Source organism: Oncorhynchus nerka, linkage group LG6 (genome assembly GCF_034236695.1).
Source record: "Oncorhynchus nerka isolate Pitt River linkage group LG6, Oner_Uvic_2.0, whole genome shotgun sequence".
Classification (NCBI taxonomy): domain Eukaryota; kingdom Metazoa; phylum Chordata; class Actinopteri; order Salmoniformes; family Salmonidae; genus Oncorhynchus; species Oncorhynchus nerka.
In genome coordinates, this window is record NC_088401.1 from 17,501,914 (window position 1) to 17,573,091 (window position 71,178).

Below are 71,178 nucleotides of genomic sequence, written 5' to 3' on the forward strand. Positions count from 1 at the left end.
AAAATAATGTACTTTTTACCCCATACATTTTCCCTGACAAAAGTACTCGTTACTATTAGACAGGAAAATGGTCAAATTCACACCCTTATCAAGAGAACATCCATAGTAATCTCTACTGTCTCTGATCTGGTAGACCCACTTAAACGCAAGTGCTTGGCTATCCTGGCTATCCGTATATAAAATAAACACATTGTGCCGTCTGGTTTGCTTAATATAAGACATTTTAAATGATTAGTACTTTTACTTTTGATACTTGAGTATATTTAAATCCAAATACTTTAAGACTTTTACTCAAGTAGTATTTTACTGGGTGACTTTCACCTCAACTTGAGTCATTTTCTGTCACGATCGTGTGGAGAGACGGACCAAGGCGCAGCGTGATTGGAGTTCCACATTTTTATTTTAGTGAAACTTAAAACAAACCAATACACAAAGAACAACCGTGCAGTACTGAGGTGCTACATGCACTCTCTCAAAAACAATCTCCCACAAAGCAGGTTGGAAAAGGGAAGCCTTAAGTATGATCTCCAATTAGAGACAACGAACATCAGCTGCATCTAATTGGGAACCATACCAAGAGCAACAACATATAATTATATCACCTAGAACACCCCCTAGTCACACCCTGACCTACTACACCATAGAGAACCAAGGGCTCTCTATGGACAGGGCGTGACATTTTCTATTAAGGTATCTTTACTTTTACTCAAGTATGATCATTGGGTACTTTTTCCACAATTGCTAACATGAAAAATGACCAGCCACACACAGCAGACTGACTTGCTAGTGGATACATGCAGTGACTAGCTAGCATGCTAGCAGCTTCATTTGAAAATGTACATAGGCAAGCCAGTTAGTGACAGCCTAGGAACAGTGGGTTAACTGCCTTGTTTAGAGGCAGAATGACATATTAATACCTTGTCAGCTCGGGGATTCGTTCTAGCAACCTTTCGGTTACTGGCCCAATGCTCTTACCACGAGGCTACATGCCGCCCCATCATACAGAACACACCAACATGCAAGACAAAAGCCCTTTGTGTTTGGCTGTTGTCCAGGGTGTCCAGGCCTCTAGAGACCACTAATAGAAACAGCTCATTAAGGTCATAGTCTGGAATCCACAGAATGAGGAATGTGAAGATAAGGAATACTGCATTAACATTACTGTGTCAATAATGGTGTTCATGTGGTTTCATATCGACGTTAAGGTAAGGAGTTAGAGGTTAGATATATGGCAGAGTGTTAAAATCAACTTTACCAAAGTGACTACAAGGGCACAGAATTCCCTCTCACCCCCCCCGTTCCAACAATATCTCTTTCTCTTTTTCTCCCTCTCTTTTTCTGTTTGACATTGTTCTCAGGCCTTAGTCGGTCTTCATTGAAACCTCCCACAAAGGAGTCTGAGTCTGAGTCTGAGTTCTCCAGCCCTTGCAGTGTTGCATAGTGGTAGAATACAGTATAAAACCGTTACAGAACAGAGGACAGAGCATGTTACAGAATTACAGTACCAGTCAAAAGTTTGGGCACGCCTACTCATTCAAGGGTTTTTCTTTATTTTTACTATTTTCTACATTGTAGAATAATAGTTTAGACATCAATAGGAAATAACACATGGAATCATGTAGTAACCAAAAAAGTGTTAAACAAATCTTCTTGGCTGCTTTTCCTTCACTCTGCGATCCAACTCATCCCAAACCATCTCAATTGGGTTGAGGTCGAGTAATTGTGGAGGCCAGGTCATCTGATGCAGCACTCCATCACTCTCCTTCTTGGTCAAATAGCCCTTACACAGCCTGGAGGTGTGTTGGGTCATTGTGCTGTTGAAAAACAAAATGATAGTCCCACTAAGCGCGAACCAGATTGGATGGTGTATCGCTGCAGAATGCTGTGGTAGTCATGCTGGTTAAGTGTGTCTTGAATTCTAAATAAATCACTGACAGTGTGTCACCAGCAAAGCACCCTCGCACCATCACACCTCCTCCTCCATGCTTCACAGTGGGAACCACACATGCAGAAATCATCCGTTCACCTACAGTACTCTGGTTCTCACAAAGACACGGCGGTTGGAACCAAAAATCTCAAATTAGGACTCATCAGACCAAAGGACAGATTTCCACTGGTCTAATGTCCATTGCTCGTGTTTCTTGGCCCAAGCAAGTCTCTTCTTCTTATTGGTGTCCTTTAGTAGTGGTTTCTTTGCAGCAATTCGACCATGAAGGCCTGATTCACAAAGTCTCCTCTGCACAGTTGATGTTGAGATGTGTCTGTTACTTGAACTCTGTGAAACAATTATTTGGGCTGCAATCTGAGGTGCAGTAAACTCTAATGGACTTATCCTCTGCAGCAGAGGTAACTCTGGGTCTTCCTTTCCTGTGGTGGTCCTCATGGGAGCCAGTTTCATCATAGCGCTTGATGGTTTTTGCGACTGCACATGAAGAAACCTTCAAAGTTCTTGGAATTTTCCAGATTGACTGACCTTCATGTCTTAAAGTAATGATGGAGTGTTGTTTCTCTTTGCTTATATGAGGTTTTCTTGCCATAATACAGACTTGGTCTTTTACCAAATAGGGCTGTCTTCTGTATACCACCCCTACCTTGTCACAACACAACTGGTTGGCTCAAACGCATTAATAAGGAAATCAATTCCACAAATGAACTTTTAACAAGGCACACCTGTTAACTGAAATGCCAAGCTGTCATCAAGGCAAAGGGTGGCTACTTTGAAGAATCTCAAATATACAAGATATTTTGATTTGTTTAACACTTATTTTTTTATTACTACATAATTCCATATGTGCTATATATAGAGAGAAAGATGGGATTAGAGAGAGAGAGCGAGCATGTGCGTTTCCTGGCTTACTCCCAGTTTTGGGAAAGGGGTTTCACCGTGGTAACAGGTGTGCGCATGTGCTCTGCAATGTCATCAGCAGAGCTGGTCTCTCTTTTTCTGATTTTTTTTTCTCCAACAAACAGACCACTCTCCTCACCCCCTCGCTAACACAGCACACTTTCTGACTTCCTCTCATTCTCTCCTCTCTCTTTCTTACCTCTCTATCCCTCTCCTCTCTCTTTCTTACCTCTCACCCCCTCTCTGTCCCTCTCCTCTCTCTTTCTTACCTCTCACCCCCTCTCTGTCCCTATCCTCTCTCTTTCTTACCTCTCACCCCCTCTCCGTCCCTCTCCTCTCTCTTTCTTACCTCTCACCCTCTCTCTGTCCCTCTCCTCTCTCTTTCTTACCTTTCACCCCCTCTCTGTCCCTCTCTTTCTTACCTCTCACCCCCTCTCTGTCCCTCTCCTCTCTCTTTCTTACCTCTCAACCCCTCTCTGTCCCTCTCCTCTCTCTTTCTTACCTCTCACCCCCTCTCTGTCCCTCTCCTCTCTCTTTCTTACCTCTCACCCCCTCTCTGTCCCTCTCCTCTCACTTACCTCTCACCCTCTCTCTGTCCCTATCCTCTCACCCCAAATGCTCTCTTGTTTTCAATAAGATCATGTTCTGAGAGTGTACTGAGAAAATGTACTGACTCACTGAATAGCAAGCAGAGAATAGAATAATTATAAGCAGCTCGACTACCGCAACACTACCACAACAACGCTACCACAACAACACTACCACAACAACACTACCACATCAACAACACTACCACATCAACACTACCATAACATCACATCAACACTACCACAACATCACATCAACACTACCACAACAACACTACCACAACAACACTATCACATCAACACTATCACAACAACACTATCACAACAACACTACCACATCAACAGTACCACAACAACACTATCACAACAACACTACCCCATCAACACTACCACAACAACACTACCACATCAACACTATCACAACAACACTATCACAACAACATTATCACAACAACACTACCACAACAACACTACCACAACAGATCCGTTCCAGCCATTATTATGAGCCCTCCTCCCCTCAGCAGCCTCCACTGCAACACACCATTGGTAGAGATTTCTTTGCTGGGGGAAAAGAGGGAGGAACATGTAGGAGAGGAAACAGGGGGAAGTTAAAGTGGAAAGAATAGGAGACTCTGACCTTTAACCCTTCAATCTGGTGGTGTTTAGTAACACCAAAGATGGTGGACAAAAGATGACGTCATAGGCTGTTTAGTATTGAAAACAATGTGTCTTGGGGGGTGGGTTTGCTTGGGGGGAGGGTCTCCCATAGACACCAATTTGATAGCAGCTGGGTCTGGTCTGCTTAGTTCATCAACTGTATATGAACCAGAAAAAATGAGGGAGTGGGATGTCTCTCTTCCTCTTCCATCTCTGGTAATACTGTGGTCAGGAGTCACTGAGCTAGCGAGGGGGAGTGTAAAGATTTACACAAAATACCTAAGGGTTAAGGGCTTGAGGCCAGGCCGGGGCTAGGGAGGGGGTTAAGGGCTTGAGGCCAGGCCGGGGCTAGGGAGGGGGTACGGGCTCAGGGTCTACTGTATGTGGTCTGAGGGAATTTGGAATTAAGAAGCAGCACCCCCTCTTATGGGGAACCAAGGCACCACCACAGACACTATTCAATTATTAAATATGTAATTCTGTGGACACCACAATTTCCACACTGCTGTGAGATCACTTCCTGCTCCAGTGTTTCTGCAGGTTTATACAGGAAGCAAAACCTCAGCTTGACCCTGGAGTTTGATCTCAATTCCTCTCTCCAAGAACACTCACCTTCCACCAGTGTGTGTGTGTATGTGTGTGTGTTCTGTTCTGTTTTTGCAGCTATGTGTAACGGCTTTCTACTGGTGAAGGAGAGTCGGACCAAACTGCAGCGTGTAGATTTCGATCCATGTTTAATAAAACAACTTAACACGAATCAACACACAAACTCAACAAAACAATAAATGAAACGAAAACCGAAAACAGCCTATACATGTGTCTACAAACCTCTAACAAGGACATCAAGACACACAGGACAATCACCCACAATACAACCAAAGAATATGGCTGCCTAAATATGGTTCCCAATCAGAGACAACGGTAAACACCTGCCTCTGATTGAGAACCACTTCAGACAGCCATAGACTCTCCCAGAACACCCCACTAAGCTACAATCCCACTAAGCTACACACCACATACAAAAACCCATGTCACACCCTGGCCTGACCAAAACATAAAGAAAAACACAAAATACATCGACCAGGGCGTGACACTATGTTTGCATGTAGATATGGCATATGTGGTATGCATGTCTATCAGTGGAGGCTCCTCAGGGGAGGAAGGGGAGCACCATCCTCGTCAGTGAAATGCCCCCAAAAATAAGTGAAACGTTAAAAAAAGTTATCCTTTTTAGATAAAACTATACTAAATATATTTATATGTCACCAAATAATTTATTAAAATATGCTGTTTTGCAATGAAGGTCTACAGTAACTTCAACAGCACTGTCTGGGCTAGCACCATGGTGTAGCCGGAGGACAGCTAGCTTCCGTCCTCCTCTGGCTACATTGACTTCAACACAAAACCTACGAAGCTCGTAGGCCTCAACCCCTTCCACAGACATGCATGGTAATTATGAATACTTACGGAGGACGTCCTCCAACCAATCAAAGCTTCTGCAGAATGAATTGACATGTTATCCATCCAATCATAGAATTAGGATCAGAGAATGAACCTAGTGAGTTGTATTGGGATTGTGCCACAGAGCATTATGGGGGTTCTATGTGTTGAGAACCTTGGTGAAATTGTTGGATGGAGATTAAGAGTGAAGAGTGATAGTTGAGCATTTTTTATATATTATTCAATTCAAGTTAGTTTTTTTTTAATTACAGGAGACGGAGGAGGTATATTATAAATTGTTTTCTTGGTTTTAGAACTTTATTTTTGTGTCCAGTTAAGTGTAATTTATTTAAATTTGCCTTGCTAACTTCAGTAGCTAGTTAGCTAGCTACCAGCGCAATTGTGCAGTTTTCTCTGCCAAAATGGCCAACGCTGCCAAAAATGTGAAGAACCCCTTTCATTCTCTGGGGTACACGGAAAATGTGTGAATTAAAAGCGAGTGTTGACCTCTGCCTGAGATCAGATTCAATGAAAAATAATGAAAAGGTGAGGGCGTTCAACACCACCTGGTATCAAAAGTATATCTGTTTAACAGGGAGCCTTTCATCAAGCCGCCTGTATTGCTGGCCTTGCCTGCTTTTTGGAAAGCCTGAGCCTTGGTCAAAAGGTGGGTACTGTGACCTGAAGAACATCGATCGTTCAGCTAAACAGAATAACAAAAGCAGGGAGCGTATAAATGCCCACATCAGATTCAAGCTTCTGGGGAAAAGCATATCAACACCAAAGCTTATCAACGCCACCACATTTTTGGGCATGCAAGAATGAGCTTTTTAGAGGACACGACGAGAGGGAACGTTCCGCCAACAAGGGCAACTACAAGGAGCTTGCAGAGGTCACTACACGCTACGATGCTTTACTTGCTGAACATATCGAACTTTCGATGTCTTTTCTGGGATGTCGAAAACAATTCTGAGCGATTTGATAGCTTCCATCTTTCATCCATTAAAATATAAATTAAAGAGAGAGGTTGACGAGGCGCATTTTTTTAAACGTGCGCTCAACTAGGCTTTCCAATTCCCCCCCGGTAGTTATTTAATAAAGATGATAACACAATCACTCCGGACGGACACAAGCAAAAACTCATGACATAAATGTTGCAGGCTACACCTAAACATTAGAAATCTGACATGCTGTATGGGATGAAAACAATACTATTTTTTCTGTCCGATCAAATGTAGGCTACTAATAAGAGCAGCTGTATAACGTTACATCCTATGGGCTAGTTACATCCTATGGGCTAGTTACATCCTATGGGCTAGTTACATCCTAAGGGCTAGTTACATGCTATGGGCTAGTTGCATCCTATGGGCTAGTTACATCCCATGGGCTAGTTACATCCTATGGGCTAGTTGCATCCTATGGGCTAGTTACATCCTATGGGCTAGTTACATCCTATGGGCTAGTTACATCCTATGGGCTAGTCCATCTGGTCAGGGTAAACTAATAATGTTACATCCTATGGGCTAGTTACATCCTATGGGCTAGTTACATCCTATGGGCTAGTTGCATCCTATGGGCTAGTTACATCCTATGGGCTAGTCCATCTGGTCAGGGTAAACTAATAATGTTGCATCCTATGGGCTAGTTACATCCTATGGGCTAGTTACATCCTATGGGCTAGTTACATCCTATGGGCTAGTTACATCATATGGGCTAGTTACATCCTATGGGCTAGTCCATCTGGTCAGGGTAACTCATTGGTAACGTTATGTATTTATGGTCCATTTATTTGTCAGGATAAAATGTGACTGATCAAATGTAGTTAATATTCAGCATTGGGCTGGCTAGGCTGCCTATATGTTTTTAATCCAAAATGATTCACTGGAATTATTCAGTCAACATAATAGTGATGACAGGTGTGAGTAAATGTTTTATAAGGCCTACAGTTGCATAGGCCTGCATGATGTAAACATGCATACAGGCAGCTCAGCCCTGTGAGTTCTGTTGTCTATGTGTCTGGGTAGAGGAAATCCCCCTCCTAATCTAGTCTAAATATATATGAATAAATACATGGTAGCTGCAGTTTGACAGGATTTTCATCCCCCTGGGGCCAAGAGTTTTTTTCAGGAGTTTTTTTAAAACCATGTGACCTGATTAGGAAAAACTGGTCCCATCAGAGCCTATATAAAACCTTTTTACAACTGATTAATCACCATCATACCTTATTGGGTCCAGAGTTCTCCTAGTTAGGTTAACATATAAGGAAAAACTCCAGGCCCCAAGGGGTAAAAATGGCCCCACCGCTCTGGGACCTATGGTGCCACCAGTCTGACCGCTCTGGGACCTGCCACCAGTCTGACCACTCTGGGACCTGTGGTGCCACCAGTCTGACCACTCTGGGACCTATGGTGCCACCAGTCTGACCACTCTGGGACCTGCCACCAGTCTGACCGCTCTGGGACCTGCCACCAGTCTGACTGCTCTGGGACCTATGGTGCCACCAGTCTGACCACTCTGGGACCTATGGTGCCACCAGTCTGACCACTCTGGGACCTGCCACCAGTCTGACCGCTCTGGGACCTATGGTGCCACCAGTCTGACCACTCTGGGACCTGCCACCAGTCTGACCGCTCTGGGACCTGCCACCAGTCTGACTGCTCTGGGACCTATGGTGCCACCAGTCTGACTACTCTGGGACCTATGGTGCCACCAGTCTGACCACTCTGGGACTTATGGTGCCACCAGTCTGACCGCTCCTGGACCTGCCACCAGTCTGACCGCTCTGGGACCTATGGTGCCACCAGTCTGACCACTCTGGGACCTGCCACCAGTCTGACCGCTCTGGGACTTGCCACCAGTCTGACCACTCTGGGACCTATGGTACCACCAGTCTGACCGCTCTGGGACCTGCCACCAGTCTGACCGCTCTGGGACCTGTGGTGCCACCAGTCTGACCGCTCTGGGACCTGCCACCAGTCTGACCACTCTGGGACCTGCCACCAGTCTGACCACTCTGGGACCTGCCACCAGTCTGACCGCTCTGGGACCTATGGTGCCACCAGTCTGACCGCTCTGGGACCTGCCACCAGTCTGACCACTCTGGGACCTGCCACCAGTCTGACCATTCTGGGACCTATGGTGCCACCAGTCTGACCGCTCTGGGACCTGCCACCAGTCTGACCATTCTGGGACCTATGGTGCCACCAGTCTGACCATTCTGGGACCTATGGTGCCACCAGTCTGACCACTCTGGGACCTATGGTGCCACAAGTCTGACCACTCTGGGACCTACGGTACCACCAGTCTGACCGCTCTGGGACCTGCCACCAGTCTGACCGCTCTGGGACCTATGGTGCCACCAGTCTGACCGCTCTGGGACCTGCCACCAGTCTGACCGCTCTGGGACCTATGGTGCCACCAGTCTGACCATTCTGGGACCTATGGTGCCACCAGTCTGACCGCTCTGGGACCTGTGGTGCCACCAGTCTGACCACTCTGGGACCTATGGTGCCACCAGTCTGACCGCTCTGGGACCTGTGGTGCCACCAGTCTGACCGCTCTGGGACCTATGGTACCACCAGTCTGACCGCTCTGGGACCTGCCACCAGTCTGACCGCTCTGGGACCTGTGGTGCCACCAGTCTGACCGCTCTGGGACCTGCCACCAGTCTGACCACTCTGGGACCTGCCACCAGTCTGACCGCTCTGGGACCTATGGTGCCACCAGTCTGACCGCTCTGGGACCTGCCACCAGTCTGACCACTCTGGGACCTATGGTGCCACCAGTCTGACCACTCTGGGACCTACGGTGCCACCAGTCTGACCGCTCTGGGACCTAGGATACCACCAGTCTGACTGCTCTGGGACCTGCCACCAGTCTGACCGCTCTGGGACCTATGGTGCCACCAGTCTGACCACTCTGGGACCTGCCACCAGTCTGACCACTCTGGGACCTGCCACCAGTCTGACCACTCTGGGACCTCCCACCAGTCTGACCGCTCTGGGACCTGCCACCAGTCTGACCACTCTGGGACCTGGGGTGCCACCAGTCTGACCGCTCTGGGACCTATGGTACCACCAGTCTGACCGCTCTGGGACCTGCCACCAGTCTAACCATTCTGGGACCTGCCACCAGTCTGACCATTCTGGGACCTATAGTGCCACCAGTCTGACCACTCTGGGACCTATGGTTTGACCCAACCAAATCATGAGAAAACCAAAAGAGAATTACTTGACACATTGGAAAGAATTCACCAAAAAACTAAGCCAACTAGAATGTTATTTGACCCTAAACAGAGAGTACACAGTGGCAGAATACCTGACCACTGTGACTGACCTAAAATTAAGGAAAGCTTTGACTATGTACAGACTCAGTGAGCATATCCTTGCTATTGAGAAAGGCTGCCGTAGGCAGACCTGGCTCTCAAGAGAAGACAGGCTATGTGCTCACTGCCCACAAAATGAGGTGGAAACTGAGATGCACTTCCTAACCTCCTGCCCAATGTATGACCATATTAGAGACACATATTTCCCTCAGATTACACAGACCCACAAATAATTAGAAAACAAATCTTATTTTGATAAACTCCCATATCTACTGGGTGAAATACCACAGTGTGCCACCACAGCAGCAAGATTTGTGAGCTGTTGCCACAAGAAAAGGTCAACCAGTGAAGAACAAACAAATAAAAAAAATACAACCCAGATTTATGTTTATTTATTTTCCCTTTTGTGCTTCAGCTATTTGCACATCGTTACAACACTGTACATCGCCATAAAATGACGTTTGTAATGTCTCTATTCCCTTGTAACATTTTGACTGTAATGTTTACTGTTCGTTTTGTATTGTTTATTTCACTTTTGTTTATGATTTATTTCACTTGCTTTGGCAACGTCAACACATGTTTCCCAGGCCAATAAAGCCCTTTGAATTGAGAGAGAGAGGACCGCTGCTGCAGGGAGTAGCCCCTGATGAGGAGAGAATGAGGAGTAGACTGATACAGTTCCTTATGAAATAGTGATGCCTGCTTTAGTCTAAGTGACAACACATTCTGCTCTGGAGGTCAGGTCCCCAGGGGGGCTCTGTGCCAGCCCAGCCCAGCCAGCACTCACCTTAATTGGGGAGGCCAGGGACAATGACCACCCACCAACCACCACTCTGGATCTCTTACCAGCCAGGTGGCAGCGTGTGGAGTTGTGTCTCACACACACACAAATACACACACACACAGACAAACTCATGCAAGAAGACACACACACAGACACGCACCATCTGCAATTATTAAATAATGGCAACAGGAACAAGACACACCCTTTCCTGAGCTAAAAGACAAACAAACAGTGACAGGGAGAGAAAGAGTGAGAGACACGGTGACAGTGTTTCACTGACCTGTACCCACTCAGGGTGTGAGAACCCCATCATGTCGGAGCGTCTCTCTCTCTCTCTGTCAGAAGACGGCAGATCTAACTGTACTCTAGTTGCGAGTTGGAGTGAGTGTGAGAGAATGACAAAGGGAGGGAGAGACGAAGAGTGGGAAGGAGAGACTAGGGTAGGACCATTGGATAAAGACATGTCAATCACTGGCAGACAGTCAATGGGGAGCTGGGGGTGAGATTCATGGCCAGAATCTCCCGTCACTGGCACCTGTCTGTCTCAATCAAACTCATACACTCCACCCATGCTGTGTAAGTGTGTGTAAGTGTGTCCTTGCCTGTGTGGTTGTGACAATAGAATCCATCTTAGCCTTAGCTTACAAGGTCATGTGACACATTGATGACATTCCAGTGACGTCTGGACCTGACATTCTGCCTCACGCACCCATGGGTCGTTCCACCTCAAAAAGCACCATCATTTATGTTGTTAGAAACAGATAAGATGAGCATTTCTGCAACAATATTTTGTTGAATTTTTTTTTGATCTGAGACAATTAACTTAATTGATTGCACCCAAATTGGCCATTTTAATTCATAGGATTTGTATAATAGTCAATAAATATAATACCTAATATCCGAATTGGACCAATGAGGAATCCAAAGAAACTGTCAAAACCCACCGATGAACCCTCCAGTCCCCAGGCCAATCCCACCCCGACAACACGTATATAGCATCAGTCCAGTCTGACCAGTAGTATGGAGCTGTGTCTCAGAGCATATTGTTTCTTCGTCCTATATAATGTATTCCCAGTGAATTTGGGGATGTTTTTCCCCTGTTCAGACAATATAGTCATTGAAGTTGTTAGGTTTATGTCCCTTCCTGTTATTACCAGGTTCTGACCACTAGATGGTGCTATTCCAGGTGATTTATTTGGAAAGAATTTGTTATCCACTGTTTCAAACTCTTAGCATTTATGGTACAAATCCAATGCAAGTCAATGGCATCTATATTAGCATTGTCACGCTCCATCCCGAAGTACCTAAACATTTATTGTGTATTTCAATGATGTTACTTATAGATGATTTGAATATGAAGCCAGAAAGTGTTAATATAGGTATTATTAACTTGTATTGGATTTATGCCTCAAATGTTTAAAAAAAAAATCATTTGAAACATTGGACAGGTAAGCAAAACCCAAACATAGGTTGTTATCATAAGTTGTCCATAGACTGGTGGGTGAAAGGTCATATAGTGGATGGTGCCTAATGGAAATCTGCTATCTCCTATAGAGTCCTTTCATATCAGGTCAGCTTAAGGGGAGAGGAGGAGAGGAAGCCACTTCAAACGGTAGAGATAGCCAACACCTTATAACGGACATCAGTGGCTTGGTAATAATCTGTACAGCAGGCTGGTTTCTTATCGGTCTCTACAGCACACATGGTCATATGTATATATACACTGCTCAAAAAAATAAAGGGAACACTTAAACAACACAATGTAACTCCAAGTCAATCACACTTCTGTGAAATCAGACTGTCCACTTAGGAAGCAACACTGATTGACAATGCATTTCACATGCTGTTGTACAAATGGAATAGACAACAAGACACCCCCAATAAAGGAGTGGTTCTGCAGGTGGTGACCACAGACCACTTCTCAGTTCCTATGCTTCCTGGCTGATGTTTTGGTCACTTTTGAATGCTGGCGGTGCTTTCACTCTAGTGGTAGCATGAGACGGAGTCTTCAACCCACACAAGTGGCTCAGGTAGTGCAGCTCATCCAGGATGGCACATCAATGCGAGCTGTGGCAAGAAGGTTTGCTTTGTCTGTCAGCGTAGTGTCCAGAGCATGGAGGCGCTACCAGGAGACAGGCCAGTACATCAGGAGACGTGGAGGAGGCCGTAAGAGGGCAACAACCCAGCAGCAGGACCGCTACCTCCGCCTTTGTGCAAGGAGGAGCATGAGGAGCACTGCCAGAGCCCTGCCAAATAACCTCCAGCAGGGCACAAATGTGCATCTGTCTGCTCAAACGGTCAGAAACAGACTCCATGAGGGTGGTATGAGGGCCCAATGTCCACAGGTGGGGGTTGTGCTTACAGCCCAACACCGTGCAGGACGTTTGGCATTTGCCAGAGAACATCAAGATTGGCAAATTCACCACTGGCGCCCTGTGCTCTTCACAGATGAAAGCAGGTTCACACTGAGCACATGTGACAGACGTGACAGTCTGGAGACGCCGTGGAGAACGTTCTACTGGCTGCAACATCCTCCAGCATGACCGGTTTGGCGGTGGGTCAGTCATGGTGTGGGGTGGTATTTCTTTGGGGGGTCGCACAGCCCTCCATGTGCTCGCCAGAGGTAGCCTGACTGCCATTAGGTACCGAGATGAGATCCTCAGACCCCTTGTGAGACCATATTCTGCTGCGGTTGGCCCTGGGTTCCTCCTAATGCAAGACAATGCTAGACCTCATGTGGCTGGAGTGTGTCAGCAGTTCCTGCAAGAGGAAGGCATTGATGCTATGGACTGGCCCGTCCGTTCCCAAGACATGAATCCAATTGAGCACATCTGGGACATCATGTCTCGCTCCATCCACGTTGCACCACAGACTGTCCAGGAGTTGGTGGATGCTTTAGACCAGGTCTGGGAGGAGATCCATCAGGAGACCATCCGCCACCTCATCAGGAGCATGCCTAGGCGTTGTAGGGAGGTCATACAGGCATGTGGAGGCCACACACACTACTGAGCCTCATTTTGACATTACATCAAAGTTGGATCAGCCTGTAGTGTGGTTTTCCACTTTAATTTTGAGTGTGACTCCAAATCCAGAACTCCATGGGTTGATAAATTTGATTTCGTTTGATCATTTTTGTGTGATTTTGTTGTCAGCACATTCAACTATGTAAAGAAAAAAGTATTTAATAAGAATATTTCATTCATTCAGATCTAGGATGTGTTATTTTAGTGTTTGAGCAGTGTATACACACACACACACACACACACACACACACACCCGCTCTCCCCATCTCTCTCTCTTTCTCCCCATATCTCCCTCCCTTTCTCCCCATCTCTCCCTCCCTCTCTCCTCTCTTTCTCCCCATCACTTCCTCTCTTTCTCCCCATCACTCCCTCCCTCTCTCCCCATCTCTCCCTCCCTCCCTCCCTTTCTTCCCTTCTCTCCCTCCCTTTCTTCCCTTCTCTCCCTCCCTCTCTCCCCATCTCTCCCTCCCTCTCTCCCCATCTCTCCCTCCCTTTCTCCCCATCTCTCCCTCCCTTTCTTCCCTTCTCTCCCCATCTCTCCCTCCCTTTCTTCCCTTCTCTCCCTCCCTCTCTCCCCATCTCTCCCTCCCTTTCTTCCCTTCTCTCCCTCCCTCGCTCCCTCCATCTCTCCCTCCCTTTCTTCCCATCTCTCCCTCCATCTCTCCCCATCTCTAACCTCCCTTTCTTCCCATCTCTCCCTCCATCTCTCCCTCCCTCTCTCCCATCTCTCCCTCCATCTCTCCCATCTTTCTCTCCTACTCTCCCCCATCTCTCTCTGTCTCTCTCTCTGTCTCTCTAACTCTGTCTCTCTCTGTCTCTCTCATTCTCTCTCTCTGTCTCTCTCTCTGTCTCTCTAACTCTGTCTCTCTCACTCTGTCTCTCTCACTCCCTCTCCCATGTTTCTCTCCTACTCTCCCCATCTCTCTCTCTGTCTCTCTCGTTCTCTCTCTCTGTCTCTCTCTCTGTCTCTCTAACTCTGTCTCTCTCACTCCCTCCCTCTCTCTCTCACTCCCTCCCACTCTCTCCCCCTGGTAATCAGAAAGCAGTTGTGTTGAAGCATCACTGATATATGACAATCATTAACCTCCCACACAGAGGTGGCTTTAGTCCCCCCGACTGCATTTCTCTCTCTCTCTCTCTCTCTCTCTCTCTCTCTCTCTCTCTTTCTCTCTGTCTCTCTCTTTCTCTCTTTCTGTCTCTCTCTCTGTCTCTCTCTCTAACTCTGTCTCTAACTCTGTCTCTGTCTCCCTGTCTCTCACTGTCTCTCTCTCTAACTCTTTCTCTCTCTCGCTCTCTCTCTCTGTCTCTCTCAATTCAAAGGGTTTTATTGGCATGGGTGCCGGAAAGGGTGTAGCAAGCGGGCTTGCCTCCTCCAGCGCCACAGAAGGGCACTGATTGGTAGATGTGTAAAAATAAAAAAGCATACATTGAATATCCCTTTGAGCATGGTGAAGTTATTAATTACACTTTGGATGGTGTATCAATGCCCCCAGTCACTACAAAGATACAGGCGTCCATCCTAACTCAGTTGCCGGAGAGGAAGGAAGCTGTTCATGGACTTCACTATGAGGCCGATGTCGAAAACAGTTACAGAGTTGTATGGCCGTGATATGAGAAAACTGAGGATGGATCAACAGCATTGTAGTTACTCCACAATACTAACCTAATTGAAAGAGTGAAAAGAAGGAAGCTTCTGCAGAATAAAAACATTTCAAAACATGCATCCTGTTTGCAATAAGGCACTTAAGTAATACTGCAAAAAAATGTGGCAAAGAAATGAACCTGTCACGCCCTGACCTTAGAGCTTTTTATGTCTCTATTTTGGTTTGGTCAGGGTGTGATTTAGGTGGGCATTATATGTTCATTTTTCTATGTTTTGGTATTTCTTTGTTTTGGCCGGGTGTGGTTCTCAATCAGGGACAGCTGCCTATCGTTGTCTCTGATTGGGAACCATACTTAGGTAGCCTTTTCCCACCTGTGCTTGGTGGGTAGTTGTTTTCTGTTTAGTGTTCTGCACCTGACAGGACAGTTTTGGTTTCGTTTCTCACTTTGTTATTTTGTTCTAGTGTTCAGTGTTAATAAATATCATGAACACTTACCACGCTGCGCTTTGGTCTGATCCTTCTTCATCAGACGAGCGTTACAGTACCACTCACTGAGTACTACTCTTCATATTTTCAAGCATGGTGGTGGCTGCATCATGTTATGGGTATGCTTTTCATTGGCAAGGGCTGGGGAGATTTCTTTTAGAAAAATAAACTGAATAAAAATAAACGGAATACAGCTATAAGCACAGGCAAAATCCTTGAGGAAAACCTGGTTCAGTCTGCTTTCCAACAGACACTTGGGAGAAGAATTTACCTTTCAGCAGGACAATAACTTAAAACACAAGGCCAAATAAACACTGAAGTTGCTTGACAAGATGACATTGAATGTTCCTGCATGGCCGAGTTACAATTTTGTCTTGAATCTGCTTAATAATCTATGGCAAGACTTGAAAATGGCTGTCTAGCTATGATCAACAATCATCTTGACAGAGCTTAAAGAACTCAAAAAATTATAATGGAAAAAATATTGTACAATTCAGTTGTGCAAAGCTCTTAGAGACTTACCCAAAAAGACTCACAGCTGTAGTCACCGCCAAAGGTGCTTCTACAAAGTATTAACTCTGGGTGTGAATACTTATGTAAATGAGATATTTCTTTATTTAATTTCAATACATTTGCTAAAATGTCTAAAAACATGTTTTCATTTTGTCATTATGGGGTATTTTGAACAAACAACCTAAGTCAAGGGGAATGAATACTTTCAGAAGGCACTGTATGTCACCAATGAGATGCCATCTGAACCGGCTTCATTTGACTTTAATGCGCTATTGAGACTTCCCATAGGAATGAATGGTGTCACGTGATCAACGACTTTGTCCACTGATATATACAGTCATTGGTTTAGACCACCGGAGCCACTGCAGCACAGTGGGAGGAAGGAGAAAAGTGATCAACTTTCTTGATCAACAGATTTCTGATCAAACTGCTGCCTTTCCCCTGTCTCCTGTTCCTGTTTAAATAGATAAATATCATTTTCTATGAAGATGGAGTGTGAGAGTGATCCAACCAACAGCTGACGAAACGAGGAGTGAAGTCGGGAGAGGTGCCTCTGCAACAGCCAAAAGTCAGACACTGATTTGGTTTTCCAACAGCAATCTGCTTGACAAGGTATCGAAAGCGATCCACAAGGTGCTGGAACATGTAGACTCCAATGCTTCCCACAGTTGTGTCAAGTTGGCTGGATGTCTTTTGGGTGGTGGACCATTCTTGATACACAAGGGAAACTGTTGAGCGTGAAAAACCCAGCATCGTTGCAGTTCTTGACACAAACCGGTGCGCTGGCACCTACTACCCTACCCCGTTCAAAGACATTTAAATATTTTATATTATTATTATTTGTCTTGCCCATTCATCCTCTGAATGGCACATAAAAACAAATCAAATTTGATTTGTCACATGCGCCGAATACAACAGGTGTAGTGAAAGGTAAGGTCTTCCATGTCTCAATTGTCTCCAGGCTTGAAAATCCTTATTTAACCCGTCTCCTCCCCTTCATCTACGCTGATTGTAGTGGATTTAACAAGTGACATCAATAAGGGATCATAGCTTTCACCTGGATTCACCTGGTCAGTCTGCCATGGAAAGAGCAGTATGAGTGTGAGTGTGAACAGTATGAGTGTGAACAGTATGAGTGTGGGTGTGAACAGTATGAGTGTGAGTATGAACAGTATTACATTTACATTTAAGTCATTTAGCAGACGCTCTTATCCAGAGCGACTTACAAATTGGTGCATTCACCTTATGACCTCCAGTGGAACAGTAGTGCATCTAAATCTTTTCAGGGGGAGGGGGGGGTGAGAGGGATTACTTTATCCTATCCTAGGTATTCCTTAAAGAGGTGGGGTTTCAGGTGTCTCCGGAAGGTGGTGATTGACTCCGCTGTCCTGGCGTCGTGAGGGAGTTTGTTCCACCATTGGGGGGCCAGAGCAGCGAACAGTATGAGTAAGATTGTGAACAGTATGAGTGTGAGTGTGAACAGTATGAGTGTGAACAGTATGAGTGTGAACAGTATGAGTGTGAGTGTGAACAGTATGAGTGTGAACAGTATGAGTGTGAACAATATGAGTGTGAGTGTGAAGAGTATGAATGTGAACAGTATGAGTGTGAACAGTATGAGTGTGAACATTATGAGTGTGAACAGTATGAGTGTGAGTGTGAACAGTATGAGTGTAAACAATGTGAGTGTGAACAGTATGAGTCTGAGTGTGAACAGTATGAGTGTGAGTGTGAACAGTATGAGTGTGAGTGTGAACAGTATGCGTGTGAACAGTATGAGTGTGAGTGTGAACAGTATGAGTGGGAACAGTATGAACAGTATGAGTGTGAGTGTGAACAGTATGAGTGTGAACAGTATGAGTGTGAACAGTGCGAGTGTGAACAGTATGAGTGTGAACAGTATGGGTGTGAGTGTGAACAGTATGAGTTTGAACAGTATGAGTGTGAGCAGTATGAGTGTGAACAGTATGAGTGTGAGTGTGAACAGTATGAGTGTGAACAGTGTGAGTGTGAACAGTATGAGTGTGAACAGTGCGAGTGTGAACAGTATGAGTGTGAACAGTATGAGTGTGAGTGTGAACAGTATGAGTTTGAACAGTATGAGTGTGAGCAGTATGAATGTGAGTATGAACAGTATGAGTGTGAGTGTGAACAGTATGAGTGTGAACAGTGTGAGTGTGAACAGTATGAGTGTGAGTGTGAACAGTTTGAGTGTGACCAGTATGAGTGTGAACAGTATGAGTGTGAACAGTATTAGTGTGAGTGTGAACAGTATGAGTGTGAACAGTATGAGTGTGAGTGTGAACCGTATGAGTGTGAACAGTATGAGTGTGAGTGTGAACAGTGTGAGTGTGAACAGTATGAGTGTGAGTGTGAACAGTATGAGTGTGAGTGTGAACAGTATGAATGTGAACAGTATGAGTGTGAACAGTATGAGTGTGAGTGTGAACAGTATGAGTGTGAACAGTATGAGTGTGAGTGTGAACAGTATGAGTGTGAACAATGTGAGTGTGAACAGTATGAGTGTGAGTGTGAACAGTATGAGTCTGAGTGTGAACAGTATGAGTGTGAACAGTATGCGTGTGAACAGTATGAGTGTGAGTGTGAACAGTATGAGTGTGAACAGTATGAGTGTGAGTGTGAACAGTATTAGTGTGAGTGTGAACAGTATGAGTGTGAACAGTATGAGTGTGAGTGTGAACCGTATGAGTGTGAACAGTATGAGTGTGAGTGTGAACAGTGTGAGTGTGAACAGTATGAGTGTGAGTGTGAACAGTATGAGTGTGAACAGTATGAGTGTGAACAGTATGAGTGTGAACAATGTGAGTGTGAGTGTGAACAGTATGAGTCTGAGTGTGAACAGTATGAGTGTGAACAGTATGAGTGTGAACAGTGTGCGTGTGAACAGTATGACTGTGAGTGTGAACAGTATGAGTGTGAACAGTATGAGTGTGAGTGTGAACAGTATTAGTGTGAGTGTGAACAGTATGAGTGTGAACAGTATGAGTGTGAGTGTGAACCGTATGAGTGTGAACAGTATGAGTGTGAGTGTGAACAGTGTGAGTGTGAACAGTATGAGTGTGAGTGTGAACAGTATGAGTGTGAACAGTATGAGTGTGAACAGTATGAGTGTGAACAATGTGAGTGTGAGTGTGAACAGTATGAGTCTGAGTGTGAACAGTATGAGTGTGAACAGTATGAGTGTGAACAGTATTAGTGTGAACAGTGTGAGTGTGAACAGTATGAGTGTGAACAGTGTGCGTGTGAACAGTATGGCTGTGAGTGTGAACAGTATGAGTGTGAACAGTATGAGTGTGAGTGTGAACAGTATGAGTGTGAACAGTATGAGTGTGAACAGTATGAGTATGAACAGTATGAGTGTGAACAGTGTGAGTGTGAACAGTATGAGTGTGAACAGTGTGAGTGTGAACAGTGTGCGTGTGAACAGTATGACTGTGAGTGTGAACAGTATGAGTGTGAGTGTGAACAGTATGAGTGTGAACAGTATGAGTGTGAACAGTGTGAGTGTGAACAGTGTGAATGTGAACAGTATGAGTGTGAACAGTATGAGTGTGAACAGTATGAATGTGAACAGTATGAGTGTGAGTGTGAACAGTATGAGTGTGAACAGTATGAGTGTGAGTGTGAGCAGTATGAGTGTGAACAGTTTGAGTACGAACAGTATTAGTGTGAGTGTGAGCAGTATGAGTGTGAGTGTGAACAGTATGTGTGTGAACAGTTTGAGTACGAACAGTATGAGTGTGAACAGTCTGAGTGCGAACACTCACACTCATCTCCTCTCCTCCTCCTCCTCCCTATTTCATACCTCCATTCCTCCCTCCATCCGTTCCCATCTCACTTGGACCACTCAGCTCCTGGCCAAACACCAACTGCACTATCAACCCTTTGGCATGTGGACTGGATCATGGGAGGTCACGGGGGAAGTGTCGGGGTTGGTGGACGTCTGGGAGGTCACGGGGAAGTGTCGGGGTTGGTGGACGTCTGGGAGGTCACGGGGAAGTGTCGGGGTTGGTGGACGTCTGGGAGGTCACGGGGGAAGTGTCGGGGTTGGTGGACGTCTGGGAGGTCACGGGGGAAGTGTCGGGGTTGGTGGACGTCTGGGAGGTCACGGGGGAAGTGTCGGGTTGGTGGACGTCTGGGAGGTCACGGGGGAAGTGTCGGGTTGGTGGACGTCTGGGAGGTCACGGGGGAAGTGTCGGGGTTGGTGGACGTCTGGGAGTTCACGGGGGAAGTGTCGGGGTTGGTGGACGTCTGGGAGGTCACGGGGGAAGTGTCGGGTTGGTGGACGTCTTATCGGCGACGTTGCTCGCAGAACCCCGGGGGTTCTGGGTACAACGCTACGAGCGTTACGTAGTGACTTCTGAGGGACAATGGGTTGACGTACGACAGGAGACTACAGGATGAGGGCATCATGGTTACCAGTGATCACTATGACGACGGTTTCCACGGCTGCATGGTGTTCTCCTTTGAGCCATTTTGGTCCTCTGTTGGGCAACTACATCTACTGACTGGACCTCAACCTGTAGAACACCACAGAACGCTATAGAACCCTGGTTATGTTGAGAAACAACAATCTATAACTCTATAAGAGCAGATCCTGTAGCACCTCTAGGTCGAAAAAGTCTAGGCAATCAGGCAACCACACCTCCCATTCCACTTTCCTTCTACCTACCTGATCCTGTGGTTGTTAAATGCAAAGACAGTGAACTGACAGCTGTGAATGGAAGCGGATTTAAAAGCTGTGATAAGTCTGATACACTGAAAGACTGACCAACAGGCACAGATGTGTGGACTCTGGCTTGTGCAATATGTTGTATTTATTTATTGGATCATTCCAAGTTTAGGGAAGCAGGCAGCAGAAAAAAACAGACTTCACTACATGTTCCAACTACAGCCTCTGAGGAACAGGGCTTTACCAGGGTACAGGACCATTGAAACAGGGCTTTACGAGGGTTTAAGACCATTGAAACAGGGCTTTACCAGGGTATAAGACCATTGAAACAGGGCTTTACCAGGGTACAGGACCAGTGAAACAGGGTTTTACCAGAGTACAGGACCAGTGAAACAGGGTTTTACCAGGGTACAGGACCAGTGAAACAGGGTTTTACCAGGGTACAGGACCAGTGAAACAGGGTTTTACCAGGGTACAGGACCAGTGAAACAGGGTTTTACCAGGGTACAGGACCAGTGAAACAGGGTTTTACCAGGGTACAGGACCAGTGAAACAGGGTTTTACCAGGGTACAGGACCAGTGAAACAGGGTTTTACCAGGGTACAGGACCAGTGAAACAGGGTTTTACCAGGGTACAGGACCAGTGAAACAGATTCTGATACAGTAGGAGACCAGACAAGCTGAAATGACCTCTGAGCTTGAAGCCTTTTTTGAAAAAGTATTGTATATATAAAGGATCTACGTGCAGAGAGACAGAAAACATTGACCAAAGAACAAACATGTGTTTTTATTATAAGGAATATTTGTGTGATATAAAGTAATCAAAGGATTCATTCAGGAACAGGTGTGTAAAAAGAGTAGAGCCATATAGGGCCAGGTATTTCATGTATTCCAAATTCTCTTATTTTCTTTTTAAAACGTCTAAAATCCTCCTTTCAAATCAAGTTTTATTGGCCACATACATGTGTTTAGCAGATGTTATTGCAGGTGTCGCAAAATTATTGTGTTTCTAGTTCCCAACCGTGCAGTAATATCTAACAAGTAATATCTAACAATTACACAATACAATACTCTATACATACAAATCGAAAAAAAAATGAATGGAATTAAGAATATATAAACACTTATGTACATAGCTGTTCATGGTTTGATGTATTATGCAGTTTTTTTTCTCCCTTTTTTACAGATGTTTGTTGGCTACAGTTGAATGTGCATTAGGTTTGGCAAGAGTCATATTTAAGGTCTATGGCTTTGGGCCTGGATGTGTAATACCACTTTTAGACAGAGGGTGGCACTGTTGCACTCTACACAGGATTATAAAACTCTTCCAAAAAAAATGAACGGAGTAAACTTGTAGGGAGCAAAGGCCTCAGTTTGAGTTTCACCTCACAAAGGTCAGAATATCACTGAGAATGTAAATTTATGAATATATGTACATAAAATATATATGTATCTGTTATTAAGCCTGACTATAAAATATACATGTATCTGTTATTGAGCCTTATTATAAAATATATACTTCTTTTGAGTCTGACTATAAAATATATATTTATCTGTTGAGTCTGACTATAAAATATATATTTATCTGTTGATCCTGACTATAAAATATATATTTATCTGTTGAGCCTGACTATAAAATATATATTTATCTGTTGAGCCTGACTATAAAATATATATTCATCTGTTGAGTCTGACTATAATATATATCTGTACCTGTTATTGAGCCTGACTATGAAATATATGTTTATCTGTTGAGTCTGACTATAAAATATAGTGCTGTACAGAAACCCATCCTAAAACCCCAAACAGCAAGCAATGCAGGTGTAAAAGCACGGTGGCTAGGAAAAACTCCCCAGAACCCAGGAAGAAACCTAGAGAGGAACCAGACTATGAGGGGTGGCCAGTCCTCTTCTGGCTGTGCCGGGTGGAGATTATAACAGAACATGGCCAATATGTTCAAATGTACATAGATGACCAGCAGGGTCAAATAATAACAATCACAGTGGTTGTCGAGGGTGCAGCAGGTCAGCACCTCAGGAGTAAATGTCAGTTGGCTTTTCATAGCCGATCATCCAGAGTATCTCTACCGCTCCTGCTGTCTCTAGAGAGTTGAAAACAGCAGGTCTGGGACAGGTTGAAACTGGAGCAGCAGCATGGCCAGGTGAACTGGGAACAGCAAGGAGTCGTCAGGCCAGGTAGTCCTGAGGCATGGTCCTAGGGCTCAGGTCCTCCGAGAGAGAGAGAGAAAGAAAGAAAGAAAGAGAGAAAGACAGAAAGAAAGAGAGAGAGAGAGAGAGAGAATTAGAGAGAACATACTCAAATTCACACAGGACACCGGATAAGACAGGAGAAATACTCCAGATATAACAGACTGACCCTAGCGCCCGACACATAAACTCCTGCAGCATAAATACTGGAGGCTGAGACAGGAGGGGTCGGGAGACAATGTGGCCCCATCCGACGATACCCCCGGACAGGGCCAAACAGGCAGGCTATAACCCCACCCACTTTGCCAAAGCACAGCCCCCACACCACTAGAGGGATATCTTCAACCACCAACTTACCATCCTGAGACAAGGCCGAGTATAGCCCACAAAGATCTCCGCCACGGCACAACCCAAGGGGGGCGCCAACCCAGAAAGGAAGATCACGTCAGTGACTCAACCCACTCAAGTGACGCACCCCTCCTAGGGACGGCATGGAAGTGCACCAGTAAGCCAGTGACTCAGCCCCTGTAATAGGGTTAGAGGCAGAGAATCCCAGTGGAGAGAGGGGACTTGGCCAGGCAGAGACAGCAAGGGCAGTTCGTTGCTCCAGTGCCTTTCCGTTCACCTTCACACTCCTGGGCCAGACTACACTCAATCATAGGACCTACTGAAGAGATGAGTCTGCTAAATGACTTAAATGTAAATGTAAATGTAAATGAGTCTTCAATAAAGACTTAAAGGTTGAGACCGAGTCTGCGTCTTTCACATGGATAGGCAGACCATTCCATAAAAATGGAGCTCTATAGGAGAAAGCCCTGCCTCCAGCTGTTTGCTTAGAAATTCTAGGGACAATTAGGAGGCCTGCGTCTTGTGACCGTAGCGTACGTGTAGGTATGTACGGCAGGAGACCAAATCGGAAAAATGGATAGGAGCAAGCCCATGTAATGCTTTGTAGGTTAGCAGTAAAACCTTGAAATCAGCCCTTGCCTTAACAGGAAGCCAGTGTAGAGAGGCTAGCACTGGAGTAATATGATCAAATTTTTTGGTTCTAGTCAGGATTCTAGCAGCCGTGTTTAGCACTAACTGAAGTTTATTTAGTGCTTTATCCGGGTAGCCGGATATATATGTATCTATTATTAAGCCTGACTATAAAATATATGTGTATCTGTTATTAAACCTGACTATAAAATCTATATTTATATTTTTAGTCCAACTATTATATATATATATATATATCTGTTATTAAGCCTGACTATGAAATATATATTAATCTGTTGAGTCTGACTATAAAATATGTATTTACATATCTGTTATTGAGCCTGACTATGTTGAGTCTGACTATAAAATATATATGTATCTGTTATTAAACCTGACTATAAAATCTATATTTATCTGTTGAGCCTGACTATAAAATGTAGATTTATCTGTTATTGAGCCTGAATATAAAAGATAGATTTATCTGTTGAGCCTGACTATAAAATGTAGATTTATCTGTTGAGCCTGACTATAAAAGATAGATTTATCTGTTGAGCCTGACTATAAAAGATAGATTTATCTGTTGAGCCTGACTATAAAATGTAGATTTATCTGTTGAGCCTGACTATAAAAGATAGATTTATCTGTTGAGCCTGACTATAAAATGTAGATTTATATGTTATTTAGCCTGACTGTGTCTGTACTTGTTTCACATTTTTCTCTTGGACTTAGATAAAGTTTCAGTGGTCGGTGTTGGTTCAGATAGGACTTTGTCTTAGTAATAGTTCTGTATTTCAAGGTGAAAAGAGTTCTTCCGGTTTTAAAGGAAAAATATGTGTGTGCACACGTACGTGCGTGTGTGGGCTGTTCTGTGTTAAAGAATGCAGTTTGAATCTCCAGGATGTTTGTAGCTGAACTGAGAGTGACACACCTCTCTATTGATAGAGGGTAAAATCACACACACACACACACTTACACTCAGACATGTCAGCTATGTGAGTGTGTGTGTGTGTTGAATCGTAGCTGAAGCCTTCAGGCAGGAGATGGCCTCTCAGGTTGAAACTTGGGGAACCTGTTCTCATTTTCTGTCTCTTACGCTCGCCTTTCCTGTCTCTTCCTCTTTCTACCTCTCCTTTCCTGCCTCTTCCTCTTTCTACCTCTCCTTTCCTCTTTCTACCTCTCCTTTCCTCTTTCTACCTCTCCTTTCCTCTTTCTCTCTCTCCTTTCCTCTCTCTACCTCTCCTTTCCTCTTTCTACCTCTCCTTTCCTCTTTCTACCTCTCCTTTCCTCTTTCTACCTCGCCTTTCCTCTCTCTACCTCTCCTTTCCTCTTTCTACCTCTCATTTCCTGTCTCTTCCTCTTTCTACCTCTCCTTTCCTCTTTCTACCTCTCCTTTCCTATTTCTACCTCTCCTTTCCTCTTTCTACCTCTCCTTTCCTGTCTCTTCCTCTTTCTACCTCTCCTTTCCTATTTCTACCTCTCCTTTGCTCTTTCTACCTCTCCATTCCTCTCTCTTCCTCTTTCTACCTCTCCTTTCCTCTTTCTACCTCTCCTTTCCTGTCTCTTCCTCTTTCTACCTCTCCTTTCCTCTTTCTACCTCTCATTTCCTCTTTCTACCTCTCATTTCCTCTTTCTACCTCTCCTTTCCTGTCTCTTCCTCTTTCTACCTCTCCTTTCCTCTTTCTACCTCTCCTTTCCTCTTTCTACCTCTCCTTTCCTCTTTCTACCTCTCCTTTCCACCTCTCCGTTCATCTCTCTTCCTCTTTCTACCTCTCCTTTCCTCTTTCCACCTCTCCGTTCCTCTTTCTACCTCTCCTTTCCTCTTTCTACCTCTCCTTTCCTCTTTCTACCTCTCCTTTCCTGTCTCTTCCTCTTTCTACCTCTCCTTTCCTATTTCTACCTCTCCTTTCCTATTTCTACCTCTCCTTTCCTGTCTCTTCCTCTTTCTACCTCTCCTTTCCTCTTTCTACCTCTCCTTTCCACCTCTCCGTTCATCTCTCTTCCTCTTTCTACCTCTCCTTTCCTCTTTCTACCTCTCCGTTCCTCTTTCTACCTCGCCTTTCCTGTCTCTTCCTCTTTCTACCTCTCCTTTCCTGTCTCTTCCTCTTTCTACCTCTCCTTTCCTCTTTCTACCTCTCCTTTCCTGTCTCTTCGTCTTTCTACCTCTCCTTTCCTCTTTCTACCTCTCCTTTCCTATTTCTACCTCTCCTTTCCTCTTTCTACCTCTCCTTTCCTGTCTCTTCCTCTTTCTACCTCTCCTTTCCTATTTCTACCTCTCCTTTCCTCTTTCTACCTCTCCTTTCCTGTCTCTTCCTCTTTCTACCTCTCCTTTCCTATTTCTACCTCTCCTTTCCTCTTTCTACCTCTCCGTTCCTCTCTCTTCCTCTTTCTACCTCTCCTTTCCTGTCTCTTCCTCTTTCTACCTCTCCTTTCCTGTCTCTTCCTCTTTCTACCTCTCCATTCCTCTTTCTACCTCTCATTTCCTCTTTCTACCTCTCATTTCCTCTTTCTACCTCTCCTTTCCTGTCTCTTCCTCTTTCTACCTCTCCTTTCCTCTTTCTACCTCTCCTTTCCTCTTTCCACCTCTCCGTTCCTCTTTCTACCTCTCCTTTCCTCTTTCTACCTCTCCTTGCCTCTTTCTACCTCTCCTTTCCTCTTTCCACCTCTCCGTTCCTCTTTCTACCTCTCCTTTCCTCTTTCTACCTCTCCTTTCCTCTTTCTACCTCTCCTTTCCTGTCTCTTCCTCTTTCTACCTCTCCTTTCCTATTTCTACCTCTCCTTTCCTATTTCTACCTCTCCTTTCCTGTCTCTTCCTCTTTCTACCTCTCCTTTCCTCTTTCTACCTCTCCTTTCCTCTTTCTACCTCTCCTTTCCACCTCTCCGTTCATCTCTCTTCCTCTTTCTACCTCTCCTTTCCTCTTTCTACCTCTCCTTTCCTGTCTCTTCCTCTTTCTAACTCTCCTTTCCTGTCTCTTCCTCTTTCTACCTCTCCTTTCCTCTTTCTACCTCTCCTTTCCTCTTTCTACCTCTCATTTCCTCTTTCTACCTCTCCTTTCCTATTTCTACCTCTCCGTTCCTCTTTCTACCTCTCCTTTCCTGTCTCTTCCTCTTTCTACCTCTCTCTTCCTCTTTCTACCTCTCCTTTCCTCTTTCTACCTCTCCTTTCCTCTTTCTACCTCTCATTTCCTCTTTCTACCTCTCCTTTCCTATTTCTACCTCTCCGTTCCTCTTTCTACCTCTCCTTTCCTGTCTCTTCCTCTTTCTACCTCTCCTTTCCTGTCTCTTCCTCTTTCTACCTCTCCGTTCCTGTCTCTTCCTCTTTCTACCTCTCTCTTCCTCTTTCTACCTCTCCGTTCCTCTCTCTTCCTCTTTCTACCTCTCCTTTCCTGTCTCTTCCTCTTTCTACCTGTCCTTTCCTGTCTCCTCTTTCTACCTCTCCTTTCCTCTTTCTACCTGTCCTTTCCTATTTCTACCTCTCCTTTCCTGTCTCTTCCTCTTTCTACCTCTCCTTTCCTCTTTCTACCTCTCCTTTCCTCTTTCTAACTCTCCCTTCCTCTTTCTACCTCTCCTTTCCTCTTTCCACCTCTCCGTTCATCTCTCTTCCTCTTTCTACCTCTCCTTTCCTCTTTCTACCTCTCCGTTCCTCTTTCTACCTCTCCTTTCCTGTCTCTTCCTCTTTCTACCTCTCCTTTCCTGTCTCTTCCTCTTTCTACCTCTCCTTTCCTCTTTCTACCTCTCCTTTCCTGTCTCTTCCTCTTTCTACCTCTCCTTTCCTCTTTCTACCTCTCCTTTCCTCTTTCTACCTCTCCTTTCCTCTTTCTACCTCTCCTTTCCCGTCTCTTCCTCTTTCTACCTCTCCTTTCCTCTTTCTACCTCTCCTTTCCTCTTTCTACCTCTCCTTTCCTCTTTCGATCTCTCCTTTCCTGTCTCTTCCTCTTTCTACCTCTCCTTTCCTCTTTCTACCTCTCCTTTCCTGTCTCTTCCTCTTTCTACCTCTCTCTTCCTCTTTCTACCTCTCCTTTCCTCTTTCTACCTCTCCTTTCCTCTTTCTACCTCTCATTTCCTCTTTCTACCTCTCCTTTCCTCTTTCTACCTCTCCTTTCCTCTTTCTACCTCTCCGTTCCTCTCTCTTCCTCTTTCTACCTCTCCTTTCCTGTCTCTTCCTCTTTCTACCTCTCCTTTCCTGTCTCTTCCTCTTTCTACCTCTCCTTTCCTCTTTCTACCTCTCCTTTCCTGTCTCTTCCTCTTTCTACCTCTCCTTTCCTCTTTCTACCTCGCCTTTCCTCTTTCTACCTCTCCTTTCCTGTCTCTTCCTCTTTCTACCTCTCCTTTCCTCTTTCTACCTCTCCTTTCCTCTCTCTTCCTCTTTCTACCTCTCCTTTCCTCTTTCTACCTCTCCTTTCCTGTCTCTTCCTCTTTCTACCTCTCCTTTCCTGTCTCTTCCTCTTTCTACCTCTCCTTTCCTGTCTCTTCCTCTTTCTACCTCTCCTTTCCTCTTTCTACCTCTCCTTTCCCGTCTCTTCCTCTTTCTACCTCTCCTTTCCTCTTTCTACCTCTCCTTTCCTCTTTCTACCTCTCCTTTCCTGTCTCTTCCTCTTTCTACCTCTCCTTTCCTGTCTCTTCCTCTTTCTACCTCTCCTTTCCTCTTTCTACCTGTCCTTTCCTCTTTCTACCTCTCATTTCCTCTCTCTTCCTCTTTCTACCTCTCCTTTCTTTCTCAAGACCTGAGGAACAGTGGATCCAGACCATCACATGACCCATCACATGACAGTAGAGGATGAGGAGGTACATGCTCTCTCAACACATCTGAGTGTGTAGTTTGTGTGTAGTGTGTGTGTGTGTGTGTGTGTCCCTGAACTCGTGTTGGGAGTCAGTCTCCGTGCCCCGGGGAGTAACCCGTTAATCACTTGCTGCTGGACGATTTATTTCAAAAGAAAACAAAGAGAAAATGGAGAGAATGTGGAAAGAGAAGTGTGGGAGAGCATGGTGTGGGAATGTGATAGGAGAACATTATCACTGAGTAAAGGTTACATTGTTCACTGCTTTCTGACAGAGGGAGGGAGGGAGGGGGAGGGAGGGAGGGAGGGGGGGAGGGAGGGAGGGAGGGAGGGGGAGAATGGGAGGAAAAGGGGTAGAAAGAGCGAAGGCTTCGGGTGAGTAAAAGATCTGGATCAACATAAAGACAGTCTGTATCTAAGGGCTCAGACACTGAGTCAGACCCCCCCAGACACACACACACTCTGACATCCCCCACATATGGTATGTAATTGTATCTCATAGAGCTCACCCCTCTCTACCCCTCTCTCCTTGATTCCTGAAGTGAAATGAGGCATTGAGTTAGCAGCTCCTATTACAATAGTGCTAGTTAACACACACACACACACAGTAACACACACACGGTAACACAAATCTAGTTGTATTATACATTATTGTTTTGTTTACTCAACTTTTCGGTCCAAACGTTAACTGAACAAAAAAAATTGTCCCAAATCTTTAGAAGAATTCAGTCAATTTTAAATGATGTTTTTGATCATATGTTCATTTAACACTTGGAACGAAGAGTAAACAACAACAAAAAGCTGTGGTACCAGTTACTTTATAATAATGAGATGAAACAACTACACTGGCAAAATCTAAACACAACATGTACATTTTCATGAGCTGAAATAAAAAAGATCTCAGAAATGTTCCACACACACAAAAAGCTCATTTCTCTCAAATGTTGTTGACATATTTGTTTAGATAAGATAAGATAATCCATTCACCTGACAGGTGTGGCATATCAAGAAGCTGATTAAACAGCATGCACATCACACAGGTGCACCTTGTGCTGTGGCCAATAAAAGGCAGTTTTGTCACACAACACAATGGCACAGATGTCTCAAGTTTTGAGGGAGTGTGCAATTGGCATGCTGACTGCAGGAAGATCCACCAGAGCTGTCGCCAGATAATTTTATGTTCATTTCACTAACATAAGCTGCCTCCAATGTCGTTCTAGAGAAGGGGGGGGGGCTGAGGAGCGTTCCTGTCTGTAATAAAGCCATTTTGTGGAGAAAAACTAATTTTGATTGGCTGAACCTGGCTCCGAAGTGGGTGGGCCTGGCTGCCAAGTGGTTGAGCCTATGCCCTCCCAGACCCACCCATGGCTGCGCCCCTGCCCAGTCATGTGAAATCCATAATTTAGGGACTAATGAATTCATTTCAATTGACAGATTTTCTTACATGAACTGTTAACCCAGCAAAATCTTAGAAATGGTTGTATGTTGCGTTTATATTTTTGTTCAGTATAGGTTTTTACTGTGCACACACACACACAGAGTCTGTAGATCATCTTTAGGAGCACATTGTGTCTCAGTTGGGGCTTTTCCTGGCGTCAGCGAAAATAAACGATGCCAAAAACAGAACTCTGGAAAACCCCAAATTTCCTCTTCGGCCATTGGTCAGTTCTCTGCTTTCCCAATCGTTCAATTGGCCCATTATATTGTCTCCCTCGTCCCACCCCCCTGGGGTGTGCATGTGCCAGATAAACTGCCATGGTCATGGTCAGTGTGTGTGTGTGTGTGTGTGTGTGTGTTATAGAGCCATTTGATTGGCTGAATTGTTTAGCTGGGAGAGAATTCTGAGGAGGTCATGTCAACACCAAGGTGTAGAGGGAGAGAGGGGGAGGGGAGGGAGAGAGAGAGGATGGATGGATGGAGGTAGAATAGATGGAGAGAGATAGAATAGATGGAGAGAGGTAGGATGGATGGAGAGAGGTAGGATGTATGGAGAGAGGTAGGATGGATGGAGAGAGGATGGAGAGAGGTAGGATGGATGGAGAGAGGTAGGATGGATGGAGAGAGGCAGAATGGATGGAGAGGGGTAGGATGATGGAGAGAGGTAGGATGGATGGAGAGAGGTAGAATGGATGGAGAGAGGACTGAGGTAAGAAAGAGGTGGAGTATGAGAGGTTGAGAGAGGGGAAGGGTAGAGGGGGAGGGGAAGAGAGGCAGGGGGAGAGAGGAAGGGGGAGAGATGGGAAGGGAAGAGAGGGAGAGGAAGAGATAGGAGGGGAGAGAGGAAGGGGAGAGAGGCAGGGGAAGAGAGGCAGGGGGAGAGAGGCAGGGGGAGAGATGGGAAGGGAAGAGAGGGAGAGGAAGAGAGGGGAGGTGAAGAGAGGGAGAGGAAGAGATAGGAGGGTAGAGAGGAAGGGGGAGAGAAGGAGGGGAAGGGGGAGGAAAGGAGGGGAAGAGAGGGAGGGGAAGAGATAGGAGGGGAGAGAGGAAGGGGGAGAGAAGGAGGGGAAGAGAGGGAGGGGGAGAGACGGAGGGGAAGAAAGGGAGGGGGAGAGAAGGAGGGGAAGAGAGGGAGGGGGAGAGAAGGAGGGGAAGAGAGGGAGGGGGAGAGAAGGAGGGGAAGAGAGGGAGGGGAAGAGATGGGAAGGAAAGAAAGGCAGAGGAACAGAGGCAGAGAGGGGTGTGGGAAGGGAAGAGAGGGGAGGGGAAGAGAGAGAGGGGAAGAGAGTGGGGAGTGAGGTGGGAGAGAGGGGAAGAGAGTGGGGAGTGAGGTGGGAGAGAGGGGAAGAGAGAGGGAAAGAGAAAGAGGGGAAGAGAGCAAATAGTCAAGTTCCTTTAAAAAAGTGATTTTGGGGTGGACATTGTGTGTGGTATGTGTGTGTACGTAACATCATAGATAAACTGAGACTAGCCACTCTCAGCAGGGATAACAATTTTTTTAATGATTAACTAGGTAAGTCAGTTAAGAACAAATTCTTATTTACAATGACGGCCTCCCTCGGGCCAAACCCTAACCTGGACGATGCTGGGCCAATTGTGCACCGCCCTATGAGACTCCACTACGCCACTCGAGGGCCCCATATAATAGTGATGATGACTCTATGACTCAGACCTCCCCAAGTCCCCCTGGATGAGACAGACCCAGACCTCCCCAAGTCCCCCTGGATGAGACAGACCCAGACCTCCCCAAGTCCCCCTGGATGAGACAGACCCAGACCTCCCCAAGTCCCCCTGGATGAGACAGACCCAGACCTCCCCAAGTCCCCCTGGATGAGACAGACCCAGACCTCCCCAAGTCCCCCTGGATGAGACAGACCCAGACCTCCCCAAGTCCCCCTGGATGAGACAGACCCAGACCTCCCCAAGTCCCCCTGGATGAGACAGACCCAGACCTCCCCAAGTCCCCTGGATGAGACAGACCCAGACCTCCCCAAGTCCCCTGGATGAGACAGACCCAGACCTCCCCAAGTCCCCCTGGATGAGACAGACCCAGACCTCCCCAAGTTCCCCCGGATGAGACAGACCCAGACCTCCCCAAGTCCCCCTGGATGAGACAGACCCAGATCTCCCCAAGTCCCCCTGGATGAGACAGACCCAGACCTCCCCACGTCCCCCTGGATGAGACAGACCCAGACCTCCCCAAGTCCCCCTGGATGAGACAGACCCAGACCTCCCCAAGTCCCCCTGGATGAGACAGACCCACACATCCCCACGTCCCCCTGGATGAGACAGACCCAGGCCTCCCCAATCCCCCTGGATGAGACAGACCCAGACCTCCCCAAGTCCCCCCCGGATGAGACAGACCCAGACACACACACACCAGTGCCTCTAGCTTTTTTGGGTCCCTAAGGGAGATTTAAAATAATTTCATGCAATCCTACTCATTTTGGGGTGAGAGAAACTGCAGCAGTTTTAAAGCTAATTTCCTGCTATTCACATTTTGCCATGACTTATTCCATGTTCATATGATATCTGAGTGAGAGTGACTAACTAAATCAATAAGGCCCCCCTGGAGGTCAGGGCCCCAGGGCACATTCCCTGCGTGCCCGGTTGGTCAATTAGTGCTGATTAGGCCTACTACAAGGTTTATAGCTAGACTAGTTTACCTAGCAATCTAAAGAAGAAATCTGACATGGGATAACTGAGTGACTGACATAACAAGAAAAAGCTGCTGATGCGCTACCAAATGTCGAAATTGCACATTGTGCGTTCTACTATTTTAACTCTCAACAGTAAGTTGAGACCCCAACGGAGTTCCTAAAAATGGGGGCCCGACCGACCAAAAAAAACCGCCCGAGCACATATTGAGGCCAGATGTTTAAGATACAGAACTGAGAAACAAGGTCCATTTATTAACCAGACACAAAAATCCTGTTTCTCTTTTAGAATAGAACAATGGAATAATAAAAACGTAACTTATTGACACGCTATACGTCTATGCCTACAAAGAAAGAAGTGCAGATGTTGGTAGGCCGAACATAGATATGTTGTCTATATCTATGTAGCAAACTGACTTCCTAGCGTAATAATAATTGCATTCCAGGTTTGGTTTATTTTTTAGCCAGAACCGAAAGTTCCTCCAATACTTTTTCTTCACCGTGGCTTTGCATGCTGTCCTGACAATTACTTTCCCTCTCCTCCCTCTGCCTCTCACTCTCTCACTCTTTGCTGGAGGGAGGGGGGACAGAAGTTAGCTACCTTCTACTCCGTTTTTGTTCTGGAACCGGAGCGGAACAGAGAAGGGCGCGAGGCGGTGTTCGGTATGGCGGGAGGCTCAAGCGGCGTCTCATTTCTCGGGGTTCTGCTGCTCGCTGCGATTCTGGTGCAGACCGTGGCCGTTACTGTCACCGTGCTATACTTCACTAATGTTCTCAACACGGTAAGAACCGGGTGAAAAATAGGAGTAGCAAAAATACACTTACCATATAAGGTCGCTTGATGGAGCTTGGATATTGCAGTGTTATGACTATTCCATTGGCTCCATTGTTTCGGGCAAACTAAATGATGTATGTTGAAAGTATTTTAAATTAATTTGATCCAGGCTTGATATGGGTTGTTTACCTTGTGATTATGCGATGTTGTGCTGTGCTGTGCTAAATCGCACACAGTCGGAGAAAGTAGTTCTGTTCCAATAAAGCTTTTGCATGAAAAGTTGTTGCTCTGCAAATGATTTCCCTGACTTGTTTGTTGGTTGTAATAAACATTGCCTGCGCGTGCAGCGAACGCTCAGTGCATTCTGTAAGATAAGGAGTGTTTGTGTTGTAGTGATGTGATGTGCCCTGGGAATAAGGAAGTTCTATGCAGAGAACTGCAGAAGGTTAGTGCTGTCTGGAAGCCTTGGGATGTCCCTAGCCTAAACCCTAACCTTAACCCGAACCCCTACATTACCCCCTAACTTACTCTAACCCTAAACATTTTAAAGTTAAACTTCAATGGGGTAACATTAGTTAGGACATCCCAAGGATCCCGGAGAGCAAAAGATTGACTGCAAGAAAACTTTGTTGATATGCCAATTGTCCAATGGTATTGTTTTCTTATTGTTTAACCTTGTTTTAGCAGGGAACATTAAGTGTATTCTAAGTGCATTGTCCAAGTGGTGTTGAAATTGTAAATGTTTGACTATTGTTAGGCTCTTTGTGTTCTCTCATGCAGCTGTGTAACCTGGATTCTTTCCATAATGATTGAGCAACAATGCTGACTCTCCCTCTCTGCTTCCCTGTACTCTCCCTCTCTCCACCTCCCTGTACTCCCCCTCTCTCTGCTTCCCTGTACTCTCCCTCTCTCCACTTCCCTGTACTCCCCCTCTCTCTGCTTCCCTGTACTCCCCCTCTCTGCTTCCCTGTACTCCCCCTCTCTCCGCTTCCCTGTATCCCCCTCTCTCCGCTTCCCTGTACTCCCCTCTCCGCTCTCTCCGCTTCCCTGTACTCCCCCTCTCTCCGCTTCCCTGTATCCCCCTCTCCGCTTCCCTGTATCCCCTCTCTCCGCTTCCCTGTACTCCCCTCTCTCCGCTTCCCTGTATCCCCTCTCTCCGCTTCCCTGTACTCGCCCTCTCTCCGCTTGTCTGTACTCCCCCTCTCTCCGCTTGTCTGTCTGTCTGTCAGTGAGTGAGTGAGTGAGTGAGTGAATGAGTGAGGGAGTAGGATCAGTGGTTATGGCTGTTAATCATTACCAACCTGTATACAACAGGAAACTGAAACCTAAAGAACAGCGACAGAGAAATGTTATGAAGACGTGTACAGACAGACACTCCATTTGAACATGGCAATATTCCTTTGATTACAGTGTAACTTGAGGAAGTGAAGTAAACAACTGTTTATGATGCAGTGTTCTCAACTCTGGTCCCCCAAGAATCCCTAACAACGTTAGCCTACACTCTTTGTTGTTCAGTGGAAGGAGGTGTGTAGTATTTAATTGTGTGTGTTGTTCAGATGAAGGAGATGTTTGCAAGGAGCAGTGTGTCGTGTCTGACACGGGCCGACCTCAGAAGGGGACACGTACGCTCCTCCACCGAGGGGAGAGGAGACCCCTGCTGGCAGGTCACACAGCAACTACACATCCTCATAGAGAAGGTAACACACATCCTCATAGAGAAGGTAACACACATCCTCATAGAGAAGGTAACACACACCCTCATAGAGAAGGTAACACACACCCTCACAGAGAAGGTAACACACACCCTCATAGAGAAGGTAACACACACCCTCATAGAGAAGGTAACACACACCCTCATAGAGAAGGTAACACACACCCTCATAGAGAAGGTAACACACACCCTCATAGAGAAGGTAACACACACCCTCATAGAGAAGGTAACACACCCTCACAGAGAAGGTAACACACACCCTCATAGAGAAGGTAACACACACCCTCATAGAGAAGGTAACACACACCCTCATAGAGAAGGTAACACACACCCTCATAGAGAAGGTAACACACACCCTCATAGAGAAGGTAACACACACCCTCATAGAGAAGGTAACACACACCCTCATAGAGAAGGTAACACACATCCTCATAGAGAAGGTAACACACATCCTCATAGAGAAGGTAACACACACCCTCATAGAGAAGGTAACACACATCCTCATAGAGAAGGTAACACACATCCTCATAGAGAAGGTAACACACACCCTCATAGAGAATGTAACACACACCCTCATAGAGAAGGTAACACACATCCTCATAGAGAAGGTAACAGACATCCTCATCGAGTAGATATCCGCCTCGCAGGGTCCCAGGTCTTCTGATTGGACGGAGGGGCTCCATATATAATATACCACTATCCACAGATCTAGGATAAGATTACTCACCCTTAATCCTAACCTTAACCAAACGCAAAACTGACCAAAGATCAGCAACTTCACTCGCCTCAGAAAAGTTTCAGACATACAATGGGGTCTTTGTAGTGCAGTCTGGGATGGGATCCACTGTGGTTTAATCAGCACTGGAATGTACTCACCTGGCCAGAGACACACTCACACACACTGTTTTCAAGAAGGTTTGGGCTTTTATTTGAAATATGTTAAATAAATTGTCTTTCTCTTCCTTCTCTCTCCGTCTTTCTGTCTGCCTCTGTCTGTCACCCCTCTCTCTCTCTCTCTCTCTCTCTCTCTCTCTCTCTCTGTCTGTCTCTCCCCCTTCTCTCTCTATCTGTCTCTCTCTCTCTTCAGTCTTTGTCTCAGCGATATCAGAGGGAGATCTCCTCAGCAGTTAGAGGTGAGATAATGACCTGTCTGACCTATAGAACTAGGACAAAGAACTAGGGCAAAACGGCACCCTGTTCCCTGTCGGACTGGGATTTGCATTAGTAAAGCTAACATAGTAATAAGTAAGCAAGCCTTGTTCAGAGGGCAGGAGTGAGGAGCCTATCTCCAGTTTCTGTAGCGTGAGGAGGCTTGATGTACAACTTCCAGCTATGGACAGGACGCTAGTAAACTACTACATACAAGTAACCTTTAACGGGAATGTCCATTTTACAGGTTTTATGTTGTTATCCCTGACAGATGTTTGACTAGGACAACTAATTGATGTTCTAGCTCTCTCTCTGTCAGATGAGGTGTCCAGGGTGTTGCCCTCACTGGTGATGGAGGACCAGGCTCCTTCTCGCCCCAAAATCGCTGCCCACGTCACTGGCAGCTTGGCTCCTAAAGCAGAGAGGGAGGGAGGAGGTGAGACCTATTTCAATGTTCACCCTTCACACTCTGCAACTACGCCAGTGACACTGTGTGTGTGTGTGTGTGTGTGTTTGTGTATAACCCTGTGAAGCCTGGTGTTAAGAGTTTGATGAATGCAGGTTAGACTCTGCGGCCATGTGTCTCACACCTGTGTGTGCTGTGTTCTTCAGGTGTGCGTGTGTACACTTCAGAGAGAGGGGAGAGGAGAGCTTCAAAGTGATTCCATATCACTACAGTAATTAGTAATACAGACAGCAAGCAGTATGTATCCCATGTGAGCTTTTATCCCAGTGGTAGATCTGGTAGAATGCACCAGCCCTGAACAGACTGACAGCTCGCTGTGAAGTGTTCCATTTATAGCCCAGGCCTAGTCTGTAGACATACACTATTTTATTGTTTTGCCATTTATGTCATCTTATAACACACTTTCAATAATATATATTGAGGGAATTGAGGCCATTTACACTTAGTGGACAAAACATTAAGAACATCTACTCTTTCCATGCCCAGGTGAATCCAGGTGAAAGCTATGATCCCTTATTGATGTCACTTGTTAAATCTACTTCAATCAGTGTAGATGAAGGGGAGGAGACAGGTTAAAGAGGGATATTTAAGCCATGAGACATGGATTGTGTGTGTGCCAATCAGAGGATGAATGGGCAAGACAAAAGATTTAAATGTCTTTGAATAGGGTATGTTAGTAGGTGCCAGGCGCACAGGTTTGTGTCAAGAATTGCAACGATGCTGGGTTTTTCACCATCAACAGTTTCCCTTGTGTATCAAGAATGGTCCACCACCCAAAGGACATCCAGCCAACTTGATATTGGAGCATTGGAGTCAACATGGGCCAGAGTCCCTGTAGAACACTTTCGACACCTTGTAGAGTTCATGCCCCGACGATTTGAGGCTGTTCTGAGGGCAAAAGGGTGTTGCACAATATCTTCCTAATATTGCGCAACACACAATATTAGGGAGACGTTCCTAATGTTTCGTATACTCACTGTCCGTAGACTGTTCTATTCTCAACCAATTCTATTGTATTATGTCTTAAGACCTAGCTCTGTCCAACTCCTGACCCTTGACCCTGCCTACTATCGCCTTTCTCCTTCCTGTCTGGCCACAGGTTCCCCGGGGCAGCGTGTGCAGGGGCAGAAGATCTCATGGTGGGAGGGGCATAATGGGCTGGCATTCCTTCAGGAAGTCCGATTGGTTGACGGGGAGCTGGTGGTGCCTCGCCCAGGACTCTATTATATCTATGCCCAGACCTACTTCAGACACACCCACCCCGAGGGAGAGGAGGGGGAGGAAGAGGACAGGGAGCAGAGGGGGAGACCCATGCTGCAGTATGTCTATAAGAAAGTGAGTTCACGATGCCACGGTCGTGTTCAACATTTGTCCTATAAGAACGTTTGTTTTTAACATTTTGGATAGCTAGAGTTGAAGTCGGAAGTTTACATACACCTTAGCCAAATACATTTAAACTCAGTTTTTCACAATTCCTGACATTTAATCCAAGTAAAAATTCCCTGTCTTTGGTCAGTTAGGATCACCACATTATTTTAAGAATGTGAAATGTCAGAATAATAGTAGACAGAATGATTTATTTCAGCTTTTATTTCATTCATTACATTCCTAGTGGGTCAGACGTTTACATACACTCAATTCGTATTGGGTAACATTGCCTTTAAATTGTTTAACTTGGGTCAAACATTTTGGGTAGCCTTCCACAAGCTTCCCACAATAAGTTGGGTGAATTTTGTCCCATTCCTCCTGACAGAGCTGGTGTAACTGAGTCAGGTTTGTAGGCCTCCTTGCTCGCACACGCTTTTTCAGTTCTGCCCACAAATGCTCTATAGGATTGAGTTCAGGGCTTTGTGATGGCCACTCCAATACCTTGACTTTGTGGTCCTTAAGCCATTTTGCCACAACTTTGGAAGTATGCTTGGGGTCATTGTCCATTTGGAAGACCTATTTGCGACCAAGCTTTAACTTCCTGACTGATGTCTTGAGATGTTGCTTCAATATAGCCACGTAATTTTCTTCCCTCATGATACCACCTATTTTGTGAAGTGCACCAGTCCCTCCTGCAGCAAAGCACCTCCACAACATGATGCTGCCACCCCCATGCTTCACGGTTGGGATAGTGTTCTTCGGCTTGCAACCATCCCCCTTTTTCCTCCAAACATAACGATGCTCATTATGGCCAAAAAGTTATATTTTTGTTTCATCAGACCAGAGGAAATTTCTCTATTGTCTCCATGTGTAGTTGCAAACGGTAGTTTGGCTTTTTTGTGGCGGTTTTGGAGCAGTGGCTTCTTCCTTGCGGAGCGACCTTTCAGGTTATGTCGACATAGGACTCGTTTTACTGTGGATATAGATGCTTTTGAACCTGTTTCCTCCAGCATCTTCACAAGGTCCTTTTCTGTTCTGGGATTGATTTGCACTTTTTGCACCAAAGGATGTTCGTCTCTAGGAGACAGAACGCATCTCCTTCCTGAGCGGTATGATGGCTGCGTGGTCCCATGGTGTTTATACTTACGTACTATTGTTTGTTCAGATGAATGTGGTCCCTTCAGGCGTTTGGAAATTGCTCCCAAGGATGAACCAGACTTGTGAAGGTCTACAATTTTTTTCTGAGGTCTTGGCTGATTTCTTTTGATTTTCCCATGATGTCAAGCAGAGGCACCGAGTTTGAAGGTAGGCCTTGAAATACATCCACAGGTACACCTCCAAATGACTCAAATTATGTCAGAAGCCTCTAAAGCCATTTCATAATTTTCAGGAATTTTCAAGCTGTTTAAAAGGCACAGTCAACTTAGTGTATGTAAACTTATGATCCACAGGAATTGTGATACAGTGAATTATACGTGAAATAATCTCTGTAAACAATTGTTGGAAAAATTACTTGTGTCATGCACAAAGTAGATGTCCTAACCGACTTGCCAAAGCTATAGTTTGTTAACAAGAAATTTGTGGAGTGGTTGAGACACGAGTTTTAATGACTCCAACCGTATATGATATCGTGAGAGTTTATGGAAGGTAGTTGTAGTGATGGTGCTGTCTCCTCCACCAGGTGTCCTCCTACCCGGTACCCATCCTGCTGATGAAGACAAGCAGGACCTCCTGCTGGTCCCGGGACTCCCAGTTTTCTCTGCACTCCGCCCACCAGGGGGGGCTGTTCCCATTGGCTGCCGGAGATCACCTCCTCGTCACCGTTAGCAATGCCTCCGCCATCGACATGGATGAGAGGAGCAGCTTCTTCGGGGCTTTCCTGGTCAGCTAGAGGTCAGGGGTTCGTCTGTATGGTGACTCAGAGGGCTGGAACCTGGGATACACACTGTTTGGGAGCCATGTGTGTGTGCTGACAAATCATTTGAGAGCTGTGTGTGTGTGTGTGTGTTGTACAAAGCTTTAAGCTCTGCGACCCTGCTGGACATGTGAGCGGAGCTTGTGTGGTTATCCAACCACACCCAGGTGCCTAGGATCCAGCCTTCGCTCATGGCTCATCCAATGAGCTGTGTCCAAGCCCAGCAGGCCTGTGTTGATTGGATGAAAAGCAGCTGAGTGGCGTGAGGTAGGGGTTCAACATCTGCTTTAGAACTTCATTGGACAAATTACCAATAATCAACCAATGAAAAGTGAGGCGATGATTGTGAATAAGTCTTAGTACTCTTTTCATCTGTCCTAAAAGGATGAGTCTCCTTCTCCTGTTTGTCTGAACTCAGATGATTTTAATGTAAATATGAACGTGGGGTGTTTGTGTTGTGGTTCTGTGTTATAACTGTATGGACATTGAATGTTTGATTGTAGCCTGTCATATTTTTAACACGACCCCAAGCTCTGACCTGAGTAACACCGCCTGCGACCACACATTCAATACAGCACTTTTCCACTTTGTTTCACAGTATAGATGTTTAAGGCCATGACCCAGGAGGCCTACTGTACTGTAGCCCAGACCGACTGTCACTATGGGAACCAGTGTTAGGACATGGGTAATATTCACTTTACTAAAAGATTTACTGATTCTCCCGACAGATGATGGACTGATGTATATATCCATAGTTACAGACAAGCGGAGAGGTCTGGACAGGGTTACCAGTTAACCCGCCTCACTGGAGGGGGGGTTTGAGTCATTTTACCGTTCGTTCATGACTCCTGTAGATCCAGATATGTGTGTGGCTGTGGAAGTGAACATGGAGACACACACTAAATAGGTTGTTGATGTTAATCACTTGTGCTCGAGTCCAACTGCTCTCATGTTCATGTAGAAAACATGTCTGTAAATGTGCACAATAAAGACACCAAAGAAACTAATATAGGCTACCATCGCTTGTAGTCATGTATAGCAGTAAGCATTCAGTACCAATCTATCACAACAAAACAGACTTGGGTCAAGGCGTCTTATGTGTGGACATTATCTCACGCCACCTGCTGGTGGGTAGATGTTACTGACTACTAGTGGTCATACTAAAGACTGCAGGTGACCTGACTACACAGGACAAAGGAGGGTGGAGGTATGCATTGTGCATGGTAAGTCATGTGAAGCAATTTGTGATTATTTTATTGGACTTTAAATACTCTATTTCATTTTGCTTTGGTGTAAGTGTCAAAAATAAACAACACAACTTAGGTTTTGATTTTCTTTTTTGTGGAAATATGTTCCATGTATATTACAGGTTTTTAATGCCCGAGGGAAACAAAACGACAGCTGGAGACAGCAGAAACTAATAGGACAGGGACATCATTTAGACAGAACCGCCCACACCGGATTTGATAGGCTGACAGTTGGAGTGGGTGTGGCCCACTAGGTTAGGTGACATCCAATAAATACTGCAAATGTTTGTTAATGTAACTTATAAAATATATCATAAAACATCCTCTTAAATGGAATTTAATAAGTTCTGTGTACAAAAACAAAAGTTCATAAATTACAGTCAGTCTACTGATGTCGGTCTGTGGCTGAGTCCTATCAACAGGCCTAGGGCCTGTCAAATGGCACCCTACCCCCATCTAGTGTACCGAGGCCCTGGCCAAAATAAGTGCACTATCTACGGTACCACCCCCCCTGATACACAGCACAACGAGCCCATCGCAGGCCAACACGTCATGCCCTACACCGATAGTACAAAACAAAACTTCTAACCCTCACAAAATAAAAATCTCTGAACATACAGTAACGATATCCCTCTTCCATCCATCTCATCAGTACGTAAGACCAAAAGCACGTTCCAGGCGCTGTATGGAGAGTGTATATGTGTCTCTGAGTAACACTCCCTCTACCGCCTGTCACAGTAGCTGCCTTATTCTCAACCCCGCCCCTCCAGGTCCATCTGCACAGCCCATTGGTCAATAATGTCCAGGGAGGGCGGGTCTTCAACAGTCAAACCTCATGTCCAGCGAATCATCATACCCCCTGTCCTCATGTCCTGCCCCCACCCCGGACAGGAAGGACACCCCCGTCGCTCCTGTTGCCGTGGTGATGAGCTGGTTGCCGTGTGGGGTGTTGCTGGTTGCCGGGCTACGCAGGGCTGCAGCTGTGATGGAGGTGAGGTTGATGCCGAGCGTGAGCCGCGTCTGTTCTAGAGCCTTCTCTGGAACCGCAAACGCCTCCAGCTTCTTCTCCCCGTTCGCCATGTAGGAGTTCTGGCAGCCGCGGCAGATACAGTCCAAACATGCCTTGGAGGAATATGAATATTATTTACAATCAGTGAACTACAGATACGGGAACACGGATTTCAGACCAAGCCATAGTAAATCTATAGTAACTCACCTTGCGGTTGGAGTAGCAGGGGCAGCGCTGCCCCCTGCAGGTGAGAACAGAGGGGTTCTGAGTGGCTCTCCCACACTTACAGCCCTTCTTCTCTACCGGCTTCTTGTACAGGGGCTTGGAGGGGCTGGGTGGGTGAGAGAGAGGGTGAGCATGGCCGTGGGGGGGCAGGCGGTCACGGGGCTGGGCGCGGGGCTTGGGGACCCCCTGCCTGGCCTTGGTGTAGGCCTTCTTAGGGCCCCCGTGGTGCTCCAGACTCTTCTTCAGGCCCTTGGATGACACCAGCATTGTCTTACCCACCTTGGGAGGCCCTCCATTCGGCACGGGCGCCAGGTGAGGTGGGGTGATGGCGGAAGGGAGTTTGGGCTCCCGTTTGACGGTGGCGGTTGGGAGGTGAAGGGGGTTGGTGGCGCCCAGGGGTGGGCCTCTGAGGATGGTGGCGATGGGGAGGGGCTGCACCTTCTCACTGTCGCTCTCAGAGCGTGAACGCTTGCGGTGGCAGTGAGGGGGTAGGCGGGGAAGGGCAGGGGTGGGCTGGGGGGAGGCAGGGGAAGTCTAGGGATGTTCTCTGGGGGAGGGAGGGGGTGAGGCAAGGGGAGTCAGGGGTAGGAGGGCAGTAAGATCCGTTGTGGGGGGGTACAGAGGGATTGTCTGGCTGGTCAGGCAGTTCAGGGTTGGGTTCTGGCTCCAAGGTCCTAAGAACCTCCTCCACGCTCAACAGCAGACCTCCGCCATGTTTATTAAGCTCCTCCCCAAATGTGCTAATGTTACAAAGTCCCACCTCCCCACTACCTACCACGTCAACACACACAGGTAGCTCCTCCCCCAAGCTCTCCTGCTTCAGGACACCTCCACCTGTAGCTAAGGTAATAGGTGGTGGCAAGTCCTGATTGGCCAGGCCGTTACAGTCGTGAAGCCCGTTAACCCCACCCACAGGGATAAGCACCTCTTCCTGGCTCTCCTCTGCAGGCAGAGCCTCAGTAGGTCTGAGGTCAGAAATTGAGGGGGCCGTCGGCGGAGACTGGCTCGCCAAATCCATAGTGTCCTCCCCTTCCTGCTCGCTTTCGGCCAATGACAGGCCCTCGTTAAGAATGGCGAGGAGGTCGGGCGAATCACTGGCTGCGCTAGCAATGTGCGGGGCGAGAGGTGATTGGGCGATGTAGAGGCAGAGCTTCCTGTAGCAGTGGACCAATAAGGAGAGCTGCCTGTTCTCCTGGAAGCGGGAGTAGTCTTTACACCAGGAACAGGACGGCTTGAGCAGCATCCTCTGGCCCTTACAGCCCCGACACACATAGTGCTGGCACTGGGAGTTAGTGGGCGCTATGGGGTCCTGCAGCAGATTACCTGGAGAAGAGAATCATCTTCAGTCATTTATGCCAAGACAAACATTTATTTATCCTTTATTCAACTGGGTGAGAACAGTTGAGATCACTCCAACGGCAGCATTACAATTGTCCATACAACATAACACAACAAACCATAAACAGGAGCCATAATCATCCTTAATAACGAGTTGATGATATGTAGCTTAGCAGTGGACTGATGATAATGAGTACTGAGGTGGTGGGCTAAATATGAAAGTGATTAATTCAATTGCTCTTCCGCTCTGAATATTCAGCTGTAATGAAGTGAGCACAACACCAAAGCAACAGCATGTCAATTAAGTCAACGACATTGGTTTTGAATAAACCCCTTTGTCATATAAAGTATAACATGGTCCAGGTAGAAAGTGAAGAGGGTTCATATTCTGTTAAATGCATATTTCAACCGTTTATAAAGCGGTAATATTCAAAGAGGCGTCTCAACACTGATTGCCTCTGCAAGGCTTGATGACCCCTGTGCTTTGAGAGCAGCTTCCTTAGCAACAGTGGTCGTTAGGGATGGCAGCTGAGAGAGGGGACTCACGCTGCAGAGTTCCATTTAGAAAAACAAAAACGCCTTAGATATAGACCATGTTGGATGCGTCCTCTACCCAGCGGCTGCAGCTCCGACTTCAGTCATGTTTAGTGGGCCAGTAACTGAAAGGTTGCTGGATCGAATCCCAGAGCTGACAAGGTAGAAATCTGTCCTTCTACCCCTGAACAAGGGAGTTAACCCACTGTTCCCCGGTAGGCAGTCATTGCAAATAAGAATTTGTCCGACTTGCCTAGTTAAATAAAGGTTACATAAAAATAAGATGAAACAAGTGCTTACAAGTCCTTAACCAACAATGCAGTTAAGAAAACACTTACTAAATAAACAAACAAAAAGGTAACAAAATAACAATGAGGCTATATACAGGGTATTACGGTACCGAGTCAATGTGGAGACTATATACAGGGTATTACGGTACCGAGTCAATGTGGAGACTATATACAGGGTATTACGGTACCGAGTCAATGTGGAGACTATATACAGGGTATTACGGTACAGAGTCAATGTGGAGACTATATACAGGGTATTACGGTACCGAGTCAATGTGGAGACTATATACAGGGTATTACGGTACCGAGTCAATGTGGAGACTATATACAGGGTATTACGGTACCGAGTCAATGTGGAGACTATATACAGGGGGTACCGGTACCGAGTCAATGTGGAGGCTATATACAGGGTATTACGGTACCGAGTCAATGTGGAGACTATATACAGGGGGTACCGGTACCGAGTCAATGTGGAGGCTATATACAGGGGGTACCGGTACCGAGTCAATGTGGAGACTATATACAGGGGGTACCGGTACCGAGTCAATGTGGAGACTATATACAGGGTATTACGGTACAGAGTCAATGTGGAGACTATATACAGGGTATTACGGTACAGAGTCAATGTGGAGACTATATACAGGGGGTACCGGTACCGAGTCAATGTGGAGACTATATACAGGGGGTACCGGTACCGAGTCAATGTGGAGGCTATATACAGGGGGTACCGGTACCGAGTCAATGTGGAGGCTATATACAGGGGGTACCGGTACCGAGTCAATGTGGAGACTATATACAGGGGGTACCGGTACCGAGTCAATGTGGAGGCTATATACAGGGGGTACCGGTACCGAGTCAATGTGGAGACTATATACAGGGGGTACCGGTACAGAGTCAATGTGGAGGCTATATACAGGGGGTACCGAGTCAATGTGGAGACTATATACAGGGGGTACCAGTACAGAGTCAATGTGGAGGCTATATACAGGGGGTACCGGTACCGAGTCAATGTGGAGACTATATACAGGGGGTACCGAGTCAATGTGGAGACTATATACAGGGGGTACCAGTACAGAGGCAATGTGGAGGCTATATACAGGGGGTACAGAGTCAATGTGGAGACTATATACAGGGGGTACCAGTACAGAGTCATTGTGGAGACTATATACAGGGTGTACCAGTACAGAGTCAATGTGGAGGCTACATACAGGGGGTACCGAGTCAATGCGGAGGCTATATACAGGGGGTTCCGGTACCGGGTCAATGTGGAGACTATATACAGGGGGTACCGGTACAATGTGGAGACTATATACAGGGGGTACCGGGTCAATGTGGAGACTATATGCAGGGTGTACCGGTACCGAGTCAATGTGCGGGGTAGAGGTTGGTCGAGGTAATTTGTACATGTAGGTAACGTTAGGTGACTATGCATAGATAATAAACAGCGAGTAAAAACGTCACCCCATTGAATGAACCTCGTGTATAATCATCCCTCCCACCCCACACACAAAAAAAGGACAAAAACACCAGTAGTATTCTTGACTGAGCTAGTGCGGCTGCCTTCCTGTTCAGGACGGGGCTCGGCTCGAAATGCATTTTTAAAGACTGCGCACGCACCGTCTCACAACACAAACATGCTGACAGAGTCACGAGGGCACCGGACAGAACAAAGGACGTTGAATGAATAAATAAACAAACATCTGACAAACACTCGCTTCTGTTCTGGCTGTGCAAATACATGTACCTGTCCGACAGTGATTTAGTTACACATGGGGTGGAGCAGCTGGATGACGTTAGCTACCTAGCTATGAAGAATGGGGAAATGTAGCTAACCCGTGCAGTAGCTAGCTACTAGTTTGATTTTATTCAAGCAATTCGGTCAAATCAGCCAGTTTAAGACTGGATCAGTGTGAAGCTATGGAATACATTGAAATGGGAGGGAGACGTGCAGTAGCTAGCCTAGTTAGTTAAAGTAGACATCCACGCCGTCGGCTAACTAGTTTCCCCGACATCCAATGGGAACGGGGGTGTGTCACAATGCCTGGTGTTCCATGGCGGGGATACAGCTAGGCTAGTTAGGTATAGTAGCTATATGGATATATACACAGGGGAACCGAGGCCCTTAAAATAATACTACCGATGCACTTACCACATACGAGGCAGGACAGCGACTGGCGAAAGAAGGGCAGCTGCTTGTAGAGCTCCGCCAGGGCCCGGGGGTCGCGAGGGTCGCACTGCAGCACCGAACGACACGCGGACACGTACAGAGTGGTGGCATTCACCGGGTTCATCTCAACAGCCAAGGGACGGAAACATCCAGTCCGAGAAAAAAAACTAACGCGCAAACACACACACAGGTCCTCCGGCGAAAGTCCTGTGGCTCACGTTTAAATGGAGAAGAGGCCCACAACTCCCTTCTCATCCGTCCTATTATTGCCTAAAGGAGGATGGGAGGGCATAGATGGCTGATGTAGCTAGCTAAATACTAATGGTGCTAACCTAGCGTAGCTTTATCGCCAAAATAGTGCTGGTAAGATCGTCTATGCACCAAATAGGTAAATGTGTGATACAGCTAGAATATAAGTTAGCTGCAAATCAGTTAAACACACAGGTATGAAGTCTGTTCGTGGTAGCATGGGTAGAACATTACTGTATTCATAATCACAACCAATTCATCTTTAGCGTTTTCCTCTTTTCCACGGCACGAAATATGCCCAAATGATCATCATGGCATAAAAATAAAACGGTTAATCCCATTAAGTGCATACATACAAAAATAAATCTCGAGCAAATGAATTAATCAAAGCCCGTGCACTTGTCTTTCACACAATCCGTGGAGCGAGCAGCACTCGCTGGTCGAGTTATAATTCAACAACAATACAGTCACTGGTGTGGTGGCGCTCTTTCTCCAACTCCGGCCTCCAATTATACACTGTTAGGCACCTTCGTACCAAATTCAAACAGAGCTGCTTTGCTAACGTTAATAGTGAAATCTTATTCGTTTGTTCTCCCGCATTCCTTCCTTATTCGCATCTTCCTCAGATTTTTATCTAAAGTTGGCTCCTGGACTTCTGGCCTGCATATTCGTGGCACGTAGGCAGTGATAGTCAGCAAGCAGCACGCTCAGATTCTGTTGTTGTCCGCGGTTCATGGCGGATACGCTGCAAAACAAAACAGGCCGCCTTGGCTCCCGCTAGCGCACGGAGTTAAAGCCAGTCACCGCAGGATAACTAACAAGAGGGGGTAAACTGGAAGAGGTAGTGGAGAATGGAAAGAGAGTTTGGAAATCTTTGTTGAAGAAGTAAAATAAGCGCCCGTCAGACCACCGGAGTATATTTACGCCGGCCGTGCGAGCTTGCACCGGCGGCACCAGGATATCAAGAACAAAAATAGGCCGCTTTTCCTCTTTTTGGAACTAGTCCTTTGTTTTTTCCCTCCTCTCCGATTGGGTATGAGCAAAAAAGCAATCGGTGCGACGACGTTATGTTAGCGTTCGAAGAATAACACTCATGTGTATTATTGGAGTAAGATTGTAACAGTTGTGTGTTTGTATAGCCTGCTGCTATCGCCAGGCGCGGAGGTTATTCTCCCCTCCCGTTTCCTCCCCGCAGTCAATCAAACAGAGGGGCGCTGTTTCTCACATCTCGCGAGAATAAAATTCTTCTTCGTGTGGTTTTCCGGCAGCCTAGACACTTTCTTCACAGAGTTTCTAAACCCAGGAGCGCAGCATCGCTTGCGAAACAGACCAAACAGGACCAGGTTGGGGTTTGGGGTTCGAGAAATCAATGAGAGAAGTAAAACAGTCTTCCTTAGTTGTTAATTTTCTCCAAATCTAAAGGCGCAACATAGATTCGAGCCAATGTTTTAAGTAGTTGAACTTCGTATTACTCCAACTTCGTTAAATTGACAAACGGACACGTTTTCATTCTCGTCAAAAACAACTTTATATTGAAGGAGTGCCTTTGCCTTGACGGCCTGCACATGCGCAGTTTGGCGCGAGAGACTATGCATGAGTTTAGCTAGCCAACATCACCATGACATCGCCTACAAGCAGTGTTGGCCTATCTTCATACTATACTGTCTTTGCTTTCTTCTTCTCCTCTGGTATTATGGCGGTCCGCATACAAACGTTGAAGGTGCATGCCGCCACCTACTGTACGTGTAGTGAATGAGAATAAACCCACCACATACTATGCAAAAATAAAATTAATTTAAAAAAACATCCCACTCCTTCAGCCATACTCCAAATCACACCCCTACACAGGCTCAGGGGCCTGTGAGGATGGAACATTAGTGGATGCTACTTAATACAATGTTTACATACCCTACATTACTCGTCTCATATGTATATGTATATACTGTACTCTATATCATCTACTGCATCTTTATGTAATACATGTATCACTAGCCACTTTAAACTATGCTACTTTGTTTACATACCCTACATTACTCATCTCATATGTATATACTGTACTCGATACCATCTACTCCATCTTGCCTATGCCGATCTGTACCATCACTCATTCATATATCTTTATGTACATATTCTTTATCCCTTTACACTTGTGTGTATAAGGTAGTCGTTTTGGAATTGTTAGGTTAGATTACTCGTTGGTTATTACTGCATTGTCGGAACTGGAAGCACAAGCATTTCCCTACACTCACATTAACATCTGCTAACCATGTGTATGTGACCATTAACATCTGCTAACCATGTGAATGTGACCATTAACATCTGCTAACCATGTGTATGTGGCCATTAACATCTGCTAACCATGTGTATGTGACCATTAACATCTGCTAACCATGTGTATGTGACCATTAACATCTGCTAACCATGTGTATGTGACCATTAACATCTGCTAACCATGTGTATGTGACAAATACATTTGATTTGATTAGATTTGTAATGCCTCTCCCTGAGTCCCCAAAAACTTTCAGCCGCAATCACAACAATTTTATTTATTAATTTCACCTTTATTTAATCAGGTAGGCCAGTTGAAAACAAATCTAATTTACAACTGCGACCTGGCCAAGATAAAGCAAAGCAGTGCGACAAAAACAACACAGAGTTACACACTAGAAAAATCGGTGTACAAATGAAGGATGGAGGTAAGGCAATAAATAGGCCAATAGTGTTGAAGTAATTACAATTTAGCAATTTACACTGGAGTGATATATGTGCAGATGAGGATATACAAGTAGAAATGCTGGTGTGCAAAAGAGCAGAAAAACAAAAACAAATATGGGGATGAGGTAGGTAGTTGGTTGGATGGGCTATTTACAGATGGGCTGTGTACAGCTGCAGCGATCGGTAAGCTGCTCAGACAGCTGATGCTTAAAGTTAGTGAGGGAGATATAAATCTCCAACTCCAGTGATTTTTGCAATTCGTTCCAGCCATTGGAAGAAGGAAACTGGAAGGAAAGGCGGCCAAAGGAGGTGTTGGCTTTGGGGATGACCAGTGAAATATACCTGCTGGAGCGCGTGCTACGGGTGGGTGTTGCTATGGTGACCAGTGAGCTGAGATAAGGCGGGGCTTTACCCAGAAAAGACTTATAGATGACCTGGAACCAGTGGGTTTGGTGACGAATATGTAGCGGGCCAGCCAACGAGATCATACAGGTCGTAGTGGTAGGTAGTATATGGGGCTTTGGTGACAAAACAGATGGCACTGTGATATATTGCATCCAATTTGCTGAGTAGAGTGTTGGAGGCTATTTTATAAATTACATCGCCAAAGTCAAGGATCGGTAGGATAGTCAGTTTTACGAGGGTATATTTGGCAGCATGAGTGAAGGAGGCTTTGTTGCGAAATAGGAAGCTGATTCTACATTTAACTTTGGACTGGAGACGATGCCTATTTTCTCAGATGTCCTCTTTGTTTGCGCTGTGCAGTTAATAACCAATGCAATAAACGATACAAAGTCCACCTCTTTAACATGCAACATGTCAAGATCCTGTTGGCGAGTAACATTTACTAGTTTCTCTAATCCAACTACCATGGTTTCTTCAACATTACTCCCTTCTTCCACTCTTCTCAACGCCTCCTAATAGGAGACACGCCGGACGGCCCTTACTCTTGTCACCTTGGTGTCCTTCATCCTAACAGGGCACTTCATGGTTTCGGGGCACATGCTCGCCACCACAATTGCAGAATTTCACCTCAACTGGCATACGATACTCCTCGGGTCTACATACAATTGACTCATACAGTGGGGATTTTTTATCAAGTAAATCTTGGTGGGGCAAACTCCCCAAAATGATTTTGGATGAATGTGTCACACCAGCCTTGGCTTTGGCTCCCCCTCCTGTCCAGCTCAGATGTTCGGTGTAGTCGGCCTTCTAGCTGCTGCCGAACCTGCTGCTGGCAAACACCCTTCACTCATCAACCCTGGAATTGTCTCGTCATCATTACACTCACCTGGTTCCAACCCCTACTCTATCACTGTAAATATACTCCGTCTGTCATTTGTCTTTGTCGGTCATTGTAAATGTTGCTTGTTGTCCTGAGAGGTATCTTTCCTACTATTGCTTGAGTACTTCATTATTCTGCACTTTGGGTTTCGTCCTTTTAATATTATAGTGCTTTAATAAACTCAGTAGTTCTAAACCTTCGACTGCTGCCTACACCTTTCTACACTTGTGGCAGCCTGCAAAACAACTACACAACCATAAACAATACATCAATTGCACTATACCAGTGACAAATGGTGCCCACAAGCTGTTAGGGCCTACATAAAGCTGTCCCAACAGCAGTCCCAACACCTTACCACTGCTACACCTGGCTATCAGCAGAGTCCCAACACCTTACCACTGCTACACCTGGCTATCAGCAGAGTCCCAACACCTTACCACTGCTACACCTGGCTATCAGCAGAGTCCCAACATCTTACCACTGCTACACCTGGCTATCAGCAGAGTCCCAACACCTTACCACTGCTACACCTGGCTATCAGCAGAGACCCAACACCTTACCACTGCTACACCAGGCTATCAGCAGAGTCCCATCACCTTACCACTGCTACACCTGGCTATCAGCAGAGTCCCAACACCTTACCACTGCTACACCTGGCTATCAGCAGAGTCCCAACACCTTACCACTGCTACACCTGGTTATCAGCAGAGTCCCAACACCTTACCACTACTACACCAGGCTATCAGCAGAGTCCCAACATCTTACCACTGCTACACCTGGCTATCAGCAGAGTCCCAACACCTTACCACTGCTACACCTGGTTATCAGCAGAGTCCCAACACCTTACCACTGCTACACCAGGCTATCAGCAGAGTCCCAACATCTTACCACTGCTACACCTGGCTATCAGCAGAGTCCCAACATCTTACCACTGCTACACCAGGCTATCAACTGAGCTTTGTCTGGCAGCGGAACAGTTCATTCAGCCTCATTTACTGCCTTAAAAAAAACACACTACTGTTCAAAGTTTGGGGTCACTTAGAAATGTCCTTGTTTTTGAAAGAAAATCTATTTTTTGTCCATTAAAATAACATAAAATTGATCAGAAATACAGCGTAGACTTTGTTAATGTTGTAAATTACATTTGTTGCTGGAAACGGCAGATTTTTTATGGAATATCTACATAGGCGTACAGAGGCCCTGTCACGAATACCACCGAAGGTGGCTCCCCTTCCTGCTCGGGTGGCGCTCGGCGGTCGTCGTCGCCGGTCTACTAGCTGCCACTGAAGGTGGCTCCCCTTCCTGCTCGGGCGGTGCTCGGCGGTCGTTGTCGCCGGTCTACTAGCTGCCACTGAAGGTGGCTCCCCTTCCTGCTCGGGTGGAGCTCGGCGGTCGTCGTCGCCGGTCTACTAGCTGCCACTGAAGGTGGCTCCCCTTCCTGCTCGGGCGGTGCTCGGCGGTCGTCGTCACCGGCCTACTAGCTGCCACTGGAGGTGGCTCCCCTTCCTGCTCGGGCGGTGCTCGGCGGTCGTCGTCGCCGGTCTACTAGCTGCCACTGAAGGTGGCTCCCCTTCCTGCTCGGGCGGTGCTCGGCGGTCGTCGTCACCGGCCTACTAGCTGCCACTGGAGGTGGCTCCCCTTCCTGCTCGGGCGGTGCTCGCGATCGTCGTCGCCGGTCTACTAGCTGCCACTGAAGGTGGCTCCCCTTCCTGCTCGGGCGGTGCTCGGCGGTCGTCGTCACCGGCCTACTAGCTGCCACTGGAGGTGGCTCCCCTTCCTGCTCGGGCGGTGCTCGGCGGTCGTCGTCGCCGGTCTACTAGCTGCCACTGAAGGTGGCTCCCCTTCCTGCTCGGGCGGTGCTCGGCGGTCGTCGTCACCGGCCTACTAGCTGCCACTGGAGGTGGCTCCCCTTCCTGCTCGGGTGGAGCTCGGCGGTCGTCGTCGCCGGTCTACTCGCTGCCACTGAAGGTGGCTCCCCTTCCTGCTCGGGCGGTGCTCGGCGGTCGTCGTCACCGGCCTACTAGCTGCCACTGGAGGTGGCTCCCCTTCCTGCTCGGGCGGTGCTCGGCGGTCGTCGTCACCGGCCTACTAGCTGCCACTGGAGGTGGCTCCCCTTCCTGCTCGGGTGGCGCTCGGCGGTCGTCGTCGCCGGTCTACTAGCTGCCACTGGAGGTGGCTCCCCTTCCTGCTCGGGTGGCGCTCGGCGGTCGTCGTCACCGGCCTACTAGCTGCCACTGGAGGTGGCTCCCCTTCCTGCTCGGGTGGCGCTCGGCGGTCGTCGTCGCCGGTCTACTAGCTGCCACTGGAGGTGGCTCCCCTTCCTGCTCGGGTGGCGCTCGGCGGTCGTCGTCGCCGGTCTACTAGCTGCCACTGGAGGTGGCTCCCCTTCCTGCTCGGGTGGCGCTCGGCGGTCGTCGTCGCCGGTCTACTCGCTGCCACTGGAGGTGGCTCCCCTTCCTGCTCGGGTGGTGCTCGGCGGTCGTCGTCGCCGGTCTACTAGCTGCCACTGGAGGTGGCTCCCCTTCCTGCTCGGGTGGCGCTCGGCGGTCGTCGTCGCCGGTCTACTAGCTGCCACTGGAGGTGGCTCCCCTTCCTGCTCGGGTGGCGCTCGGCGGTCGTCGTCGCCGGTCTACTAGCTGCCACTGGAGGTGGCTCCTTCCTGCTCGGGTGGCGCTCGGCGGTCGTCGTCGCCGGTCTACTAGCTGCCACTGGAGGTGGCTCCCCTTCCTGCTCGGGTGGCGCTCGGCGGTCGTCGTCGCCGGTCTACTAGCTGCCACTGGAGGTGGCTCCCCTTCCTGCTCGGGTGGCGCTCGGCGGTCGTCGTCGCCGGTCTACTAGCTGCCACCGATCCCTTTTTCCTTTTCGTTTGTTTTTGTCTAATTGTTTTCACCTGTTCCTTGTTGGGGTTTTGGGATGGGTGTTATTTAAGTTAGTTTTGCCCACTGGTGTTTGTGCGGGCTTGTTGTGTTTGTTACGTTTGTGGTGTATCGTCGGTTTTGGGTTTTCGCTGTCCGGGTTTGTGTAACTAGGTTTTGGGTTTGTTTTGCACCTGTGTTTTAGGGCTTCACCCATGTTTGGACCTGTTACTTTGTTAAGGACATTAAAGCGGTTTTTCCCATTTACTTTGCTCTCTGCGTTTGACTCCTCACCCATCACTCACCCATCGTTATAGGCCCATTATCAGCAACCATCACTCCTGTGTTCCAATGGCACGTTGTGTTAGCTAATCCAAGTTTATAATTTTAAAAGGCTAATTGATCATTAGAAAACCCTTTTGCAATTATGTTAGCACTGCTGAAAACTGTAGTTCTGATTAAATAAGCAATAAAGCTGGCCTTCTTTAGACTAGTTGAGTATCCGGAACATCAGCATTTGTGGGTTCAATTACAGTCAAAAAATGGCCAGAAACAAAGACTTTCTTCTGAAACTCGTCAGTCTATTCTTGTTCTGAAAAATGAAGGTTATTCCATGTGAGCAATTGCCAAGAAACTGAAGATCTCATACAACGCTGTGTACTACTCCCTTCACAGCGCAAACTGGCTCTAACCAGAATAGAAAGAGGAGTTCATTGTAAAGGGGCTTCCCTCTCACTGTCTGTGTGTGTTTGATTGTAAAGGGGCTTCCCTCTCACTGTCTGTGTGTGTTTGATTGTAAAGGGGCTTCCCTGTCACTGTCTGTGTGTGTTTCTGTGCCTTTTCTTTTGTAACGTGTGTGTGCTTAGCAGAATGAGTATATGGAGCTATTATTATAATGTTAAATCCTATGAATAACCCAGGGGTCAGCCTAATATGGACCTCTGTGTGATTATTCATTGGAGTGGGCATGAGCTGAGATTGGAAGGGATGAGTAACTGAGATTCCCCTCTCTATACCTCCACCCTTATCTCTCTCCAAAATGATTCTCAGCCCTGCCTAACAACCTAATAAGAACTCCCTAAACATATTTGACGCAAATATGATAGGCATATCCAACTATGAAATCAAACATTTTGGTATACTGTCTGTAAATAGATACTGACTGTCTATCTTTAATTGTGTGGATTTTTTTGCGAGCTGGACAGTCAAGAATCTGTATAAATGTAGGTCAATTGTCATTTAAACAGTTTCAATTTGGTTTTAGTCAGAATAAAGAATATTGAGTTTGTCATCCCCCTGCCCACAAAACATTTAAAAAAAAAAAAAATAAAAATTGTGTGTGTGTGTTTGGATGTGTCTGTGTCATCGACTCAGAGTGACAGAGTGTTTCCAAATTCGTAAGAAACCTAGTGAATTATGATTGGCCTCTTTATGGTTCCTGTTTTCTAATAAATGGGCCCTGTCTCTACATCAGAACAAGAAGACAGCAAGCGCATTTTTTTTGTGCAAATTATTAGCATCTATGAGCAAATATTAGCAACATTTTCCAACTATATAAGCAGACTTTGCCGCGAAGCAGTTTGTAGTAGCTAGTGTTAGTAATACAGCACCCATTTGAAGGTGTGTGTTTTTCTCTGTTAGTCGTGTGCTGTGTCTATTGGCGCTGACCACGGTCATCCTCTTCTCTACATTGGAAGGTGAGTGTGGGCAGGGTTGTCGTGTGGGCAGGGTTGTTGTGTGGACAGGGTTGTTGTGTGGGCAGGGTTGTTGTGTGGGCAGGGTTGTTGTGTGGGCAGAGTTGTTGTGTGGGCAGAGTTGTTGTGTGGACAGGGTTGTTGTGTGGGCAGGGTTGTTGTGTGGGCAGGGTTGTTGTGTGGACAGGGTTGTTGTGTGGACAGGGTTGTTGTGTGGGCAGGGTTGTTGTGTGGACAGGGTTGTTGTGTGGACAGGGTTGTTGTGTGGACAGGGTTGTTGTGTGGGCAGGGTTGTTGTGTGGGCAGGGTTGTCGTGTGGGCAGGGTTGTCGTGTGGACAGGGTTGTTGTGTGGGCAGGGCTGTCGTGTGGGCAGGGTTGTCGTGTGGGCAGGGTTGTCGTGTGGGCAGGGTTGTCGTGTGGGCAGAGTTGTCGTGTGGGCAGGGTTGTCGTGTGGGCAGGGTTGTCGTGTGGGCAGGGTTGTCGTGTGGGCAGGGTGGTTGTTGTGTGGGCAGGGTTGTTGTGTGGGCAGGGTTGTTGTGTGGAAAGGGTTGTGTGGACGTGGTGTGTGTGTGTGTGTGTGTGTGTGTGTGTATGTGTGTGTGTGTGTGTGTGTGTGAGAGAGAGAGAGAGTGGGCTTATGGTATATTAACGTCAAGTTGCTTCAAACGTCAAATTTAGAAGGTTAAGGTTTGGATAGGGTGAAAACATTACGTTTAGGGTGAAAACGTTACGTTTAGGCATTTACTCATTCTGAATGGTTACGGGTTAAGGGACATGGATAAAGGTCCATTAGGATTGGGTGGGCGTGTTACATTTAGGTTGCAGTGTATGTTGTTAGTGTGGTACTGCATGTTTCTGTGTTTGTTGATAGTGTTAAGCGCTGCATGTTTAAAGTGTGTGTGTGTGTGTTGCAGTGCGTTCCCAGGAAATGAGACCTATGAGTTGCTGTCTGAAAACAGTCTGTAAACGTCTATAAACGTCCAGCTGAACCAATCACACAGTGTCTTATTCAGAAACCCAGAAGGGGGTGTAATGTCGACATGTACATGTAAGAACACAGACACACAAAATCACACAGTCACACAGTCATAGTCCCAGTCATAGTCCCAGTCATAGTCCCAGTAATAGCCCCAGTCATAGTCCCAGTCATAGTCCCAGTCATAGTCCCAGTCATAGTCCCAGTCACAGTCCCAGTCATAGTCCCAGTCATAGTCCCAGTCATAGTCCCAGTAATAGTCCCAGTCACAGTCCCAGTCATAGTCCCAGTCATAGTCCCAGTCATAGTCCCAGTCATAGTCCCAGTCATAGTCCCAGTCATAGTCCCAGTCATAGTCCCAGTCATAGTCCCAGTCATAGTTCCAGTCATAGTCCCAGTCATAGTCCCAGTCATAGTCCCAGTCACAGTCATAGTCCCAGTCACAGTCCCAGTCATAGTCCCAGTCATAGTCCCAGTCATAGTCCCAGTAATAGTCCCAGTCATAGCCCCAGTCATAGTCCCAGTCACAGTCCCAGTCATAGTCCCAGTCATAGTCCCAGTCACAGTCCCAGTCATAGTCCCAGTCATAGTCCCAGTCACAGTCCCAGTCATAGTCCCAGTCATAGTCCCAGTCACAGTCCCAGTCATAGTCCCAGTCATAGTCCCAGTCATAGTCCCAGTAATAGTCCCAGTCATAGCCCCAGTCATAGTCCCAGTCATAGTCCCAGTAATAGCCCCAGTCATAGTCCCAGTCATAGTCCCAGTCATAGTCCCAGTCATAGTCCCAGTCATAGTCCCAGTCCTAGTCCCAGTCACAGTCATAGTCCCAGTCATAGTCCCAGTCCTAGTCCCAGTCACAGTCATAGTCCCAGTCATAGTCCCAGTCATAGTCCCAGTCACAGTCATAGTCCCAGTCATAGTCCCAGTCACAGTCACAGTCATAGTCCCAGTCATAGTCCCAGTCATAGTCCCAGTCATAGTCCCAGTAATAGTCCCAGTAATAGTCCCAGTCATAGTCCCAGTCATAGTCCCAGTCACAGTCATAGTCCCAGTCATAGTCCCAGTCATAGTTCCAGTCATAGTCCCAGTCATAGTCCCAGTCATAGTCCCAGTCATAGTCCCAGTCATAGTCCCAGTCACAGTCATAGTCCCAGTCACAGTCCCAGTCATAGTCCCAGTCATAGTCCCAGTCATAGTCCCAGTAATAGTCCCAGTCATAGCCCCAGTCATAGTCCCAGTCATAGTCCCAGTCATAGTCCCAGTCATAGTCCCAGTAATAGTCCCAGTCATAGTCCCAGTAATAGTCCCAGTAATAGTCCCAGTCAAAGTCTCAGTCATAGTCCCAGTCATAGTCCCAGTAATAGTCCCAGTCATAGTCCCAGTCATAGTCCCAGTAATAGTCCCAGTCATAGTCCCAGTCATAATCCCAGTAATAGTCCCAGTCATAGTCCCAGTAATAGTCCCAGTCATAGTCCCAGTAATAGTCCCAGTCATAGTCCCAGTAATAGTCCCAGTCATAGTCCCAGTAATAGCCCCAGTCATAGTCCCAGTCACAGTCCCAGTCATAATCCCAGTCATAGTCCCAGTCATAGTCCCAGTCATAGTCCCAGTCATAGTTCCAGTCATAGTCCCAGTCATAGTCCCAGTCATAGTCCCAGTCATAGTCCCAGTCACAGTCATAGTCCCAGTCACAGTCCCAGTCATAGTCCCAGTCATAGTCCCAGTCATAGTCCCAGTCACAGTCCCAGTCATAGTCCCAGTCATAGTCCCAGTCACAGTCCCAGTCATAGTCCCAGTCATAGTCCCAGTCACAGTCCCAGTCATCCCAGTCCCAGTCATAGTCCCAGTCATAGTCCCAGTAATAGTCCCAGTCATAGCCCCAGTCATAGTCCCAGTCATAGTCCCAGTAATAGTCCCAGTCATAGTCCCAGTCATAGTCCCAGTCATAGTCCCAGTCATAGTCCCAGTCATAGTCCCAGTCCTAGTCCCAGTCACAGTCATAGTCCCAGTCATAGTCCCAGTCCTAGTCCCAGTCACAGTCATAGTCCCAGTCATAGTCCCAGTCATAGTCCCAGTCACAGTCATAGTCCCAGTCATAGTCCCAGTCACAGTCACAGTCATAGTCCCAGTCATAGTCCCAGTCATAGTCCCAGTAATAGTCCCAGTAATAGTCCCAGTCATAGTCCCAGTCACAGTCATAGTCCCAGTCATAGTCCCAGTCATAGTTCCAGTCATAGTCCCAGTCATAGTCCCAGTCATAGTCCCAGTCATAGTCCCAGTCATAGTCCCAGTCACAGTCATAGTCCCAGTCACAGTCCCAGTCATAGTCCCAGTCATAGTCCCAGTCATAGTCCCAGTAATAGTCCCAGTCATAGCCCCAGTCATAGTCCCAGTCATAGTCCCAGTCATAGTCCCAGTCATAGTCCCAGTAATAGTCCCAGTCATAGTCCCAGTAATAGTCCCAGTAATAGTCCCAGTCATAGTCCCAGTCATAGTCCCAGTCATAGTCCCAGTAATAGTCCCAGTCATAGTCCCAGTAATAGTCCCAGTCATAGTCCCAGTAATAGTCCCAGTCATAGTCCCAGTAATAGTCCCAGTCATAGTCCCAGTCATAGTCCCAGTCATAGTCCCAGTAATAGTCCCAGTCATAGTCCCAGTAATAGTCCCAGTCATAGTCCCAGTCATAGTCCCAGTCATAGTCCCAGTAATAGTCCCAGTCATAGTCCCAGTCATAGTCCCAGTAATAGTCCCAGTCATAGTCCCAGTAATAGTCCCAGTCATAGTCCCAGTCATAGTCCCAGTCATAATCCCAGTCATAGTCCCAGTAATAGTCCCAGTCATAGTCCCAGTAATAGTCCCAGTAATAGTCCCAGTCATAGTCCCAGTAATAGTCCCAGTCATAGTCCCAGTAATAGTCCCAGTCATAGTCCCAGTAATAGTCCCAGTCATAGTCCCAGTAATAGTCCCAGTCATAGTTCCAGTAATAGTCCCAGTCATAGTCCCAGTAATTGTCCCAGTCATAGTCCCAGTAATAGCCCCAGTCATAGTCCCAGTCATAGTCCCAGTAATAGTCCCAGTCATAGTCCCAGTCATAGTCCCAGTCATAGTCCCAGTAATAGTGCCAGTCATAGTCCCAGTAATAGTCCCAGTCATTGTCCCAGTAATAGTCCCAGTCATAGTCCCAGTCATAGTCCCAGTAATAGTCCCAGTCATAGTCCCAGTAATAGTCCCAGTCATAGTCCCAGTAATAGTCCCAGTCATAGTCCCAGTAATAGTCCCAGTCATAGTCCCAGTAATAGTCCCAGTCATAGTCCCAGTCATAGTCAGTAATAGTCCCAGTCATAGTCCCATAGTCCCATAGTCCCAGTCATAGTCCCAGTAATAGTCCCAGTCATAGTCCCAGTAATAGTCCCAGTCATAGTCCCAGTAATAGTCCCAGTCATAGTCCCAGTAATAGTCCCAGTCATAGTCCCAGTAATAGTCCCAGTAATAGATAGTCCCAGTAATAGTCCCAGTCATAGTCCCAGTCATAGTCCCAGTCATAGTCCCAGTAATAGTCCCAGTAATAGTCCCAGTCATAGTCCCAGTAATAGTCCCAGTCATAGTCCCAGTAATAGTCCCAGTCATAGTCCCAGTCATAGTCCCAGTAATAGTCCCAGTCATAGTCCCAGTCATAGTCCCAGTAATAGTCCCAGTCATAGTCCCAGTAATAGTCCCAGTCATAGTCCCAGTAATAGTCCCAGTAATAGTCCCAGTCATAGTCCCAGTAATAGTCCCAGTCATATTCCCAGTAATAGTCCCAGTCATAATCCCAGTCATAGTCCCAGTAATAGTCCCAGTCATAGTCCCAGTAATAGTCCCAGTCATAGTCCCAGTCATAGTCCCACAGTCATAGTCCCAGTAATAGTCCCAGTAATAGTCCCAGTCATAGTCCCAGTAATAGTCCCAGTCATAGTCCCAGTAATAGTCCCAGTCATAGTCCCAGTAATAGTCCCAGTCATAGTTCCAGTAATAGTCCCAGTCATAGTCCCAGTAATTGTCCCAGTCATAGTCCCAGTAATAGTCCCAGTTATAGTCCCAGTCATAGTCCCAGTAATTGTCCCAGTCATAGTCCCAGTAATAGTCCCAGTCATAGTCCCAGTCATAGTCCCAGTCATAGTCCCAGTAATAGTCCCAGTCATAGTCCCAGTAATAGTCCCAGTCATAGTCCCAGTCCAGTCATAGTCCCAGTCATAGTCCCAGTAATAGTCCCAGTCATAGTCCCAGTCATAGTCCCAGTCATAGTCCCAGTAATAGTCCCAGTCATAGTCCCAGTCATAGTCCCAGTAATAGTCCCAGTCATAGTCCCAGTAATTGTCCCAGTCATAGTCCCAGTAATAGTCCCAGTCATAGTCCCAGTAATAGTCCCAGTCATAGTCCCAGTCATAGTCCCAGTAATAGTCCCAGTCATAGTCCCAGTAATAGTCCCAGTCATAGTCCCAGTCATAGTCCCAGTCATAGTCCCAGTAATAGTCCCAGTCATAGTCCCAGTAATAGTCCCAGTCATAGTCCCAGTCATAGTCCCAGTAATAGTCCCAGTCATAGTCCCAGTCATAGTCCCAGTCATAGTCCCAGTAATAGTCCCAGTCATAGTCCCAGTCACAGTCCCAGTCATAGTCCCAGTAATAGTCCCAGTCATAGTCCCAGTAATAGTCCCAGTCATAGTCCCAGTCATAGTCCCAGTAATAGTCCCAGTCATAGTCCCAGTAATAGTCCCAGTCATAGTCCCAGTAATAGTCCCAGTAATAGTCCCAGTCATAGTCCCAGTAATAGTCCCAGTCATATTCCCAGTAATAGTCCCAGTCATAGTCCTCAGTAATAGTCCCAGTCATAGTCCCAGTAATAGTCCCAGTAATAGTCCCAGTCATAGTCCCAGTCATAGTCCCAGTCAGTAGTCCCAGTCATAGTCCCAGTAATAGTCCCAGTCATAGTCCCAGTCATAGTCCCAGTCATAGTCCCAGTCATAGTCCCAGTCATAGTCCCAGTAATAGTCCCAGTAATAGTCCCAGTCATAGTCCCAGTCATAGTCCCAGTCATAGTCCCAGTAATAGTCCCAGTCATAGTCCCAGTAATAGTCCCAGTCATAGTCCCAGTCATAGTCCCAGTAATAGTCCCAGTCATAGTCCCAGTAATAGTCCCAGTCATAGTCCCAGTAATAGTCCCAGTCATAGTCCCAGTAATAGTCCCAGTCATATCCCAGTAATAGTCCCAGTCATAGTCCCAGTAATAGTCCCAGTCATAGTCCCAGTAATAGTCCCAGTAATAGTCCCAGTCATAGTCCCAGGTATTAGTCCCAATAGTCCCAGTCATGGTTCCAGTAATAGTCCCAGTCATAGTCCCAGTAATAGTCCCAGTAATAGTCCCAGTCATAGTCCCAGTAATAGTCCCAGTCATAGTCCCAGTAATAGTCCCAGTCATAGTTCCAGTAATAGTCCCAGTCATAGTCCCAGTAATAGTCCCAGTCATAGTCCCAGTAATAGTCCCAGTCATAGTCCCAGTCATAGTCCCAGTAATAGTCCCAGTCATAGTCCCAGTCATAGTCCCAGTCATAGTCCCAGTAATAGTCCCAGTAATAGTCCCAGTCATAGTCCCAGTAATAGTCCCAGTAATAGTCCCAGTCATAGTCCCAGTAATAGTCCCAGTCATATTCCCAGTAATAGTCCCAGTCATAGTCCTAGTAATAGTCCCAGTCATAGTCCCAGTAATAGTCCCAGTAATAGTCCCAGTCATAGTCCCAGTCATAGTCCCAGTAATAGTCCCAGTAATAGTCCCAGTCATAGTTCCAGTAATAGTCCCAGTCATAGTCCCAGTAATAGTCCCAGTAATAGTCCCAGTCATAGTCCCAGTAATAGTCCCAGTCATAGTCCCAGTAATAGTCCCAGTTATAGTCCCAGTCATAGTCCCAGTAATTGTCCCAGTCATAGTCCCAGTAATAGTCCCAGTCATAGTCCCAGTCATAGTCCCAGTAATAGTCCCAGTCATAGTCCCAGTAATAGTCCCAGTCATAGTCCCAGTAATAGTCCCAGTCATAGTCCCAGTAATAGCCCCAGTCATAGTCCCAGTCATAGTCCCAGTAATAGTCCCAGTCATAGTCCCAGTCATAGTCCCAGTCATAGTCCCAGTAATAGTCCCAGTCATAGTCCCAGTAATAGTCCCAGTCATTGTCCCAGTAATAGTCCCAGTCATAGTCCCAGTCATAGTCCCAGTAATAGTCCCAGTCATAGTCCCAGTAATAGTCCCAGTCATAGTCCCAGTAATAGTCCCAGTCAAAGTCCCAGTAATAGTCCCAGTCATAGTCCCAGTAATAGTCCCAGTCATAGTCCCAGTCATAGTCCCAGTAATAGTCCCAGTCATAGTCCCAGTAATAGTCCCAGTCATAGTCCCAGTCATAGTCCCAGTCATAGTCCCAGTAATAGTCCCAGTCATAGTCCCAGTCATAGTCCCAGTAATAGTCCCAGTCATAGTCCCAGTAATAGTCCCAGTCATAGTCCCAGTAATAGTCCCAGTAATAGTCCCAGTCATAGTCCCAGTCATAGTCCCAGTCATAGTCCCAGTAATAGTCCCAGTCATAGTCCCAGTAATAGTCCCAGACATAGTCCCAGTCATAGTCCCAGTAATAGTCCCAGTCATAGTCCCAGTAATAGTCCCAGTCATAGTCCCAGTAATAGTCCCAGTAATAGTCCCAGTCATAGTCCCAGTAATAGTCCCAGTCATATTCCCAGTAATAGTCCCAGTCATAGTCCCAGTAATAGTCCCAGTCATAGTCCCAGTAATAGTCCCAGTAATAGTCCCAGTCATAGTCCCAGTCATAGTCCCAGTAATAGTCCCAGTAATAGTCCCAGTCATAGTTCCAGTAATAGTCCCAGTCATAGTCCCAGTAATAGTCCCAGTAATAGTCCCAGTCATAGTCCCAGTAATAGTCCCAGTCATAGTCCCAGTAATAGTCCCAGTCATAGTCCCAGTAATAGTCCCAGTCATAGTTCCAGTAATAGTCCCAGTCATAGTCCCAGTAATAGTCCCAGTCATAGTCCCAGTAATAGTCCCAGTCATAGTCCCAGTCATAGTCCCAGTAATAGTCCCAGTCATAGTCCCAGTAATAGTCCCAGTCATAGTCCCAATAATAGTCCCAGTAATAGTCCCAGTCATAGTCCCAGTAATAGTCCCAGTCATATTCCCAGTAATAGTCCCAGTCATAGTCCTAGTAATAGTCCCAGTCATAGTCCCAGTAATAGTCCCAGTAATAGTCCCAGTCATAGTCCCAGTCATAGTCCCAGTAATAGTCCCAGTAATAGTCCCAGTCATAGTTCCAGTAATAGTCCCAGTCATAGTCCCAGTAATAGTCCCAGTAATAGTCCCAGTCATAGTCCCAGTAATAGTCCCAGTAATAGTCCCAGTCATGGTTCCAGTAATAGTCCCAGTCATAGTCCCAGTAATAGTCCCAGTAATAGTCCCAGTCATAGTCCCAGTAATAGTCCCAGTAATAGTCCCAGTCATAGTCCCAGTAATAGTCCCAGTCATAGTTCCAGTAATAGTCCCAGTCATAGTCCCAGTAATAGTCCCAGTCATAGTCCCAGTAATAGTCCCAGTCATAGTCCCAGTCATAGTCCCAGTAATAGTCCCAGTCATAGTCCCAGTAATAGTCCCAGTCATAGTCCCAGTAATAGTCCCAGTCATAGTCCCAGTAATAGTCCCAGTCATAGTCCCAGTAATAGTCCCAGTAATAGTCCCAGTCATAGTCCCAGTAATAGTCCCAGTCATATTCCCAGTAATAGTCCCAGTCATAGTCCTAGTAATAGTCCCAGTCATAGTCCCAGTAATAGTCCCAGTAATAGTCCCAGTCATAGTCCCAGTCATAGTCCCAGTAATAGTCCCAGTAATAGTCCCAGTCATAGTTCCAGTAATAGTCCCAGTCATAGTCCCAGTAATAGTCCCAGTAATAGTCCCAGTCATAGTCCCAGTAATAGTCCCAGTCATAGTCCCAGTAATAGTCCCAGTCATAGTCCCAGTAATAGTCCCAGTCATAGTTCCAGTAATTGTCCCAGTCATAGTCCCAGTAATAGTCCCAGTTATAGTCCCAGTCATAGTCCCAGTAATTGTCCCAGTCATAGTCCCAGTAATAGTCCCAGTAATAGTCCCAGTCATAGTCCCAGTAATAGTCCCAGTCATAGTCCCAGTAATAGTCCCAGTCATAGTCCCAGTAATAGTCCCAGTCATAGTCCCAGTAATAGCCCCAGTCATAGTCCCAGTCATAGTCCCAGTAATAGTCCCAGTCATAGTCCCAGTCATAGTCCCAGTCATAGTCCCAGTAATAGTCCCAGTCATAGTCCCAGTAATAGTCCCAGTCATTGTCCCAGTAATAGTCCCAGTCATAGTCCCAGTCATAGTCCCAGTAATAGTCCCAGTCATAGTCCCAGTAATAGTCCCAGTCATAGTCCCAGTAATAGTCCCAGTCAAGTCCCAGTAATAGTCCCAGTCATAGTCCCAGTAATAGTCCCAGTCATAGTCCCAGTCATAGTCCCAGTAATAGTCCCAGTCATAGTCCCAGTAATAGTCCCAGTCATAGTCCCAGTCATAGTCCCAGTCATAGTCCCAGTAATAGTCCCAGTCATAGTCCCAGTAATAGTCCCAGTCATAGTCCCAGTAATAGTCCCAGTCATAGTCCCAGTAATAGTCCCAGTCATAGTCCCAGTAATAGTCCCAGTAATAGTCCCAGTCATAGTCCCAGTCATAGTCCCAGTCATAGTCCCAGTAATAGTCCCAGTCATAGTCCCAGTAATAGTCCCAGTCATAGTCCCAGTAATAGTCCCAGTCATAGTCCCAGTCATAGTCCCAGTAATAGTCCCAGTCATTGTCCCAGTCATAGTCCCAGTAATAGTCCCAGTCATAGTCCCAGTAATAGTCCCAGTCATAGTCCCAGTAATAGTCCCAGTCATATTCCCAGTAATAGTCCCAGTCATAGTCCTAGTAATAGTCCCAGTCATAGTCCCAGTAATAGTCCCAGTAATAGTCCCAGTCATAGTCCCAGTCATAGTCCCAGTAATAGTCCCAGTAATAGTCCCAGTCATAGTTCCAGTAATAGTCCCAGTCATAGTCCCAGTAATAGTCCCAGTAATAGTCCCAGTCATAGTCCCAGTAATAGTCCCAGTCATAGTCCCAGTAATAGTCCCAGTCATAGTCCCAGTAATAGTCCCAGTCATAGTTCCAGTAATAGTCCCAGTCATAGTCCCAGTAATAGTCCCAGTCATAGTCCCAGTAATAGTCCCAGTCATAGTCCCAGTCATAGTCCCAGTAATAGTCCCAGTCATAGTCCCAGTAATAGTCCCAGTCATAGTCCCAATAATAGTCCCAGTAATAGTCCCAGTCATATTCCAAGTAATAGTCCCAGTCATAGTCCTAGTAATAGTCCCAGTCATAGTCCCAGTAATAGTCCCAGTAATAGTCCCAGTCATAGTCCCAGTCATAGTCCCAGTAATAGTCCCAGTAATAGTCCCAGTCATAGTTCCAGTAATAGTCCCAGTCATAGTCCCAGGAATAGTCCCAGTAATAGTCCCAGTCATAGTCCCAGTAATAGTCCCAGTCATAGTCCCAGTAATAGTCCCAGTCATAGTCCCAGTAATAGTCCCAGTCATAGTTCCAGTAATAGTCCCAGTCATAGTCCCAGTAATAGTCCCAGTCATAGTCCCAGTCATAGTCCCAGTAATAGTCCCAGTCATAGTCCCAGTAATAGTCCCAGTCATAGTCCCAGTAATAGTCCCAGTCATAGTCCTAGTAATAGTCCCAGTCATAGTCCCAGTAATAGTCCCAGTAATAGTCCCAGTCATAGTCCCAGTCATAGTCCCAGTAATAGTCCCAGTAATAGTCCCAGTCATAGTTCCCAGTAATAGTCCCAGTCATAGTCCCAGTAATAGTCCCAGTCATAGTCCCAGTCATAGTCCCAGTAATAGTCCCAGTCATAGTCCCAGTCATAGTCCCAGTAATAGTCCCAGTCATAGTTCCAGTAATAGTCCCAGTCATAGTCCCAGTAATAGTCCCAGTCATAGTCCCAGTAATAGTCCCAGTCATAGTCCCAGTAATAGTCCCAGTCATAGTCCCAGTAATAGTCCCAGTCATAGTCCCAGTCATAGTCCCAGTAATAGTCCCAGTCATAGTCCCAGTAATAGTCCCAGTCATAGTCCCAGTAATAGTCCCAGTCATAGTCCCAGTCATAGTCCCAGTAATAGTCCCAGTCATAGTCCCAGTAATAGTCCCAGTCATAGTCCCAGTAATAGTCCCAGTAATAGTCCCAGTCATATTCCCAGTAATAGTCCCAGTCATAGTCCCAGTAATAGTCCCAGTCATAGTCCCAGTAATAGTCCCAGTAATAGTCCCAGTCATAGTCCCAGTCATAGTCCCAGTAATAGTCCCAGTAATAGTCCCAGTCATAGTTCCAGTAATAGTCCCAGTCATAGTCCCAGTAATAGTCCCAGTAATAGTCCCAGTCATAGTCCCAGTAATAGTCCCAGTCATAGTCCCAGTAATAGTCCCAGTCATAGTCCCAGTAATAGTCCCAGTCATAGTTCCAGTAATAGTCCCAGTCATAGTCCCAGTAATAGTCCCAGTAATAGTCCCAGTCATAGTCCCAGTAATAGTCCCAGTCATAGTCCCAGTAATAGTCCCAGTCATAGTCCCAGTAATAGTCCCAGTCATAGTCCCAGTCATAGTCCCAGTAATAGTCCCAGTCATAGTCCCAGTAATAGTCCCAGTAATAGTCCCAGTCATAGTCATAGTCCCAGTCATATTCCCAGTAATAGTCCCAGTCATAGTCCCAGTAATAGTCCCAGTCATAGTCCCAGTAATAGTCCCAGTAATAGTCCCAGTCATAGTCCCAGTCATAGTCCCAGTAATAGTCCCAGTAATAGTCCCAGTCATAGTTCCAGTAATAGTCCCAGTCATAGTCCCAGTAATAGTCCCAGTAATAGTCCCAGTCATAGTCCCAGTAATAGTCCCAGTCATAGTCCCAGTAATAGTCCCAGTCATAGTCCCAGTAATGGTTCCAGTCATAGTTCCAGTAATTGTCCCAGTCATAGTCCCAGTCATAGTCCCAGTAATGGTTCCAGTCATAGTTCCAGTAATTGTCCCAGTCATAGTCCCAGTAATAGTCCCAGTTATAGTCCCAGTCATAGTCCCAGTAATTGTCCCAGTCATAGTCCCAGTAATAGTCCCAGTAATTGTCCCAGTCATAGTCCCAGTAATAGTCCCAGTCATAGTCCCAGTCATAGTCCCAGTAATAGTCCCAGTCATAGTCCCAGTAATAGTCCCAGTCATAGTCCCAGTAATAGTCCCAGTCATAGTCCCAGTAATAGCCCCAGTCATAGTCCCAGTAATAGTCCCAGTCATAGTCCCAGTCATAGTCCCAGTCATAGTCCCAGTAATAGTCCCAGTCATAGTCCCAGTAATAGTCCCAGTCATTGTCCCGGTAATAGTCCCAGTCATAGTCCCAGTCATAGTCCCAGTAATAGTCCCAGTCATAGTCCCAGTAATAGTCCCAGTCATAGTCCCAGTAATAGTCCCAGTCAAAGTCCCAGTAATAGTCCCAGTCATAGTCCCAGTAATAGTCCCAGTCATAGTCCCAGTCATAGTCCCAGTAATAGTCCCAGTCATAGTCCCAGTAATAGTCCCAGTCATAGTCCCAGTAATAGTCCCAGTCATAGTCCCAGTAATAGTCCCAGTCATAGTCAGTAATAGTCCCAGTCATAGTCCCAGTAATAGTCCCAGTCATAGTCCCATTAATAGTCCCAGTCATAGTCCCAGTCATAGTCCCAGTAATAGTCCCAGTCATAGTCCCAGTAATAGTCCCAGTCATAGTCCCAGTAATAGTCCCAGTAATAGTCCCAGTCATAGTCCCAGTAATAGTCCCAGTCATATTCCCAGTAATAGTCCCAGTCATAGTCCCAGTAATAGTCCCAGTCATAGTCCCAGTAATAGTCCCAGTCATAGTCCCAGTCATAGTCCCAGTCATAGTCCCAGTAGTCCCAGTAATAGTCCCAGTCATAGTTCCCAATAGTCCCAGTCATAGTCCCAGTAATAGTCCCAGTAATAGTCCCAGTCATAGTCCCAGTAATAGTCCCAGTCATAGTCCCAGTAATAGTCCCAGTCATAGTCCCAGTCATAGTCCCAGTAATAGTCCCAGTCATAGTCCCAGTAATAGTCCCAGTCATAGTCCCAGTAATAGTCCCAGTAATAGTCCCAGTCATAGTCCCAGTAATAGTCCCAGTCATAGTCCCAGTAATAGTCCCAGTCATAGTCCCAGTCATAGTCCCAGTAATAGTCCCAGTCATAGTCCCAGTAATAGTCCCAGTCATAGTCCCAGTCATAGTCCCAGTCATAGTCCCAGTAATAGTCCCAGTCATAGTCCCAGTAATAGTCCCAGTCATAGTCCCAGTAATAGTCCCAGTCATAGTCCCAGTAATAGTCCCAGTCATAGTCCCAGTAATAGTCCCAGTAATAGTCCCAGTCATAGTCCCAGTCATAGTCCCAGTCATAGTCCCAGTAATAGTCCCAGTCATAGTCCCAGTAATAGTCCCAGTCATAGTCCCAGTAATAGTCCCAGTCATAGTCCCAGTCATAGTCCCAGTAATAGTCCCAGTCATTGTCCCAGTAATAGTCCCAGTAATAGTCCCAGTAATAGTCCCAGTAATAGTCCCAGTCATAGTCCCAGTAATAGTCCCAGTCATATTCCCAGTAATAGTCCCAGTCATAGTCCTAGTAATAGTCCCAGTCATAGTCCCAGTAATAGTCCCAGTAATAGTCCCAGTCATAGTCCCAGTCATAGTCCCAGTAATAGTCCCAGTAATAGTCCCAGTCATATAGTTCCAGTAATAGTCCCAGTCATAGTCCCAGTAATAGTCCCAGTAATAGTCCCAGTCATAGTCCCAGTAATAGTCCCAGTCATAGTCCCAGTAATAGTCCCAGTCATAGTCCCAGTAATAGTCCCAGTCATAGTTCCAGTAATAGTCCCAGTCATAGTCCCAGTAATAGTCCCAGTCATAGTCCCAGTAATAGTCCCAGTCATAGTCCCAGTCATAGTCCCAGTAATAGTCCCAGTCATAGTCCCAGTAATAGTCCCAGTCATAGTCCCAATAGTCCCAGTAATAGTCCCAGTCATATTCCAAGTAATAGTCCCAGTCATAGTCCTAGTAATAGTCCCAGTCATAGTCCCAGTAATAGTCCCAGTAATAGTCCCAGTCATAGTCCCAGTCATAGTCCCAGTAATAGTCCCAGTAATAGTCCCAGTCATAGTTCCAGTAATAGTCCCAGTCATAGTCCCAGTAATAGTCCCAGTAATAGTCCCAGTCATAGTCCCAGTAATAGTCCCAGTCATAGTCCCAGTAATAGTCCCAGTCATAGTCCCAGTAATAGTCCCAGTCATAGTTCCAGTAATAGTCCCAGTCATAGTCCCAGTAATAGTCCCAGTCATAGTCCCAGTCATAGTCCCAGTAATAGTCCCAGTCATAGTCCCAGTAATAGTCCCAGTCATAGTCCCAGTAATAGTCCCAGTCATAGTCCTAGTAATAGTCCCAGTCATAGTCCCAGTAATAGTCCCAGTAATAGTCCCAGTCATAGTCCCAGTCATAGTCCCAGTAATAGTCCCAGTAATAGTCCCAGTCATAGTTCCAGTAATAGTCCCAGTCATAGTCCCAGTAATAGTCCCAGTAATAGTCCCAGTCATAGTCCCAGTAATAGTCCCAGTCATAGTCCCAGTCATAGTCCCAGTAATAGTCCCAGTCATAGTTCCAGTAATAGTCCCAGTCATAGTCCCAGTAATAGTCCCAGTCATAGTCCCAGTAATAGTCCCAGTCATAGTCCCAGTAATAGTCCCAGTCATAGTCCCAGTAATAGTCCCAGTCATAGTCCCAGTCATAGTCCCAGTAATAGTCCCAGTCATAGTCCCAGTAATAGTCCCAGTCATAGTCCCAGTAATAGTCCCAGTCATAGTCCCAGTCATAGTCCCAGTAATAGTCCCAGTCATAGTCCCAGTAATAGTCCCAGTCATAGTCCCAATAATAGTCCCAGTAATAGTCCCAGTCATATTCCCAGTAATAGTCCCAGTCATAGTCCTAGTAATAGTCCCAGTCATAGTCCCAGTAATAGTCCCAGTAATAGTCCCAGTCATAGTCCCAG

The 71,178-nt window shown here is 46.5% G+C and overlaps 2 protein-coding genes and 1 long non-coding RNA gene across 5 annotated transcripts; 1 reads left to right on the top strand and 2 right to left on the bottom strand.

Annotated features, from left to right (window-relative positions):
* Positions 1–21,728: 21,728 nt before the first annotated feature.
* Positions 21,729–34,473, bottom strand: LOC135572165 (uncharacterized). The gene is made up of 2 exons (XR_010464045.1): positions 33,836–34,473; positions 21,729–23,184 (listed from the first exon to the last, which is right to left on the bottom strand). It is a non-coding gene; the product is annotated as an uncharacterized LOC135572165 (long non-coding RNA).
* LOC115131017 (tumor necrosis factor ligand superfamily member 10-like) lies at positions 33,361–41,717 on the top strand. Of its 3 annotated transcripts, XM_065019322.1 has the most exons (7): positions 33,361–33,792; positions 35,342–35,482; positions 36,584–36,629; positions 36,950–37,081; positions 38,211–38,446; positions 39,645–39,784; positions 40,161–40,249. In XM_065019322.1, exons 1-6 carry the CDS (start codon positions 33,676–33,678, stop codon positions 39,744–39,746), a joined length of 774 nt encoding a protein of 257 aa, XP_064875394.1. In that variant the 5' UTR covers positions 33,361–33,675; the 3' UTR covers positions 39,747–39,784; positions 40,161–40,249. The 3 variants fall into 3 exon arrangements, with proteins under 3 accessions (XP_064875394.1, XP_064875392.1, XP_064875393.1); XM_065019320.1 differs by lacking the exon at positions 39,645–39,784 and having other exon boundaries at positions 33,373–33,792; positions 40,161–41,717; XM_065019321.1 differs by lacking the exon at positions 39,645–39,784 and having other exon boundaries at positions 33,377–33,792; positions 36,965–37,081; positions 40,161–41,717.
* Positions 41,718–41,962: 245 nt separating this feature from the next.
* Positions 41,963–48,656, bottom strand: LOC115131018 (E3 ubiquitin-protein ligase MSL2-like). Its single transcript, XM_065019319.1, is given in 5 exon segments — positions 41,963–42,763; positions 42,858–43,396; positions 43,399–43,431; positions 43,434–44,198; positions 47,187–48,656. Coding segments are annotated over 5 exon segments (1,782 nt in total). The 5' UTR covers positions 47,329–48,656; the 3' UTR covers positions 41,963–42,460.
* Positions 48,657–71,178: the final 22,522 nt, after the last annotated feature.

Bases quoted from the DNA above. Each gene is read 5' to 3' on its own strand.
- LOC115131017 (XM_065019320.1), top strand. From the start codon at position 33,676: ATGGCGGGAGGCTCAAGCGGCGTCTCATTTCTCGGGGTTCTGCTGCTC. The intron at 33,793-35,341 runs GTAAGAACCGGG...TGTGTTGTTCAG, and splicing joins TCACTAATGTTCTCAACACG to ATGAAGGAGATGTTTGCAAG. The intron at 37,082-38,210 runs GTGAGACCTATT...GTCTGGCCACAG, and splicing joins AGCAGAGAGGGAGGGAGGAG to GTTCCCCGGGGCAGCGTGTG.